Source organism: Chenopodium quinoa, unplaced genomic scaffold, assembly GCF_001683475.1.
Source record: "Chenopodium quinoa cultivar QQ74 unplaced genomic scaffold, ASM168347v1, whole genome shotgun sequence".
NCBI classification, from domain to species: Eukaryota; Viridiplantae; Streptophyta; class Magnoliopsida; order Caryophyllales; family Amaranthaceae; genus Chenopodium; species Chenopodium quinoa.
This window is the reverse complement of record NW_018743828.1, coordinates 262-72,350: the sequence shown is the minus strand read 5'-3', so window position 1 is coordinate 72,350 and position 72,089 is coordinate 262. Positions and strand designations below refer to the sequence as shown.

Here is a 72,089-nt window from a genome sequence, read left to right as displayed (position 1 = left end):
TCTTCCCTTATCCTGCGATTTACCCTGCACAGAAACATTAGTAGAGTTAGTATCAATTTGTAGCCCTGTAGGGCTAGCAGGATTAGCGTTTGGTATAGAGGAATCTAGATTAGGAACTGGTCTATCTTCCTTTGGCATAGGAGGTCCATCATAATGTGAACCACTCCTTAGAGTGATTGTATAGGCATGATCTGTAGAATGGATAGGTTGTGATGGTAGAGCTCCCTGTTGACGGGATTGTACGGTAGATGAAAGTTGTGCAATTTGATTGTCCATGATTTTATTATGGGCTAGGATAGAATCAATTTGCGCACCCCTACTCTCCATATGCTTTTGCATATTGGCAAGTATTGCTCTAATTTCTGTCATGGCAGGGTCGGAAGCTGATGAGGGTGATGCTTGGCTTTTCTGGCCGGAATTAGGATGATAATATTTTTGCTGTGGTGGGGTTTTCTATTGTGGTTGTTGTGGGGGTGGAGGATTTTGAACATTGGTGCTCCGGTACGAAAGATAAGGATGATTTTTATAACCGGCATTGTAGGAATTGGAATAGGGGTTATTCTGCCTATAGGTTTGAAAGGCATTAACTTGTTCCATAGAGCTCCTACAATATTGCTCCCAATGACCTACAATTCCACAATTTTCACAAAAAGCTTCATTGTTAGCAACAGCAGAAACATTAGCTACAAAGTTAGGGGCAGCAGTAAGATTATCTAATTTTTGACAAATAGAAGTTAATTGAGCTTGCAAAAAGGATACGGAATCGACATTATGTTTTCCTTTATTTGCAAACCCTCTCGGATTCCCATATTGGGAATTGTGTATTGCCATGTGTTCGATAACCTGTCCTGCATCATCCACATTTAAATTCATGAATCTCCCACTAGCTGCTGAATCTAGCACTGATCAAGAAGAATTTCCAAGTCCATTATAGAATGCTTGGATCAATTTCCATTGTGCTAGATTGTGGTGGGGGCACTCTCTCTGTAGATCCTTGAACCTTTCCCAAGCCTCATATAACGTTTCGTCGGCCTCTTGAGCGAAGTTCTGAATAGAACTCCTTAGCACCGCTGTTCTCTCTGCAGGATAGTATTTATTATAGAAATTCAAAGCAAGAGTTTCCCAGTCAATAATACCAAGTGCAGTTCTATTCAAACCATTAAACCATAATTTTGCTTTGCCACATAATGAAAAAGGAAAAAGAATCTCCCTGATTTGGTCTTGCGTGACCCCGACTTGTCTAATGGTGTTACAATATTGGCAGAAATCTGCGATGTGAAGATTAGGATCTTCACCCTTAGCTCCACTGAATTGCTTCCTCTCTATCATAGTGATAAATTGGGGCTTGATCTCAAATTGAACTCCATATAGAGCCGGAGTGGGAGTAAGGTGTGGGAAATCTGTGAGCTTCGGTTGCGAGTAGTCACTGAGTTTCTTCTGGGCCGTCATCTCTTATTCTGAATCTGAAGGAATATTTGGGAAACAAATCTTTTTAATCTTAATTAATTATTATAGTCTAAATTATCTAAGTAACCAATATTTTTGGGAATAAATTCTATACTACGAAGAATAAGTTTAGGGAGAAAAGAAACAATAATAATAACTTTGATTGGGCTTGATTTCTCGGCCCAATCCGGATTTCCTCTTCGGGTCTTGAACACTTGGTTCGAATACCTCGGGATCCCAATTACCGAGCCCTTAATCACCGGCTCTCACCGATCCTGGGCTCCAAAAGTGGTCGTGTCCTTCTAGCTTCCGTAGTTGATCCATAAAGCCCGGGAAAATGCTCTAAGAGCGCAATTTCCTGTAAAATACAACTAAAACTACGAAAACACTAGAAAACACAAATTAGTAATAAAAGTGGCCCAAAAGAGCCAAAAACACTACTAATAACGACCAAGGGACGGGGGTAAAACACTATATAAAATGGACATATCAAACTCCCCCAAGCCAAACCTTTGCTTGTCCCTAAGCAAAGAGCTCATCAATGAACATATAAAACATACTTCACCCCAATAATCAAATCAAACACCAACGATTCAAGGCAAATCTAATGAACATGCTTTTTACATCAATTAATCTTATTCATCTAATCACCCTTCCTCCCCAACAATTGTCAAGTAGAGAAAACCACAAGAGCATATAGAATTCAAGACTAGTGCTCACACACTCAACTCTCATTTTATGTGGTGAGTAAAAGATGCACTCGATCGCTCTCCAACCAACCCTTTTAATGTGAACAATGCCCTCCCAACTCACACTCTCGTGTGTATAAAAACAATGAACGCTCATCCTACTAGTCGACTCGAAATATGCCAAGTCATAACTTGCATTGATAAACAACACTTTCACATTTACATAACTTCTATGCACAAGGTCGGAAGGTCTTTAAAGCTTGTAATGTAAGGCTAGGGTAAAGGTAGGATAAATTTGGGATTATGTGAGAGAAAAACTATGCATTAAGGGAGCCAAATCCTAATAAACCCATGATCAAAATAAATGATGATCATACATCTCCATCAACATAACTAACTCCAACAAAAACCACCAAATACAACTTTAATCATCATAAACAATCCCAACACTTACAATAATCACTCATAAAAATATGATAATGTAGAACTTTGAGTGAAAAACAAACTTTGAACTCATTCTTTTTTTTTTCTACTTGAATTTTTTCCTCTTTTTTTTTTTTTTCTTTTGAACAACCTTCAAATAGAACACTTGTGCATTAATTTTTTCTTTTGCTCTTTTTTTTTCTTTTTAACTGATATTGGAAAATTCAACTTTGAAACACAATATCAATATTTTCCAATCAAAAATCAAAGAACAATAACTCTTCTTTTATTCCCACATTGTGCCAATAATATACACACCACAACTCCCTCACTTCACCAACTAATAGCTCCCCCAAGCCAAGCTTGGGACTAGTAACCAATGGGGCTCATATAGACTTGTAATGTGGCTAAATAAACAATAAAAGGGCACAAGCAACAACATGGGTAACAAGAAGGGGACAAATGTATCTAATATTCTGAAGGCTACCTAAAAGAATGAACGCCTTCGTCCTCCTCATGTGCATAATAATAAGTCATGAAACACTACTCATAGTTGCAAATCAATACTCAAATTCATTGACATACCAGGAATTATGGAACTATCACACATTTCCTAACCAAATCAACTAGTCAAGCACTATATTCACAAATAGTTGGAAAAATTGACTCATGTTTAGGAATCCAAGCAATCAAACTTCAAATCATGACCAACAAATCCACAATGCTCATTATCAATAACCAAGAATCAAAACAAATTTTCTCAAGTATGGGGCACAGAGAAGCATGATTTACAATTCATTGGAACATATTTTTGAATTTTTTTTTATTTTTTCAATTTTTTTGTATTTTTCATATATAAGAAAGCAATAAAAACTACACTAGGAAAGCAATAAAAACTAAACTAGAAAGCAAATAAAAAGAGAAAAGGAAGAGAATTACCAAGTGAAAGAACACCCCCCCAAGCCAAATCAAGCAATGCCCTCATTGACTTGGGAGTGTAGCCTACTCCTCATCCTCATCCATCCTCGAATATCCCCCTCCGTGGCTAGAACCGGCTCCTCCATGGCTAGAGCCACCACCTCCATAACCCAAACCACCTGCAAAGTAGTTAGGGTCCACATTCCCCCAAGCCCACCAAAAGGTACATCGGTCCCATAACCATGGACCGATGAGTAGTTGACGTAGGTACCAAAGGCACTTGGGTTCGTATATCCACCTTGCGGATATTGGAACCAATCGGGGACAAGTGAATCGGGGGGAATAGCCCCCCGACGGGCGTAGTCATCATACATGGGGTATAAACCCCTCCCTAGGTTCCTCTCCACATACCCTACCCTTCTATATAGAGACCCTAATCTAGTTTCCAAATCCCTAACCAAGCCCTCAACTCTCCCTTTCCCCATCTCAATCCTATCTAATTGGCGCCTAAAAGCCGAGAAGTCATAAGGGGCGTTGGGGTCTATGTTGTAGTTGGTAGAGGAAGTGGGAATATCGTATGTAAAGGGTGGAGGTGGTGGATAATGTGGTGAATGGTGATGAGGTGGGTGGTCTATGGGAGATTGGTGGGGTTGAGGTGAAGGGTGAGGTGGTTTCACCTCACCTTGACCGTTAAGCTCAAAAGTGTAAGAAGGCTTCCCCTTCTCAAATTTGGTCAAGGTGGGGTTGGGTAAAGTGAAAGCATTATCCCTCCTACCCGATTCCTGTTGAATCACCCACCAAGTCTCCCCTCCCATGACATTAATCCAATTAAGGCCACCTAAATAGGGTAGGTCCATAATAGTTGGGCCGGCTACCTTACCGTCATCATTAGGGACAAAGCTAAGGTGTTTGACCGCTATGTGTGTAACTAGGCCACCAAAGTAAATGGGTACCCTAGACCTACCCGCCTCGGCCGCATTGGCCACCCGTTGGAAGTGGGTGGCCATTTTGTGGACTATATTGAGCTTTTCACTCCTAGGGATCATGTATGACCCTAGCAATTCAAGCTCATCCCGCCTAACATTGGCGGGTTCATGCCTTCCAAAAATGATAAGGCCAACAAACGGTTGCCAAATCTTTGGCACGGGATGTTGTATACAAGTGCCCTTAGCATGTTGAAGGTTCAAATTAGGATCCCCCATAAGGGATTGATAGACAACGACAATGTTGTCTTGGGGCGGTTCAAGGGGCCTATCCGATTTCAACTCAAAAAGTTTACCAAATTCTTTCAATGTCAATCTAACATCATTATTGAATAATCGAAATTGAACATGAGAAATTAAAGCATTTGATTTTATGACATTAAAACTAGAAACGAATTCTAAGGTTAAATAATCTTAAATATCGTAATGCATGTTAAAGAAACCACTCATGCCAACTCTCTTGAACAATTTTTCTACATGCTTATCAATTCCTAATCTAATAAGGGTGGGGTGATGAATAAAACGAGTGGGAATTACCTGCCTCGTAATGAGGTTGAGCATCCTTTGTTTTTGCTCTTGGGTGGTGATGACCACCTTCTCCCATCCCGGAACTTGCAAATCCGAGTCAATTTTGGCCTCTTGTTGCCTTGAGCTTTCCCCCCTTACCGTTCTTGATCTCTTGAGAGCCATTGAGATTAGAAAATATAGGAATTGAATAGTTTATCTCTCTTAGGGTTTAGAGAAAATTGAGAGAAAATGGTAGAAATTGGGTGTAGATTGTAGAGAAAGATGAAAGGATTAAAAATATGCAAAAATTTTTGAGTTTTGATGGAAGGATTGGAGAAGATCTTTGAATATAAGTGAGTTTGAAGGTGTAAAAATGGAGGTTTTAGAGAGAGAAAGTAATGGAGAAAAAGATGAAATAAGAAGAAAGTGAGGAAAGAAAGAAGAGGAAAAGTATAAAGGGGACGGCCAAATAGGAGCGCCCGATCGGGCGAGCCTCACCCGATCGGGCGGATAATCTTGATTTCCAGAACCATAGTTGCACGCCCGATCGGGCGAGCTCCGCTCGATCGGGCGCGAACACGAACGAAAATTTCGCGTTCTTGCTCGCCCGACATATCTTTTCCTTCACTCGATTTGCGCCCGATCAGGCGAAATTTGCTCGAGTTTCTGACTGCACTTGCGCGCCCGATCGGGCAACCTTGCCCGATCAGGCAAAATATGCTCCGATTTCCAACTCTCGTTGCGCGCCCGATCGGGCAGCCACGCCTGATCAGGCGAATTTATGGCTGGAATTTTGCCTTGCTTGCACGCCCGATCGGGCGAGCTCCGCCCGATCGGGCCCGTGCCCAGTCAGATTTCCTTAGCTTTTTCTTCGTCTTCAAATTTTTCTAAGTCTTTTGGCCTCTTAAACCTATACCTGTACAAAAAACACATATAAACGGTAAAATTTTACTCTCCTCGCCTCTCTAAAATAAAAATAATAAATAAATAAATAAATAAAAGGAAAACTAGTCTAGAAAGCAAGAAATACGGGTTGCCTCCCACAAAGAGCTGGTTTATCTAGGTCCCGCACGACCCTCTTACCACCTTGATGCTCAGGTTGGAAGTGGAGTTAGGAAGGTTTCCTCCACATCTCTACTAGTAGCGCCCTCATGATACACCTTCAGTCGTTGGCCATTTACCTTAAACTCTTCACCCTTGTCATTGACCAACTCTACCGAGCTAAATTTGTTCACCCTTGTGACAGTGAAGGGACCGGACCACCTAGACTTCAACTTTCCTGGGAAAATCTTTAATCTAGAATTGAAGAGAAGAACCTTATCACCTGGTGCAAACTCTCTTGGTAAGATCCTCTTGTCATGCCACTTCTTGGTCTTCTCCTTGTAGATTCGCGCACTATCATATGCTGAGAATCTAAACTCATCTAACTCATTGAGTTGGAGGAGTCTTCTCTTACCCACGACCTTAGAGTCCATGTTAAGCTCCTTGATCGCCCAAAAAGCTTTGTACTTCAATTCCACGGGAAGATGACATGCCTTACCATAGACTAATCTATAAGGAGAAGTACCAATTGATGTCTTGAATGCTGTTCGGTATGCCCAAAGTGTGTCATCGAGCTTCATACTCCAATCTTTCCTTGACTTGGCTACTACCTTTTCTAGGATCGCCTTTATTTCCCTATTAGAGACCTCAACTTGACCACTAGTTTGAGGGTGGTAACTAAGCCCGGTTATGTGATATACGCCTGTAGACACCCATTTGTGTCTCCCCAAAACCAAACCCGGTGATGAGTACCTTTCGCGTTGAATCGTAATCGAATGAAGTGAAAGTGTGGAAAGTTTAGTGTTGCGGACAATTTTAATTTCTTTTATCTTCTCTCTGTTTTTGAAAACTTATTTTAAGAAAACAGACAACCCAGTTTGGTTGGTCCATGATATGGGTCCAATAGTAGTGTAGTTGGATGGGGCTTGACAAGAGCTTTCCAACGATATATTATAAGCTCAATTCCGATGAATATTGAGGATGATATGGCCAATTTCCTAAACTGGGCCCGATTTGAGCTTTATATGCGGCCCAATGATCTAGAGGAGGGCCTAATATGATTTATCATTCCTAATGCAATTAGGAATGGTTTTAGTCTTCTAGATTCTTCTAGAAGGTTCTTTTCATTCCTAATTCAATTAGCATTGATAAATTGACTTTTGTTGACTTTTCAGAGTTTTAATCAAAATCAAATAGCATTTTCGAGGAAATTATATGTTTTTATCCTCCAGTACGACAAACTTATTTGATTTTAGAAAATGCGTTAAAACCAGGCTTGGCGCCTGACCCCAAGCTTTGGCGCCTGGAACCAGGCCTGGCGCCTAGCGCTAGCCATTGGCACCTGGCGCCAGTGTTGGTGCCTAGCGCCAGTTAGCCAGGGTTTGCGCCAACTCTGATTTTTTTTTGTGCGTCAGACTCTGTTTTGTTAATTTTCTCTTTTTAGGCTGATTTCTCTATAAATAACGTATTAAAAACTCCGTTTTCATTCACCTACAATAAGTTTTCATTCGCAATCATTAATTCTCCAATTCTCATCAACAATCAGTTTTCATTCACCAATTCTCATCTACAATCAGTTTTCAACTCTCATTCTCTTCTAATTCATTCATTCATCTCTCTCTTTCTCTCTTTTCTAAACTTGTCTTTTACATACAAAATTCCGCATTCGCAAGATCTAGAAACACCTAGCCATATTCGAAGTTGCCTTCGCCCTAAACGTGAAAGGTTTTATTTCTGAGGGTTTGGTCCCAAATCTCTATTTCAATTATTTAATTTAATTGTTTTGATTATTATTTTCCTTGAAGTTACTAACGTGTGTATTTTGTTATTAGATAGAGATACGAGGCATCAAAGTAAGTACTTTAATGGTTTTAATTGATGTTATGATGTAGAAATCATGTTTAGATTGTTATTATGATATTCCTAGTATCATGTCTAGGGTAATTTTAATATTAAATATGATTGTTACGATGCTTCCTATGTTCTTCCTAATACTTATGATTGTTAATATCATGTTAGGGTTAAATATTTGATTTTTGTTGTTTAGTGACATGCTAGGATTTGTTATTAATCTTGTTAGTATCATGCCTAGGATCTTACTATTTTTTTATTATGCTTTAACATGATTTATGATTATTTTTATAATTATTTTGATTATGATTATAATTTTATTATTTCTATAATGATTATTATTATGATTAACATGATTATGATTAATATGATTAGTATTATGATGATTATTGTTTTGCTGATTATAATTATTATTCATGATATTGATTATTTATTATGTTGCTTGATATTATATATCGTTTATTGCTTGATCACACCTTTTTATGCATGTTTAAAAGGAATTTGGTACTTGTAATCACGCTTAATAAGATAATTAATAATCTTGTTAGGGTTAATGTGATTATAATTCAAGTGATCTCCAATAATAGATTTATTTGTGCATTAATATTAAACCAACATAGATTAAACAAGTTTAGGGTTAATCCTATTGATTGCATGTTAATTGAAAAGCGCACATGAATACGATCAGAATAAAGTAGAGGCCTATTATTAGGGCAGTTTCAATCACTTTTAGGTTGGATTTGTACCTTCATCCCCGAACCCTTATTTGGTTCTAGACCTTATGGAGTTGACGATCTCTTGGATCGTTAAGGGGTGTAACCAACTAGTTACCGTGACTGAAACAATGAAGTTACTCACACTCAAGATCAATGATCCCGTGAAGCAACAATAGATGGACTTCATGCAAGAGAGTCTAATCAAGCTATCTAGTGACTATAAATATCAGGGCATGAGTTCACAAGGGGTCTCGCTGGACAAGGAACTTCTTCCACATAAGTTCAACGCTACTGACATCCCTAAATTCAAGGCAACAGATAACCCTTACTTTCATCTAAGAGCTTTCGAAACTATAATGAACATTAAGGGTATCGATAAGAAGGTTTTCCCCTCTCTGTTCCCACTATCTCTTGAAACCGTTTGCCAAAAATGGTACTTCTCCCTTGACAAGGAGAAAACCTCTACCTGGGAATCGATAGTAAATGCTTTCGTTGATAGGTGTAGACACCCATTTGTGTCTCCCCAAAACCAAACCCAGTGATAAGTACCTTTCACGTTGAATCATAATCGAATGAAACGAAAGTGTGGAAAGGCCTACTGTTGCGGAAAGTTTTATTTCTTTTCTCTTCTCCCTGTTTTGGAAAACTTTATTTTAAGAAAACAGCCAATCCAGTTTGGTTGGTCCATGATATGGGTCCAATAGTGGTGTAGTTGGATGGGGCTTGAAAAGACCTTTCCAATGATATATTATAAGCCCAATTCCGATGAATATTGAGGAAGTTATGGCCAATTTACTAAACTGGGCCCGGTTTGAGCTTTATGTACGGCCCAATGATCTAAGGGAGGGCCTAATATGATTTATCATTCCTAATGCAATTAGGAATGGTTTTAGTCTACTAGAATCTTCTAGAAGGTTCTTTTCATTCCTAATTCAATTAGCATTGATAAGTTGACTTTGTTGACTTTTCAGAGTTTTAATCAATATAAAATAGCATTTTTTGAAGAAATTATATTATTTTATCTTCCAGTACGGTAAATTTATCAGATTTTCGAAAACGCGTTGAAATCCAAACTGACGTCCAACCCCAGGCCTTGGCGCCTAGAACCAGGCTTGGCACCAGGCGCTAGCCACTGGTGCCTGGCGCCAGCTAGCCAGGGTTGGCGCCAATCCTGTTTTGCGATCTTCAGACTCTGTTTTGTTAAATTATCTTTTTTAGCTGATTTTCTCTATAAATATCGTATCAAAAACTCCGTTTTCATCATCAGCATCTACATTCACCAATTCACCAATTCTCTCATTCTCAAGTATTCTTTAGCATTCAATTCTTTCTTGTTTTTCATACAAAATTCCGCATTCATAAGATCTAGAAACACCTAGCCATATTCGAAGTTTCCTTCGCCCTAGACGTGAAAGGCTTTAATTTATGAGGGTTTGGTCCCAAATCTCTCTTTCAATTATTTAATTTAATTGTTTGTTTATTATTTTCCTTGAAGTTACTAACGTGTGTATTTTGTTATTAGAAAGAGGTACGAAGCATCAAAGTAAGTACTTTAATTGATTAATTGATATTATGATGTAGACATCATGTTTATATTGTTATTATGATATTCCTAGTATCATGTTTAGGGAAAAGGTTATAATAATAAATATATTAAATATGATTGTTACGATGCTTCCTATGTTCTTCCTAATATTAATTCATGTTAGTATCATGTTAGGGCTAAAGATTTGATTTTTATTGCTTAGTGACATGCTAGGGTTTGTTATTAATCTTGTTAGTATCATGCCTAGGATCTTGCTATTATTATTATGCTTTAATATTAACATGAATATGATTATGATTATAATTGTTATAATTTATGATGATTATGAATATTATTATTATTATTTTGATAATGATTATTTTATTTATGATTATTATTGTTTTGATTTTATCTATGATGATTATTATTCATGATTTTATTTATTATGTTGTTTGATGATTATTATTTATTGCTTGATCACACCTTTTACGCATGCCTAGGAGTGTAAACTCTTTTGCTCTATCTTCTTCCCTTTTGGACGCCACCGTACTTTAGTGTATGATCACAGTGGGGTTCGAGCTAGTGGGGTTTTAAGGCTTGAAATTATTCCTTACAGTTTTTGGCGACTCCGCTGGGGAGGATTTCTATTTTAATTCCTGAATTTTTTTCGGCAATGATTTAGAATGAGTGGATGAGACTCCAAAAGTTCTAAGTATTTCATGTGCGTAATTTTTGTTAACATTATTGTCATATGCATAAAAAGGTTCTCATTGGAAAGACCATCCGTAATGAGTCAAAAATATAGGATTTTACACGTAGGAAATTTGAGAAATGTCTTTCACAACTAGGACTGAAATAACACCGCGCGAAACTGGAAGATTTTATTGAGCACAGAAAGCTGCTGAGGCATGTGGGAAGTAGCGTCAGGAGCCAGAGCTTGGCGCCACACTCTTAGCCGTAGCGTCAGACGCCAGTATTGGGGCCAGGCGCTACAGTTAAAAGTTGGCGCCAGTCTCTGTTTGCTGGCGCCAATTTCCCCCAATACCGAGCCAGAAATATGCGTTCTAATTTTGACCGGTTTTTCGTATTGTTTGCTCGATCCTACTTTCTGATTGAATTTTTTCTCACTTTTCTGAAACCCATATGTGTTCTACATATGGACATAACCCTCTGGGAATTCATGCTCCATCTACCCGATTGAACGCTCCTGGCAACAAAGGGTACATCCGAGATGTTGAATTCACCAAACCATGGAAGTGAGTTTTTTTCTAAAACTCGCGGTGTCCCATCCACTCGCGCCAACCCTTCACGGTTAGGCTTCCGCGCGGTGCATCCGGACAATTAACTATGGACCCTCTATTGACTAAACCATATCCCGAACTTTAGAGAACTAGAGCCATGGTTAGGTTGCGAACTCATTGCATCATATTGTGCCTACTTGACTAATTGTGCATATATATTCTATGTTTCTCTTAACCGTTTGTTGATTTGTGTTGAGACTAAAATTAATGACTTAAAGAACTTTGCCTATTTAATTAATTAATTAATTAATTTGAGTCAATAAAGTTTTTTTTTTTCGTAATTGACCTAGTACGACTTTAGGCATACCCCAGTTGACTAATAATACCGAAAACAGTCCCAGACTGAAGCTCCAATATTGGCGCCAAAGTCTGAGCTGTAGCGCCACATTATAGTGTGTAGCGCCAGACATTTACTAAATTGTCTGGCGCCAATCACTATAGTGCGACGCCAGTCCTGTCGCTTGGCCGACAGTTCGGATTATTTGTCGAGTCATCACCTAATGTCTAATTAATCAGTTTTCTGTTTAATTCGGTTTATTTTGCTGACAAGAATGGCTTAATTGAATTAATGTTCGAGTTTAGACACTAAGTCCCATGGTCTTACACAAGAGTCCAAGCATGTCACCACACTCAATGCACACACCAATACACATGTTTTGACCATGATTAAGAGAGTCTTGTGTGCGCGCTTTTTTCGTCATTTTTTTAAAGGGGGTAAGTCGGATATTAATCCTCCAATAAATAATAATACTTAGTTCCCTAAAGATATGTACATTTAAAAAAAAAAAAAACCATAAAGTCAAGTTGATTCGAGTCAAGTAATTAAAACGCAAATTGGCTTAATTTACAGCGCCTGGTCAAGAAAGGAAGGACGATTAATCAAAGATAACCTCTTCGTTCAAGTCCAAATTTTCGACAAACCTATAGCCCGCAAGAGAAAAGCAAGAGTTATAATGGCAACTCAAGAAGAAGTCAATGATCTCAAGAACCAACTGGCTACTGTAACTGAGACACTGAAGCTTCTCGCACTTAAGATCGATGATCCCGTGAAACAACAACAAATGGATCTCATGCAAGAGAGCCTGAGCAAGTTGTCCAGCGACTACAAGTTTCAAGAACTCACATCCCAAGGGGTCTCGGTGGATAAAGATCTTCTTCCGCAGAAGTTCAGCGCCAACGACATCTCAAAATTTAGGGCAATTGACAACCCTTACTTTCATTTAAGAGCATTTGAAACAATAATGAGTATCAAGGGTATCGATAAGAAGGTCTTCCCTTCTCTGTTCTCACTATCTCTCGAGACCGTTTGCCAACAATGGTTCTTTTCTCCCGAAAAAGAAAAGACCTTTACCTGGGAATCCATAGCAAACGCTTTCGTTGATAGGTACAAATGCATCATTCAAGTCGAAACTGACCATAGAGAACTTGAAATCCTCAAACAGAAAGAGAATGAAGGCTTCACTGCTTTCTTTAATAAGTGGAGAGAAACCTCAGCTAAAATGATCGAGGTACCAAGTGAAAAAGAGTCCGTGAGACTATTCATTAAAAATCTTCAAGAAAAATATTCCAAACATCTTAAATATCAGAATAACCTTCATACCTTTAAGGCTGTTTATGATATTGGGATCAATATTGAAGATGACTTAGTTAAATCTAAAGCTGCCAACAATAGCTTCAACAGTGGCTGGAAAGGAAGGAAGAACGAAAATCCTTCTTCTTCCAAAACTGCCCACTCAAATAATGTTAGCACCTTTAATCTAGGAGAAATCCTCGCCATGAACAACCAAGGACAAAAGAAACCATTTAGGAGGAACTTCACTCTTATTGGCATGAGTTATGACACCGCATTTGATCGATTAAATGCAAAAGGTCTTATAACTCCCATTGGACCATTCGGGGATCCACCAGTTAATAAGAGGTCGCCTAACTGGAATCCCAACGGACATTGCAAATATCACCAAGGTAGGGGCCATTCTACTGAAAGCTGTTGGAAGCTTAAGGAAGCTATCCAAGACCTAATTGACAATAACAAACTGCCGTTGCCCCCTGCCAGTAAGAAGCCAAGTATTGACAATGCACCTCTAGCTCATACTTTGGCTATCTCCGATGAAGAAAGCGAAGTTGACCCCTCATCTCTCATTAAGCCTGTCAAAGCAACCAATGTCGAAGAAGGAGAAGAAGAGATCTTTTTCGATGTCAGGGATAACCTTCCAGAACCAGCAAACAAGGAAGACATACAATTGCTCACACTGTTTATGAGGGAGACATCGCAGCTATTACGTGAAACTCTAAAAGTTGTGAACGAACTTCACAAGAAATATGATGAACTTCCATGTCAAAAGGAAGAACCTAAAAGAGAATTCACACCAGTGAAAACGACTTATGAGGCAAAGTATTTTCCCTTACAAGTTACCGAAAAACCTAAGAAGAGCAATAGAGTTTACACTCCAATTGGGATCCCATATGCACAAATGTTCGAAATGCTCTCCGAGAGTGGCAAGGTCAAACCTCTCGAACCGAGACCATTTGAATCATTAAAAAGGACAGATAGATATTACTGTCAGTACCATCAGTCAGGGGGGCACACCATAGAAAACTGCTTCAAATTCAAGGATTTGGTGCAGAAAATGATTGATGAAAATGAGTTAATCCAAGTTCAACGAGAAGAGGACATAACTGTTAATGGAGTATGGGACAGTGATGAAGAAGATGTCTACCTAAAGGACATAGTAGGGCCTTCACCTTCTGTATCATACACCACAGACGACATTTGGGCTGAAGAAGATTCATCAATAGACGTCCTCACAAGATCCGGGAGAATGCAACCTCCCGTTTCAACACAACCTATGCCCACTGTACAACAAGTTCCCATACCTATCATCAAAGACAACAACATCGTTAAACAGTTTAAGAAGATAAAAGTTGAGATGAATGTATGGAAGCTCCTGGCAACATCTTGAGAACATAGGTTGGCTGTAATGAATGCCTTGGATAAAATCGGGATAGATTCTGACACCACTCCTGAGTGACTAGCTAACTTCCTCACAAGTGACCTCCCTAGTCCGATTAATCTAATCACCTTCTCTGATAAAGATTTACCCCCAGAAGGTGACAAACACTACAAGGCGTTAAATCTCACGGTAGTCTGCAAAAGGATGAACGTTCCCATGACTCTTGTAGACAATGGATCAGCCATCAATGTCTGTCCACTTAGGACTGCGAGGATGCTCGGCATAAGGGATGAGGATTTAACTCCATCAACACAAGGAATAAGAGCTTACGATAATACTCGCCGTCAAGCTCTTGGCAAAATAACCCTAAATGTGACGGCAGGAGCAATAGAACATGCTACTACTTTTCAAGTGGTAGAAATCAAAGCCTCATTCAATCTGTTGTTAAGACGCCCTTGGCTCCATGATCTAAAGGTCGTCCCTTCATCTCTCCACCAACAAGTGAAAGCCATAGTTGGAGGAATTCCAATCACTATTGATGCTTCGCCAATGAGAATCAAATCAATAGAAAATCCAATTATCAATGTGGAGCACGACGAAGATGACGAAGACCTATGGGGCTTTAACGAAGAAGTCTCCTTAATCCAAGAGGATGAAAGGACATCTCTTTGCCACGACCCCCATTCCAACATGATTATCAACACCATGCTGAAGAAACAAGGACACGTCCCTGGGATGACCTTAGGAAAGAAGAAGGAGATAGCAAAATCGATAGAGTCACCTGGCCTCCCTAAACTAGATACTTTCGGACTTGGTTTCGAACCGACTCGGAAAGATCTCAAGCGAGCCCAGGACAAGTTGAAAGCACGTAGGGACGCTCGCATTCAAAAGAAAGCAATTCCAATGGATCAATACCCTCTTACACTCAATGGTCAGTTTATAAAAGAAGGAGAGGACTATCCATGCTATGAATTTCCCGAGCCATTTGTTGTAAATGGCATACGACAACCAGGATTCGAGATTTTCTTGGATTGCTACTTCACTGACGAAATCCCAACTCCCGTCCGTAAGGAGAAAGCACCCCCATGCTTTGACTTTAACGTCATGGGATTACAGTTTGGACGAGAAAAGAATGAGTCAGCTTATGAGGAAGATAACTCCTCATTCATTCAAACGGTCCTACAAAGCGAAAACTTCGACCCCTCGAAGCTAATTACTCCAGCCGAAGGATCATTGCAAGGGTGGCGCAAGACTATCAAGGTGACTACTCCGAGTGGAAGGAAGATATCAATCACGACAGGGCAAGGGCCGATGTTCGAAGAGTCGTCGGAGTCAGAGTCCGAGTCAGAGTCTTTCCCTTTAGAATCTTCTAAGTCTTTAGCAATAATGCCTCCCCTTTCTATTTCTTCTCCTAGGATAGTTAGTGATCCAGTCCCTGAGGACATATCACTCTTTGATGTAATGATCTCAGAGTATAATAATACTTCTCGTTCTCCTTACTTCTCGTGTTCTTCCCTAACCCAAGATGACGAACATTGCTTAGCTAACGATGAAAAAGATAAAGAAATCATTAAAGCAATGGAAACACTTGAAAAGAAAACACTAGTAATTGAAGAGACTGAAACAGTCGATATCTCAAATGACTCAACTCATAAAAGAGAAGTTAAAATCGGACTAACGTTGAATAAACAAGAAAGAACCGATTTAATTAACCTACTTAAAGAATTTATCGATGTATTTTCTTGGTCATATGAAGATATGCCGGACATTAACAGAGAAATATCTCAACACACTATACCATTAATCCCAGGAATGAAACCTATAAAACAAAGGTTGCGTCGAATGAAACCCGACGTAGCACTTAAAATAAAAGAAGAAGTTCAAAAACAAATAACTGCAGGTTTCATCAAGGTATCCAAATACCCCGAATGGGTCGCCAACGTCGTCCTAGTTCCAAAGAAAGACGGAAGGGTAAGAATGTGTGTTGACTATCGAGATCTAAATAAGGCAAGTCCAAAGGACGACTTCCCTTTGCCACACATCGATATTCTGGTAGACAACACCGCAAATCACGCGCTTCTCTCATTCATGGACGGATATGCAGGGTACAATCAGATTCTCATGGCAGAAGAAGACATGGAGAAAACAACCTTCATCACACCGTGGGGCACTTACTGTTACACGGTAATGCCATTTGGGTTAAAAAACGCAGGTGCTACTTACCAACGTGCAGCAACTGCCTTACTCCACGACATGATGCACAAAGAAGTCGAAGTATATGTCGACGACATGATTGTGAAATCAAAGGACCGTCCAGGCCATCAAGTAGCCTTAAGGAAATTTTTCGAAAGGCTAAGAAGATATAATATGAGGTTGGATCCATCAAAATGTGCTTTTGGAGTCACCTCGGGCAAGCTCTTGGGATACGTCATAAGCTCTAGAGGAATAGAGGTAGATCCAACCAAGATTAAAGCAATCATGTCGATGCCACCGCCCAAGACCGAGAAACAGATTCGAGGATTTATTGGCCGGTTGCAATACATAAGTAGGTTCATATCAAAACTGACAACGATATGTGAACCAATCTTCAAAAAGCTCAAAAAGAATGTACCAGTAATATGGGATGATGAGTTTCAAAAAGCCTTTGACAGGATCAAAGCCTATCTCGCAAATCCTCCCGTATTAGCACCAGCACTTCCCGGAATACCTCTTAGGTTATACTTGACGGTTACCAAAGAGACAATGGGAGCCATGCTAGCACAAGAGGTAAAAAGCAAAGAGAATTCAATCTATTACCTAAGTAAGAAGATGCTCGAATACGAAACACGCTATACACCGCTCGAGAAATTGTGCCTCGCTTTGGTGTGGGCCACAACTAAGTTGAGACATTACATGTTGGTACATACCGTTTTCGTAGTATCCCGATTGGATCCACTCAAATATTTGTTCAAGAAATCAACACTCAATGGACGTATTTCAAGATGGATAGTCAACTTAGCCCAGTTTGATGTGCGGTTTATGCCACAAAAAGCTATTAAAGGATCTGTGGTGTCAGACTTTCTGGCAGACTTTCCAATAGAAGACTCGACACCAATACAGGACAATGAATTTCCATATGAAGACTTGATGGTCACCGAAGATGATACTTGGACCTTGTATTTCGACGGAGCCTCAAACCAAAAGGGATGTGGCGTCGGAGTGCTACTAGTATCACCTAAAGAAGAACACGTCCCAATCTCAATAAAGCTTGATTTTGACGTTACCAACAACGCTGCTGAATATGAAGCATGCGTGGTAGGCCTTGAAACAGCCCTGGCATTGAGAGTAAAGAAGTTAAGGATATTCGGAGATTCTTCTTTAATTATCAATCAGATATCTAAAAGGTGGAAAGTAAGGAGCAAAAGCCTAGCCCCTTACCAAACTTATCTGAAAACTCTTACCGATCAGTTAAAGAAGGTAGAATACACATATCTAACTAGAGAAGAAAACCAATTTGCTGATGCCTTGGCAAGATTAGCCTCAATGGTTAGGATTCCCACGGAAATCGAGCAAATACCTCTAACTATCGAAAAAAGGCATAAACCAGCATATATACAGGCTATCGAAGATGACGACTCGGTCCAAGACGAAGAAGAAGAACAAGAAGAAGAACCATGGTACACAGACATACTCAACTATGTCACCAATGGAGAATACCCTCCTCATGCTGACAAAAGATCAAAGCAAGCATTGAGACTTTTGGCTTCTCAATATGTACTCATAGACAACGAGCTACATAAAAGGGTACCTAAAGGTCGAGCTCTCCTATGCGTAAGAAAGGTGAATTCACAAAGAATAATGAGAATAGTTCACGAAGGAATCTGTGGAACTCATGTAAATGGAAAAATGTTAGTCCAGAAAATAATGCGACAAGGGTATTATTGGACTACAATGAATAGGGACTGCCATCAATACGTGAAAAGATGCCCTAAGTGTCAAATTTATGCCAATTTACAACATGTTCCTCCATCTTTGCTCTACACCTACACATCACCATGGCCATTCTCTACATGGGGAATTGACATAATTGGTAAAATTACTCCCCCAGGGACAGGAGGCCACAAATTTATTCTAGTAGCAATTGATTATTTTACAAAGTGGGTCGAAGCGCAATCATACGCTAAACTCACTGCAAAACATGTAGCACTCTTTATCGAGAGAAATATCATTTGTCGATATGGAGTCCCACATGAAATGATAAGTGACAATGGAACTCACTTTCAAGCCGAATGTGAAGAATTGCTACATAAATATGGTATCCAACATCATCATTCGTCCCCTTATAGACCTCAAGCAAACGGAGCAGTTGAGGCAGCTAATAAGAATATAAAGACTATCATCGAGAAAATGACAGAAAATTATAAGGATTGGCCTGACAAGCTCCACTTCGCACTGTGGGGTTATCGCACGTCAATCCGTACATCAACGGGAAATACACCATTTTCTTTGGTATACGGAATGGATGCCGTACAACCTGTCGAACTAGAAATACCATCTCTACGCGTTGCACTAGAGAGTAAACTTGATGAAGTTGAATGGACTAGGGCACGATATGAAGAATTGATCCTACTCGACGAAAAACGACTAGAAGCTCTACATCACACTCAGTGTTATCAAAGTCGTATGGCTAGACATTTTAATAAGAAGGTCAAGACAAGAAATATCAAAGTAGGAGATTTGGTATTAAAAGCACTAAGGAAAAATGTTTTAGATCCAAGGGGAAAGTTTAGACCTAATTGGTCTGGCCCCTACATTGTCAAAGCAATCCTGTTAGGTGGTGCAGCAAAACTAACCGATATGGATGGCAATGAATTCTCAAACATGACCAATCTTGACCAACTTAAAAAATACTACCCATAATTACTTGAGTAGGATACTCAAGAGAGCTACGTTCGGCCTGATTCCTTAAGAAAGGATACATAGGCAACCCTTTACGGGTGCGACCACTTTATTTTTTGACATCTCCGCGTTCCAGAATCAACTATAAGGCAACAAAAAGTCGGCAAATTATCGGCGTCGCAGAATAGAGTCTGGCGCCAGCCATAAGCCATTAGCGCCAGCCGATGGTATTGGCGCCTGGCGCCAGACCTCAATAGCTGGCGCCAAACTAAAATTACTGGCGCCAATTCAGCAATAAATTCAAGGCGAATTTCGGTGTTTTTCGGAAAATTTCCGACTTCCGTACTCGAAGAATTTCTGGAAAATTAATTTTTTCGATTTTCATTGCTTTAATAAAATAAATTTAAAGTAACAATTTAATTGAAAGCTGAAATTTCATTAATAAAATAAAATTACATTGTTAATGGAATTTAAATAAGGCTGAAATAAATTAACTTTAAATAAAAATTAACAATCAAATAAATCTAAAGCTAAGCAATGCTTTAATTTTTCTTCTCCTTTTTATCTCTTTTCCAATTCTTTTCTATTTCCTCCTCTTCATCCATTACTTTAGCTAGTAGGCATCCTCTAGAGGACCGACATTCAATTTTAGAATAGATTGTCTCCCCTTCAGCTAGCACCCCATGCTTCTTTTCCACCCAAGCCTTTTTGTCCGTGGTGTTAGCTTTCCTTTTCCCTTTGTCTTTAGTAGTATTCTTCTTCCTAGGCATTGTAGGTGTTTTGAATTCAATTCTTGCACCTAAGCGTTCTTTGGCCGGTGTCACCCTGTCACCTAGACGATTCTTCACGTCGGTTCTACCCTGATCAATTGAAGATTTCTTCAGCAACCACTTCTTTACATCATTAGGTAAAGAAGGGGGAACCATTTGGGTAATCACTTCCCATAAAGGTCTAGCGCTCCAGTAAGTGTCGAATCTATCTACTTCTTGAGATACGGGGTACTCATAGGGAGGACGAAGATCCCCGGAAGGAATATTTTGAAATAAGCTGTATTGTCTCTTTACCCTGCAAGGATAATAATATGTTACGCGAGACAAGCTTGGAAGACGGCAGAAAGGTTGCTTGTTAACACCAACCATCCTTTCTATTTTCCACCATGGGATTACCCACTTGATAGCAAAATCACGTGATTCAAAGACTTTTCTCCACCCATGGCGCCCAATTTTGGGGATGCGCTTCTTCCTTCTCACAAAGCAACTGGGAGTATATTTTTCAATGTCGTCCGGAGGGCTAATTAATCCTAGCCTCTCCATTAGCCACATCTGTAAAAAAAATTGCAATGCAAATAAATTATTATTACAATACAAAAATATGTTTTTTGATTTCTGCAATTAAAAATATTATTTTTCTACCTGTAATAAAATTGGAGAGCCGCAAAGAGGCGCTTTTGGGTCCCTTTTCAATTCATCTAGACTAATCATAGTCTCTCCAACTATCAATGGCATTGGATTTCTCCCTGATTCAATTTGTTCTAGTACAGTGGCGATAATTGATTGACCCTGGTTATTTTTACCACTACTAAGAAAAAATTAAGCATGCAAAATAAGAACGCCCTTCTTCTATATATATAATAGTATAGAACGCCCTTCCTTCAAATTAAAGAAGCGCTCAAAATCCTTATAATAGTATGCATCTACTCTAGGGATTACTACGAGGTCTATTGCAGGGAAGCCTAAAATAGCACCAAATTCCTCTGGCAAAGGGCTAATTTCATCATACCCTATTCTAAAACAATGTGTATCGATATTCCAAAATTCTAAAGCGGTATGTATGAAGTCTATGTCTAAATCTACCCCTTTGATGCCATAAATTCCCCCCAAGTGAAATAAATCTAATTCTTTTCTTTCTCTAACATTAAGAGATCGACACCATTTATTAGTGTATTGGGTGAAGGTTTTAGTGGCTAAAGACATGATTATTATTTTTTCTAATGAGGAGAATAATTTTTTCACTGGAATTATGAGAAGAATCGGCTGAGCAGGGGGCTATTTATGTACAAATTGCGAAGAATTTTAATCTGAATGAAATACGGAGTCAGCGTCAATTGGCGTCAAAACCCCGACATTGGCGCCACTCTCCAGAGCCTGGCGCCACACGCTATGTGTAGCGCTTGGCGCCACGCGCCATAGTGTGGCACCAGCTGGCGCCAAGTCATCAGGGAAGTCGCGCGTGCTCAATTTGCGTTTTTGATATTAAACTTGAGTCGGTTAATGAGTTTATGGCCCCGTTTGATTTTTTCTAAATATCCTTTCTATCTTTTTTCTTAATTAATTAAATATAGCAATTATTTTTAATTAATTTTATTTCTTTTTTGGATTTTATATTAATTTTCAAAAAACCAGCATTTTTCCGTTTTCTTTGCCTTTTCATTTTTTCTTTTTGGGGGAGAGAGTCGGATAATATCCTCCATCAATAATAAAAATGACGGAATTTTTGCGCAAAATTGGTATCACACTTCCCTTGCACGCACTAACATACACTAACATAATAATAAACAATCAAATGAATTTACGATAACATAAAAATACAAATGTGTCTAAATAATGAGTTAAAGGCAAAATTTCTATAAAAAAGTCAAAATAAAATACATATACAGAAACAGAATACGGCGCCAGAGGACGTGTAAAACTGTGCCGTACGAGGAGTCACCTCTCCATCAGCTCCAGCCTCAGCACCAGCTCTAGTCTCCGTAGGAGGAGGAAGACTCAAGACAGGACCACTCCAGCCAAGATCAACCTGAGGCTGAGACCGCGGAGGCTGCTGCGATGACGAGCCAACCTCGTACATCCCACCACCTCTGAAATCCGAGGTAGCCTCTCCTACCGGTGCAGCAGGAGCACCCTCAGAAGAAGATCCTGAGCCCTCAACAACGTCGGCTCGAGCAACCTCGGAACGACCACCTCTACCTCTTGACGAAGTACGACGACGTCTCGAGCTAGACCTCGCCAGATCTCTCCGCCCCTTACGTCTCGTACGGGTGTGAGAAGCGATGGGATGACCCTGCAAAAAGAATTAAATCAGAAACAAGGTAAAACTGAAGTCATAATGCAGAAACAATAAGTGAAGAAAGGTTACCTCTCGGACAACGTCGTCCCGACGACAGGTAGCCGTGTTCCTCATCCGGACGAGCTGGCTCCGGAAGGCATCTATGCATAGTGCCATAGCCGAAACCACCTCGCGTGAGAACTGTCAGAAAAATAAGTCAGTGAAAATACATGATAAATGAATACAAAATTCTGAATTAAAACTAGGCTTACACTAGTCTGGTGGCGAGGAATCGACCGCTCCACAAAGCGCTCGCCCTCGGGAGCCGGAGAAATCATCTCCTCGATCGACACGTATACCCCCTGGTAGTGAATGGACATACGGGGCGGCATAAACTCAGTGGGACCATCCTGATAAAACGGAAAGAAATCAGTAAGGTATTACTTGGGGGCTACTTAGCGAAAAATAAAAAGCTAAGACTCTTACCCTTACATCCTCAGTCGGTACAGGGGCTGGAGCTAATAAAGGTAGTAGCTCCTCAGTGTAGCACCGCCCAAGGATCACATGGGACCGCCAGAGGGAATCAGATCCCTCGGCCATGCTCGACAACTGTCCCTCGTCGAACATATGACGTGGCGGAGGAGCAGGAACGACGAAAACATTAGAAGAGTGCTGTCTAGCAACTCTCTCTCCTAAATACACAACCGCTCCGTAGGTCCCCAGAAAATAGCGACGCTCAGTAGAGTACTGTGCGGCTAATCCAGGGACTGTCCAATCACCCCACGGTCGGTATACTACCTCAGGTCCCTATAAAAAGCACCAATCAGGCAAGAACATGTCTAAAACACCACAGAAGAGCAAGATAAACGCTAAGAGTCGTACCGAGATGATCCGGCTCCGGACGCGTGCAGTAGACATGTCCACATGGTTGCCGCCCCAAGAGGCACTCACTGGATATCCCCTCGGCGATGGTCTCGTCGGCGCAACGGAAGGGAAGTACTCGTAGAACCAGATCTACAAAAAGTTAAAAGCGTGAGTAAAGGCTAACTAATATGTAGGGCTAAACTTTATGGGGAATAATGCTTACCTCTACGACCTTCCAGAAAGCAGACAAAGCGACATTCGTCCTAAAGGACCGGTGACGACACGAGTCCCTCAGCGCACGAACAAAATCAGCATAGGCCAAGCAGGCCCAGTCATAAGTCCCGATCCGCTGGAGATCACGGACAGCAGGGAGGTAGTAAAGCAATGCCCTACTACCCTTGTCAGGGGAGAATGTCCCTGACAATAACATCAGCACAAAGATGCGCACCCGCTGCTCTCGGGTTGTCGCATCATCATCAAGAGTCGCTGCCAGTGTCGAGCGGCGAATCCCTCTAGCACTGAACTGAGTCGTCCCGATCTCAGTTCGGGCCCGAATAGCAATCGGCCCCAACAACTCCTCGGCCTCTGAAGAAAAGACGTCGATCCCACCGTCGAACGGCAACGGCACAGAAGTGAACTCCAGTCCTGTGATGAGACTGAAGTCTGTAGGGGTGACCATCATCTCGCCCCAGGGAAAATGGAAAGTGTTGGTGGTGTCCCAGAAGAACTCCACCAAAGCGCGTACTACGTGGTGACCCCCGCTGGAGGCGACCATAGCCTCGGAGGTCTCGAACAGAGTAACTAGCCCGCAGGACTCCCATAGGAGTCTCGTCTCACGATCTCTGGCGATGTGCATCTTGTACAAATCGCCTAGACCATCACAGCCAGAGCCGTGATGCCGGGTCCTCCCAGGCTCGGTTCCCCGTCTCACCCTCTCAGAAACGTGGTGGACAGGAGCAAAGAACAAAGTCTGCTCATCCCACTCCGGGAGCCGACCAAGCGAAGTGGACGACGTGGTGTCGTCCTCCACGGGCTCATGCTTCCGTCTAGTGTTTCAAGACCGTGAACCCGAGCCTCGTTGTCTAGCCATGCTACATTGTGCAGAATCATCATAAATTAAGGTTCTATAGTATCTAAGGTTCTCCTAGCCGCATAATACTATGTTCGCAAATACAGAGTACGTAGTACTAAAACAGAGCACGTAGTACTAAAACAGAGCACAAATTCAAATTGAGCATGACAGTATTTTTTCAAGCAATCAAACAATTTCTTGCAACACTATAGTGATTATTGTGACAAATTGAACAAGAATTGCTAGCAAAAACGTCAAGAACAAACCACATTGTTCTTCTCGACCTTAAGAGGTCCAACAATGGCAGATTGCTCATTTCTTCACCAAATTGAGTCAAACAAGTCTCAAATTACTCCCAAGGCAATATATAAACATAAACAAGCAATTTCATGGCATGAAACTTGATAAACAAAGAAAATTGAGCATCATAGAATTCGAATTTTCATAAAATTTGTGAATAAACATGCCAAGAATTCATCAAAACTGGTGTGAGTTTGAGGAAAACTTACATAGATCGGGAAAATAGATGAAAATAGCTTTGATTTGCAACAAATTTGAGCGAATTTGGTTGAGAAACGAGTGACCAATGAGCAATTGAAGCTTTCATTTTCTTCGAGCAGCTTTCGCGACGAACAGAGCCAAGAAATGAACCGAAAAAGGGAATTTAAAGAGAATCCCGTGTTGGCGCCAGTCCCTAGGCATTGGCGTCACCATCTGGGCTTGGCGCCTGGCGCCAACATTAGCGCCTGGCGCTAATGCTATTAAGCTGGCGCTGATGGATTTTCAGCGACGCCAAAGCAGCCAGCCACTTGTTGGGGTTGCGATGACCTTCTGCAATTTATTTTTGGGTTCCTTGGTACGCCAGTTAGCCCTCTAAGTAATTTGACATGATTAAGTAATCGGCTTGATTACGTGAAGTGATCGACCTGATAAAAGATCGTCTCACTTAGCATAAAGCGATTAAGCATTGGCTCATTAGCAAAGAGCACCGACATATAGGTTCAAGAGCAAAGGGCACCGACATATAGGTTCAAGAGCAAAAAGGCACCGACATACAGGTTCAAAGAAAAAGAACGCCGACGTACAGGCATAGCGGAGGCAAAGTTCAGGCGAACTTTTAAAGATCGACAGGCGTGGATCTTCGGTAATTTCCTTTGGAAAATTATCGTATCAATGCAACTAAGAATTATTTCAAGAGAAATAATTTTCGATAGTATTCCCTTGGACGTGGGATATTATCAATGCGGATGAGAATTATTTCAAGAGAAATAATTTTCGATAGTGTTCCCTTGGACGTTGAATATTATCAATGCGGATGGAGATTGTTTCGAGAAAAATAATCTTCGATGATGTTCCCTTGGACGTGGAATGTTATCATAACGGGGAGGATAGTTTCAGGTGAAGCGATCTTCTAAATAATTTAGAAGCGGTTACGGGCGTAGCAGTTTTCAAGCGGGATGACATTCTCTAGCTTGCAGAAGGTCATCAAAACAACAGTGAAGCAGCAACAATCAGTTACTTTCAGAGACGTGTGCTCGACGGTGCAAGGTACGCGTTTCTTAACTCTTCTATCTGTTTAACTAATGCTAGTTTTGTAGGTATCGGCGTTACAAGATAGATTTAGGATCGCAGAACGTTCTAAATCATTCTCCGTCCCTATCGTTACTTTGACTTTCGTTTTCGAAACTCGCGTTTCTCCAAACTCAGTCAAAGTGGGGGCTTCTGTAGAAACCCATTTGTGTCTCCCCAAAACCAAACCCAATGATGAGTACTTTTCACGTCGAATCATAATCGAATGAAATGATAGTGTGGAAAGGTCTAATGTTGCGGAAAGTTTTATTTCTTTTATCTTCTCCCTGTTTTGGAAAACTTTATTTTAAGAAAACAGCCAATCCATTTTAGTTGGTCCATGATATGGGTCCAATAGTGGTGTAGTTGGATGGGGCTTGAAAAGACCTTTCCAACGATATATTATAAGCCCAATTCCGATGAATATTGAGGAAGTTATGGCCAATTTACTAAACTGGGCCCGGTTTGAGCTTTATGTACGGCCCAATGATCTAAGGGAGGGCCTAATATGATTTATCATTCCTAATGAAATTAGGAATGGTTTTAGTCTTCTAGAATCTTCTAGAAGGTTCTTTTCATTCCTAATTCAATTAGCATTGATAAGTTGACTTTGTTGACTTTTCAGAGTTTTAATCAATATAAAATAGCATTTTTCGAAGAAATTATATTATTTTATCCTCCAGTACGGTAAATTTATCAGATTTTCGAAAACGCAATGAAATCCAAACTGGCGTCCAACCCCAGGCCTTGGCTCCTGGAACCAGGCTTGGCGCCAGGCGGTAGCCATTGGCGCCTGACGCTAGCCACTGGTGCCTGGCGCCAGCTAGCCAGGGTTGGCGCCAATCCTGTTTTGCGATCTTCAGACTCTGTTTTGTTAAATTATCTTTTTTGGCTGATTTTCTCTATAAATATCGTATCAAAAACTCCGTTTTCATCATCATCATCTACATTCACCAATTCTCTCATTCTCAAGTATTCTTTAGCATTCAATTCTTTCTTGTTTTTCATACAAAATTCCGCATTCACAAGATCTAGAAACATCTAGCCATATTCGAAGTTGCATTCGCCCTAGACGTGCAAGGCTTTAATTTATGAGGGTTTGGTCCCAAATCTCTCTTTCAATTATTTAATTTAATTGTTTGTTTATTATTTTCCTTGAAGTTACTAACGTGTGTATTTTGTTATTAGAAAGAGGTACGAAGCATCAAAGTAAGTACTTTAATTGATTATTTGATATTATGATGTAGACATCATGTTTATATTGTTATTATGATATTCCTAGTATCATGTTTAGGGAAAAGGTTATAATATCAAATATATTAAATATGATTGTTACGATGCTTCCTATGTTCTTCCTAATATTAATTCATGTTAGTATCATGTTAGGGCTAAAGATTTGATTTTTATTGCTTAGTGACATGCTTGGGTTTGTTATTAATCTTGTTAGTATCATGCCTAGGATCTTGCTATTATTATTATGCTTTAATATTAACATGAATATGATTATGATTATAATTGTTATAATTTATGATGATTATGAATATTATTATTATTATTTTGATAATGATTATTTTATTTATGATTATTATTGTTTTGATTTTATCTATGATGATTATTATTCATGATTTTATTTATTATGTTGTTTGATGATTATTATTTATTGCTTGATCACACCTTTTACGCATGTTTAAAGGGAATTTGGTACTTGTAATCACGCTTAATAAGATAATTAATAATCTTGTTAGGGTTAATGTGATTATAATTCAAGTGATCCCCAATAATAGATTTGTTTGTGCATTACATTCATCCAACATAGATTAAACAGGTTTAGGGTTAATCCTATTGATTGCATGTTAGTCAGAAAGCGCACATGAATACGAGCAGAATAAAGTAGAGGCCTATTATTAGGGCAGATTCAATCTCTTTTAGGTTGGATTTATACCATCATCCCCGAACCCTTATTTAGTTCATGACCTTATGGAGTTGACGATCTCTTGGATCGTTAAGGGGTGTAACCTTCACCTCGTAAACGGTTTACAAGTTCCTTAAAAAACTTGTTGGCGACTCTTTTGCTCAATCTTCATCTCTTTTGGACGCCACCGTACATTAGTGTATGATCACAGTGGGGTTCAAGCTAGTGGAATTTTAAGGCTTGAAATTATTCCCTACAATAGGTACAAGTGCAATATTCAAGTTGAAACCGATCATAGACAACTTGAGATGCTAAGATAAAAAGAGAATTAAGGTTTTACTTCTTTCTTTAATAAGTGGAGAGAAACTTCCGCTAAGATGATTGAGGTCCCCACCGAAAAGGAGTCTGTGAGGATGTTTATCAAGAATCTTCAAGAGAAGTATTCGAAGCATTTAAAATATCAATACAATCTGGATACTTTCAAGGCCGTTTATGACATTGGAATCAAAATTGAAGATGACCTCGCAAAGCAAAAAGCTACTAACAATAGTAACCACGGTGGCTGGAAAGGAAAGAAGAACGACAATCCTTCTTCTTCCGAAAACGCTCACTCTAGTAACAATGTTAGTACCTTTGATCTCAGTGAAGTTTTAGCCATGGATAATCAAGGATCTAAGAAGCAACTAAGGAAATACTTCACCCCCATTGAGATGAGCTACGATACTGCCTTCGATCGACTCCATGCCAAAAGAATCATAATCGAATGAAGTGAAAGTGTGGAAAGTTTAGTGTTGCGGACAGTTTTAATTTCTTTTCTCTTCTCTCTGTTTTTGAAAACTTATTATAAGAAAACAGCCAATCCAGTTTGGTTAGTCCATGATATTGGTCCAATAGTAGTGTAGTTGGATGGGGCTTGACAAGAGCTTTCCAACGATATATTATAAGCCCAATTCCGATGAATATTGAGGATGTTATGGCCAATTTCCTAAACTGGGCCTGGTTTGAGCTTTATATGCGGCCCAAAGATCTAGAGGAGGGCCTAATATGATTTATCATTCCTAATGCAATTAGGAATGGTTTTAGTCTTCTAGATTCTTCTATAAGGTTCTTTTCATTCCTAATTCAATTAGCATTGATAAATTGACTTTTGTTGACTTTTCAGAGTTTTAATCAAAATCAAATAGCATTTTCGAGGAAATTATATGTTTTTATCCTCCAGTACGGAAAACTTATCTGATTTTCGAATTTTTTACTTTTAGAATCCCGGTTTGGAGCATCTCATGCCTCCGCGAAATGTTGCCAGTCCTCTGGCAAGAGTCACAAGCCTGCACAAAAGTGTTAGCATCCTTGAACATAGTAGGCCAATAGAATCCTGACTCACTAATCTTAGCCACCGTTTTAGTGGGGTCGTGATGTCCTCCATAAGGTGAGGTATGACAGGCGGTAAGAACGCCATGAGCATCACATTCGGGAACATGCCTGCAAAATAATCCATCTGCACACTCACGAAACAAAAAAGGATCATCCCAAAATTATTGTTTAACATCAGAAAGGAATTTCTTTTTCTGTTGGTAGGACAAGTCAGGAGGTAGAGTACCACCCACTAAATAATTAGCAAAATCCGCATACCAGGGGTGCTGCTCTACAACTGCATATAGGCTGTCATCAGGGAAAGAATCATCTATAGGTAAAGAATCCTTACCCTCATCATACCTGATACGTGACAAGTGGTCTGCCACTATGTTCTCTGCTCCCTTTTTATCTTTTATTTCTATGTTGAAATCTTGGAGCAAGAGAACCCACCGGAGTAGCCTTGGCTTTGATTCCGCCCTAGCTATCAAATATTTCAATGCTTCATGGTCAGTAAAAACAATAACTTTAGAACCAACAAGATATGATCTAAATTTTTCTAAAGCATAAATAACAGCAAGAAACTCCTTTTTCTAAAGCATCCTTGAGAAAAAGTTGTGTCAGTGGTTTAGCAATTTTAGAAAAATCTTTGATAAAACGGCGATAAAACCCCGCATGACCCAAGAAACTTCTAACTCCCTTAACATTAACTGGGGGAAGTAATTGCTTAATCATTGATATTTTAGCTTTGTCTACTTGTATGCCCTTATCAGATACAATATGACCTAGGACTACTCCCTCTGTCACCATAAAGTGACATTTTTCCCAATTAAGAACTAAGTTTCACTCTTCACATCTTTTCAAAATTTTAGCGAGATTAATTAAACATGAATCAAATGAAGAACCATATACGCTAAAATCATCCATAAATACCTCCATAATAGACTCTATGAAATCAGAAAAAATGCTCATCATACAACGTTGAAAGGTAGCGGGTGCATTACATAAACCAAACGGCATTCTACGATATGCAAAAGTGCCATAAGGGCATGTAAAAGTAGTCTTTTCCTGATCTTCAGGGTGAATCGGAATTTGAAAAAATCCTGAATACCCATCCAAATAGCAAAAGAATTTATGATTGGCTAACCTCTCAAGCATTTGATCTATAAAGGGGATAGGGAAGTGGTCCTTTTTTGTGGCGATATTTAATCTACGATAATCGATGCACATACGCCACCCTGTTACAGTTCTAGTGGGAATTAATTCATTTTTTTCATTGGTTATCACAGTCATCCCACCTTTCTTTGGCACTACCTGTACAAGACTTACCCATTTGGAGTCAAAAATAGGATAGATAATACATGCATCAAGTAATTTCATAACCTCCTTCTTGACTACTTCCTGGATGTTAGGATTTAATCTTCATTGGGGTTGAATGCAGGGCTTGTGATTATCCTCTAGATGTATCCTGTGCATACAAAAGTCAGGGCTAATACCCTTGAGATCATCAATAGTGTACCCAATAGCTTTCTTATGGGTTTTGAGAACCCCTAGAAGTTGGGAAGTTTGTAGGTCAGTAAGTGCAGTACTGATGATCACGGGGTGTAGTTCCTGTTCATCAAGAAAAATATATTTTAAATGAGAAGGGAGAGTGTAGGGAATAATTTCAAGCCTTTAAAATCTTACTAGCTTGAACCCCACTGTGATCATACACTAAAGGGTGGCGTCCAAAACGGAAGAAGATAGAGCAAAAGAGTCGCCAACAAGTTTTTAAGGAACTTGTAAACCGTTCACGAGGTGAAGGTTACACCCCTTAACGATCCAAGAGATCGTCAACTTCATAAGGTCATGAACCAAATAAGGGTTCGAGGATGATGGTACAAATCCAACCTAAAAGAGATTGAACCTGCCCTAATAATAGGCCTCTACTTTATTCTGCTCGTATTCATGTGCGCTTTCTGATTAACATACAATCAATAGGATTAACCCTAAACCTGTTTAATCTATGTTGGTTGAATTTAATGCACAAACAAATCTATTATTGGCGATCACTTGAATTATAATCACATTAACCTAAAAAGATTATTAATTATCTTATTAAGCGTGATTACAAGTACAAATTCCCTTTAAACATGCATAAAGGCGTGATCAAGCAATAAAGAATAAATAATGTATCAAGCAACATAATCAATAATAATCATGAAGAAAAATAATAATCATAAAAATAATAATCATAATCACAATAATCATGACAATCATAAATCATAATTAAAATAATAATCATCATAATAACAATAATAATATTCATAATCATGTTAAAGCATAATAAAAATAGCAAGATCCTAGGCATGGTACTAACAAGATTAATAACAAATTGTAGCATGTCACTAAACAATAAAAATCAAAGCTTTAACCCTAACATGATACTAGCATGAATAAATATTAGGAAGAGAATAGAAGGCATCATAGCAATCATATTTAATATCAAAAATACCCTATACATGATACTAGGAATATCATAATAACAATATAAACATGATTATAAATCAATTAAACCATTAAAGAACTTACTTGGATGCCTCGTACCTCTTTCTAATTACAAAATACACATGTTAGTAACTTCAAGGAAAATAATAAAAGCAATTAAATAATTGAAATAGAGATTTGGGACCAAACCCTCAGAAATTAAACCTTTCACGTTTAAGGCGAAGGCAACTTCGAATATGGCTAGGTGTTTCTAGATCTTGTGAATCCGGAATTTTGTATGAAAAAGCAAGAAAGAATTGAATGCTAAAGAATTAATGTTTATTGAGAATTGATGAATGAAAGATGTAGAGGATGAATGAATTGTAGGTGAATACTTAAGAATGAGGAGAAATTCGTGAATGAAAACGGAGTTTTTGATACGATATTTATAGAGAAAATCAGCAAAAAAAGATAATTTAACAAAACAGAGTCTGACGATCGCAAAACGGGATTGGCGCCAACCCTAGCTAGCTGGCGCCAGGCACCAGTGGCTAGCGCCAGGCGCCAATGGCTAGCGCCTGGCGCCAAGCCTGGTTCTAGGCGCCAAGGCCTGGGGTTGGACGCCAGTCTTGATTCTAATGCGTTTTCGAAAATCCGATAAGTTTACCGTACTGGAAGATAAAATAATATAATTCCTTCGAAAATGCTATTTGATCTTGATTAAAACTCTGAAAAGTCGACTTATCAATGCTAATTGAATTAGGAATGAAAAGAACCTTCTAGAAGATTCTAGAAGACTAAAACCTTTCCTAATTGCATTAGGAATGATAAATCATATTAGGCCCTCCCCTAGATCATTGGGCCGTACATAAAGCTTAAACCGGGCCCAGTTTAGTAAATTGGCCATAACTTCCTCAATATTCATCGGAATTGGGCTTATAATATATCGTTGGAAAGGTCTTTGCAAGCCCCATCCAACTACACCACTATTGGACCCATATCATGGAACAACCAAACTAGATTGGCTATTTTCTTAAAATAATGTTTTCAAAATCAGGGAGAAGAGAAAAGAAATAAAACTTTCCGCAACACTAGACCTTTCCACACTTTCGTTTCATTCGATTATGATTCGACGTGAAAGGTACTCATCACCGGGTTTGGTTTTGGGGAGACACAAATGGGTGTCTACAGAGAGGTTTTAGCTCGGGTTTCTTGACCTCTACAAGTTTTGATTCCTGAACTAAATTTACTACCTTCAATGTTTCCTCGGGGCTTAACTCTTCTAAGGAAATAGCCTTTTCAATATCTTGTACCTCATTACCCCAAACGCTTGCATTGTCTATAGATAAATTCCCGCAGAGAACATCCTCTAGGGGATCCTTCGCAAGAACCTGTGGCAAGCTATCATCACAAATATCATCCATTATATCAATTATATCAATATAACAACAATTTTCCTCTAGCATAGGCCCTTTCAAAACCTTCCCTAAATTGAAAGTAACATTATCGTCACCTACAGAAAGGGTTAGTTTACCATTTTTAACATCAATAATCGCTCCTGCAGTATGGAGGAAAGGCCTACCTAATATAATGGGTATTTGTGTGTCCTCTGCCATGTCTAAAAAAACAAAATCAACAGGTATAAAAAATTTACCAACTCTGACAGGTACGTCCTCTAAAATACCTAAGGGGTATTTTACCAAACGATCTACCATTTGCAAAGTTATATTAGTAACTTTTAATTCTCTTATATTAAGTTTAGCGCATACAGACGATGGCATGACACTGACACTAGCGCCCAAATCACACAAAGCTTTATCAATAAAAACATTCCCAATATGATAAGGGATAGAAAAACTATCGGGGTCCTTTAATTTAGGAGGGGATTTGTTTTGCAATAAAGCGCTACACTCCTCTGTGAAAGCTACAATTTCTACTTCATTAAAGGCCCTTTTCTTAGTCAGAATGTCTTTCATAAATTTAGCATAAGCAGGAACTTGAGTGATTAAGTCAGTAAAAGGAACTGTTACCTACAGGTTTTTCACAACCTCTAAAAACTTACCGAATTGTTTATCAAGCTTACTCTTTAGATGCCTATTAAAGAATGGAAGCTTGATAACTGGGCTCTGCACATCTCCTCCCTTATCCTGCGATTTACCCTGCACAGAAACATTAGTAGAGTTAGTATCTATTTGTAGCCCTGCAGGGCTAGCAGGATTAGCGTTTGGTATAGAGGAATCTAGATTAGGAACTGGTCTATCTTCCTTTGGCATAGGAGGTCCATCATAATGTGAACCACTCCTTAGAGTGATTGTATAGGCATGATCTGTAGAATGGATAGGTTGTGATGGTAGAGCTCCCTGCTGACGGGATTGTACGGTAGATGAAAGTTGTGCAATTTGATTGTCCATGATTTTATTATGGGCTAGGATAGAATCAATTTGCGCACCCCTACTCTCCATATGCTTTTGCATATTGGCAAGTATTGCTCTAATTTCTGTCATGGCAGGGTCGGAAGCTGATGAGGGTGATGCTTGGCTTTTCTGGCCGGAATTAGGATGATAATATTTTTGCTGTGGTGGGGTTTTCTATTGTGGTTGTTGTGGGGGTGGAGGATTTTGAACATTGGTGCTCCGGTACAAAAGATAAGGATGATTTTTATAACCGGCATTGTAGGAATTGGAATAGGGGTTATTCTGCCTATAGGTTTGAAAGGCATTAACTTGTTCCATAGAGCTCCTACAATATTGCTCCCAATGACCTACAATTCCACAATTTTCACAAAAAGCTTCATTGTTAGCAACAGCAGAAACATTAGCTACAAAGTTAAGGGCAGCAGTAAGATTATCTAATTTTTGACAAATAGAAGTTAATTGAGCTTGCAAAAAGGATACGGAATCGACATTATGTTTTCCTTTATTTGCAAACCCTCTCGGATTCCCATATTGGGAATTGTGTATTGCCATGTGTTCGATAACCTGTCCTGCATCATCCACATTTAAATTCATGAATCTCCCACTAGCTGCTGAATCTAGCACTGATCAAGAAGAATTTCCAAGTCCATTATAGAATGCTTAGATCAATTGCCATTGTGCTAGATTGTGGTGGGGGCACTCTCTCTGTAGATCCTTGAACCTTTCCCAAGCCTCATATAACGTTTCGTCGGCCTCTTGAGCGAAGTTCTGAATAGAACTCCTTAGCACCGCTGTTCTCTCTGCAGGATAGTATTTATTATAGAAATTCAAAGCAAGAGTTTCCCAGTCAATAATACCAAGTGCAGTTCTATTCAAACCATTAAACCATAATTTTGCTTTGCCACATAATGAAAAAGGAAAAAGAATCTCCCTGATTTGGTCTTGCGTGACCCCGGCTTGTCTAATGGTGTTACAATATTGGCAGAAACCTGCGATGTGAAGATTAGGATCTTTACCCTTAGCTCCACTGAATTGCTTCCTCTCTATCATAGTGATAAATTGGGGCTTGATCTCAAATTGAACTCCATATAGAGCTGGAGTGGGAGTAAGGTGCGGGAAATCTGTGAGCTTCGGTTGCGAGTAGTCACTGAATTTCTTCTAGGTCGTCATCTCTTATTCTGAATCTGAAGGAATATCTGTGTCACTAGAATCAGAGGGAGGATCTCTTCGACTGTTGTCCTCCTCAGAACCCGCAGAATTTGTCTATAGAGTTTCCTTTGCCTATGAAAAGAACGCTTGATCTCAGGGTCGAAAGGGATGTAACCTGATCTGGAACACCTGAGCATATACAAAGAATTAAAGACAAATATGAGAATTGCCTCAAAGAATTGACGTTCTCTGAGGAAAAAAAAGGATAATCTAGACTACAAAAATATAATCAGAAAACAAAAATAAAACCGTTTCCCCGACAACGGCGCCAAATTTTGACAGGGTAAAGTCGTATCCCCTAATCAAAAAAATAATTACCTAAGTCCTCTAACTAAAGTAGATAGGGAAGTAGGGTCGAACTCCACAGGGAAACAAATCTTTTTACTCCTAATTAATTATTATAGTCTAAATTATCTAAGTAACCAATATTTTTGGGAATAAATTCTATACTACGAAGAATAAGTTTAGGGAGAAAAGAAACAATAATAAGGAAGCCTAGGGTCACAGGTTTACCAACAATTAATATTCCAGGATAGAACGAAGTAATTAATAATTAAAAATGCACAAATAACATGATTAACAGGCTCTCGCAATTTATTAATCAACATAGATCTAACAGGCTCTCGCAATTTACTAAATCTAAGTTCCTATTGAAAATAGCCTTTAATATTAAATTAACATCTGCTCGATTCATCAACTCAATATTGCTAAAAATTCACAATCAAATTACATCTGCTTGATTCATAATCTAATTGCAAAGAATTAAAACAATTCAATAAGAAATTAACATGCAATATCAATAATCAATAATAACATACTATCCCTTCATATTAATTATAGATCCCCATAAACCCTAGAATGAAATTACTCACACATCATCATAACTAAACTAATAAAATAATTAAATAAAAGCATAATCAAAGAAACAAGTAAAATAGCTGTAGACACCTAAAAATGTCTCCCCAAAACCAAACCCGATGATGAACAACCTTTCACCGCCACTATTGGTCGGGTTTAGTATTTAATCCCGAGAGTGCTTAAAAATCGTATTTTATTAAATTCATACTTTTGAACGGTCCATGGATTAGTCTTGATGTTTGGTTAAAGCATAGTTTTAATTTCAGCCCAACTTATTTTAAGTCCAAACCTTTTTTATTTTATTGTTTTATTACTTATTTCTGGCCCAAACTCTTTATTTATTTTTATTTAATTATTTTCTTAGTTTAGCCCGAATAATAAAAGCCAGAAAAAGCCCGAAATTATCAATCGGCACTTAAAAAGCTGAAAGAAGTTAGGGTTAAAAATGAATTTAGACGGAAAATGGACTGGAAATTCCCGCGCCACGGCAGACTGCCACCGTGTCACGGGAATCCTTCCCGTCTGACGGTGGGACTTCCCATGACACGGGAGGTCTACCGTGACACAGGACGTTCCGTGTCCTTTCCACGTAAACCCTTAACGCGTTTTTCATCCCCTTTTCAGGAAATTTCCCGCGTCACTCCAAAACTGTACCGTGTCACGGGAAAGTGTACCGTCTGACGGTGGGGCTTCCCGTGTCACGGTACAGTCTGACCGTGTCACGGGATACTTTTTTAGGGTTTTTATCATTTTAGGGTTCCGTGTGCTCCCTCAGCACATTTTCCCTATAAATACCCCCTCATTTCTAATGTACGGGGCACCGAGAATTTTATTATTTTTATTTTCTCTCTTCTATGCTATTAGCCTAAACACTAGCCTACCCTTTTCACTTCAAAATTCCTTCTTCAAGCACTCAAAGGAGTCCATATTTTACTCGAGGTTCTGTCCTTAAGCCAAGGCGTGAAAGGTAGAACTGTTTGAGGGTTTGGCCCCAAAATCAACATTATTTCATTTAATCTAATTTAGTTATTGTTTTATTATTTCCTTGAAGTTACTAACTCGTTTATTATTTTGTAGTTGCAAACAAACAGAATCAAAGTAAGGATCGTGTTCCTTTTATTATTATTATTTTTCTAACGATTTTATGTTGTTGGAATTGTGATTAAATTGGTTTTAATATTAATGTTTGTTCTATTATATTTATTTTGATCACCATATTGCATGTTTAAAGGGAATATGTAATTGAAAATCATGCCTAATCAGATAATTTGGACAACCGGTTTAGGTTCCTTTTTAATCTTGTTATTAATTCAAGTGATCACAATATTTTAGAATTATGTGTTGCATTAATATTCAACCAATTTAGCTTAATAATATTTTGGAGCAAATTGAATATTTTGTTTGTATGCCTTTGAGATCGCAGGAATCATTTTTCACTATAAGAATCGAGTAGAGGCCAATACGGGCGAATGTGACTCCATGACTCACTTCGTACCATCATCCCCGATCCTCCTTTCGTGGTTCCGAACCATATGGAGTTAGTAATCTCATGGATTATGAATGGGGTGTAACCTTCACGAGTCAATCGTTGTTGCCTATCGTTGTCCCTTATCGTGGTTGCCTTTGATGATCCGTGAACGGTTTACAAGTTCCTTATTAACTTGTTGGAGGCTCCCTACTTTCCTTGTCCCTAATCGTACTATGTCAATTCCTACTTCCTATGAGTGTCAAGCATATTCACCACATGCTTTTAACGTAGGCGCACTTCAAACGACGCCTACAATAGCTAAAATTAAAAGGGAAGAAATTGTTACCAAAAAGAAATCTGGAATTAATGGAAACAATTAAGAATAAAAGTTGAGAGAAGAATTAAGAGAGAGAAAAATTCTAAGTAGAGAGAGAAAGTCTAAGAAAGAAGGTAATCTAAAAATCCGTACAAAAATTGTACTTAAACGTTTCCTAAAACAAAAATTAAAACTAAACTAATCGGGCTACATAAAAACACGCGCCCGATCGGGCGAAGGGCCGCCCGATTGGGCCCGCCTTTTTCTTCGCGTTCCTTCCCAGCAGCATCGCCAGATCGTGCTAGATGCTCGCACGATCGGGCGCGCTTATAGCCACACACAGCACCAGCAGCGCCGCGCCGGATCGTGCTAGAGGTTACCCGATCAGGCCCTTGCTCCATTTTGAGGCTCGGACTTTGATTGGGCTTGATTTCTCGGCCCAATCCGAATTTCCTCTTCGGGTCTTGAACACTCGGTCCGAATACTTCGGGATCCCAATTACCGAGCCCTTAATCACCGGCTCTCACCGATCCTGGGCTCCAAAAGTGGTCGTGTCCTTCTAGCTTCCGTAGTTGATCCATAAAGCCCGGGAAAATGCTCCAAGAGTGCAATTTCCTGTAAAATACAACTAAAACTACGAAAACACTAGAAAACACAAATTAGTAATAAAAGTGGCCCAAAAGAGCCAAAAACACTACTAATAACGACCAAGGGACGGGGGTTAAACACTATATAAAATGGACATATCAAACTCCCCCAAGCCAAACCTTTGCTTGTCCCTAAGCAAAGAGCTCATCAATGAACATATAAAACATACTTCACCCCAATAATCAAATCAAACACCAACGATTCAAGGCAAATCTAATGAACATGCTTCAACATCAATCAATCTTATTCATCTAATCACCCTTCCTCCCCAACAATTGTCAAGTAGAGCAAACCACAAGAGTATATAGAATTCAAGACTAGTGCTCACACACTCAACTCTCATTTTATGTGGCGAGTAAAAGATGTACTCGATCGCTCTCCAACCAACCCTTTTAATGTGAACAATGCCCTCCCAACTCACACTCTCGTGTGTATAAAAACAACGAACGCTCATCCTACTAGTCGACTCGAAATATGCCAAGTCATAACTTGCATTGATAAACAACACTTTCACATTTACATAACTTCTATGCACAAGGTCGGAAGGTCTTTAAATCTTGTAATGTAAGGCTAGGGTAAAGGTAGGATAAATTTGGGATTATGTGAGAGAAAAGCTATGCATTAAGGGAGCCAAATCCTAATAAACCCATGATCAAAATAAATGATGATCATACATCTCCATCAACATAACTAACTCCAACAAAAACCACCAAATACAACTTTAATCATCATAAACAATCCCAACACTTACAATAATCACTCATAAAAATATGATAATGTAGAACTTTGAGTGAAAAACAAACTTTGAACTCATTCTTTTTTTTTTCTACTTGAATTTTTTTCTCTTTTTTTTTTCTTTTGAACAACCTTCAAATAGAACACTTGAGCATTAATTTTTTCTTTTGCTCTTCTTTTTTTTTTTCTTTTTTACTCATATTGGAAAATTCAACTTTGAAACACAATATCAATATTTTCCAATCAAAAATCAAAGAACAATAACTCTTCTTTTATTCCCACATTGTGCCAATAATATGCACACCACAACTCCCTCACTTCACCAACTAATAGCTCCCCCAAGCCAAGCTTGGGACTAGTAACCAATGGGGCTCATATAGGCTTGTAACGTGGCTAAATAAACAATAAAAGGGCACAAGCAACAACATGGGTAACAAGAAGGGAACAAATGTATCTAATATTCTGAAGGCTACCTAAAAGAATGAACGCCTTCGTCCTCCTCATGTGCATAATAATAAGTCATGAAACACTACTCATAGTTGCAAATCAATACTCAAATTCATTGACATACCAGGAATTATGGAACTATCACGTAAACTGGCCTCGGGGGTTGTGCCGAGGAAGGCCCCTCCGATGCCGAAGTCAAAAAGTGCTTAGAGAGAGAAAGCTATGCAAGAGAATTTAATGCTTGAGGCTATTAGTGAATGAATGATAAGTGGTGCAATTGAAGGCTTTTATAATTTAGCATAATGAGGAGAAATGGGTTTGGAGTTAAATGGGCCGACCACGTTGACTGGGTTGTTGACTTGACTTTGACTTGGCATGATTGGAGACTGGACCTTGACCTTGGGCAATGATTGAATCATTTATGGACCAGACTCAATTAGGCTTAATTGGACCCAAACATTTACCAAAAAGTTTAACTAGCTGCTTCGAATAATGGTCAAACTACAAATTTACTTGGTCTACCTTCTTATTTTGTATTGAGTGTTAATAAGGTATATATACAACCTAAGCCAAGGGCCTAAACTTAGCCCGTTAACCATCTAACTACAACACAATATATACCGGCTTAACAAAGGCCAAACCGCTCACTAAAGGGAACCGCTATTTATTTACCAAAAAGTTTGACTAGCTGCTTCGAATAATGGTCAAACTACTAATTTACTTGGTCTACCTTCTAGTTTAGCAAATTCCTTTTACGAAGTGCCTAACACGGCTTAAGTTCATCCTTATTACGGAGTCTAGTTAATAAATGAACAAGATGATGAATGGTACCGAGTATAATAAAAACAAGTCCACACATTATACAGTAATATTTACGAAATATTAAAATATGGTGCCAACAATTGAAACAGGCTAAGCTTATTTTATTGTCATGCTAACCAAATTCGTTGACTTAGTAATAATTGTTCTTCTCCAACAACACTTAAACTGTTTATATTCCACGTCTTCTCCTTAATTTTTTTCAAGTCCCCAATATTTTCTTTCTCCCTTTATAATCTAAACTCAAAACAAGTCCATATATTAAATAAAGCTTGTTCTTGTTTTATTTGTAAATTAAAGAAAATTATAAAGAAGACTTTATCAATATTAGGAAAGAACCTCGAATATTCAAAACGTAAAGTTTTCTCATTTTTGCTGCTTCTTTTCTGCTTCCTTTTTTTTTTTTTTTTTTTTTTTGTTTGTTTAAGTATTAGTATCAGATTTTGGGGGAGCATTACTCTTGTATTATTATAGGAAAATAATTACAAGAAGTCGATATTTTGGTTAATTTAAGTTGCTATTTTCGCCGTATCTTTGAAGAAACAAAGATGGGGAATTGCTTATGGGGATCTAAAGAAGAAGTTAGCAATCCCATTATTAATAATCCTCGAGGTTAGTATATACATTAATTAATACATGTATTACTCTAAATATCTTTTTCTTTAATTTGGTTATTTGTATTCTTGTTTTTCTCTGGTTTCAATTGGTACATTTTTTTTTTTAAGATCATCAATTACATGATATGAGATTTTAGTGTAGTTGACCCCCCCAAAAAAAAAAGAAAAAAAAAAAAAGATGATTTATATATGAACATGTTGATAAAATGACATAAGTGGTAGTTTAATCCTTAGTTTCTAAACCATTAAAAGGAATTAAAACAAATTTATCAATAATTTATGTAACTTTTGAGCTTTGATTATGTAAATATATGAATATTAAAATGTTGTGCATATGTTCATAAAATCATAAAGTATGGGCTTTGTCAAAAATGGTGGCTTACCTATTTCCAATGATTGGAAATCACTATTTTTCTTTTTTATTTTTATGATTGATTGGTTTGCCTTGAAGTTTTTGTGGACGTTGGTATTTTGAAATAAGATATTTTGTAGGTGGAAGCATTAATGTTTTTCCTGTGCTCATACATGTTAAGTTTTTATAATTTTCTTAAACTTGGTGATTATTGTTATGAATTTTAATTTGTTTCACAAGACAATTTTTCATAATAATCATAGTGAATCTTTTGGTGAAAAAAAAAAAAAAAAAGCTTGAATGACCTTTTTTATTTGAAACATTTTACACGAAATATCCCTGTAATATTTATATGATAAAATACTCACATATATAGTTTAACCGTATCTAAAACTTACATGAACTTTACTTTGTATATGTGATCATGTAGAGTTCAACAACTTTAACCATCCAGGTATGATGCGTAACAACGTTAATGGTGTTGGAGGTGGAGCAAGAGTACATGGACCGGTGGTAGGACGAATTATAAAACCAAACTTGAAAATATACACATTTACAGAATTAAAAAGCGCAACAAGGAACTTTAGACCGGATTCCATGTTAGGTGAAGGAGGGTTTGGGAGGGTGTACAAAGGATGGATTGATAAAACAACATTGGCACCTTCTAAAGTTGGTGTTGGTATTCCTGTTGCAGTCAAGAAATGCAATGCTGATAGTGCACAAGGTCTAAAAGAATGGAAGGTAAGTTTTCCTTTCTTCTTTTTGTCCCTTTTTTTTTAAAGTGTGGAAATTTTGAATCAAAATGGAAAAAAACACTCTTCTACAACTATAGTCTATAGAAAGTACTAAATCTACTTCTCATTTGTTTGAATTTTAACATTATTCAAATACCTTTATCAATTTTGACCATCTTTTCTTATTTACAAGTAACATCAAATGTTGTACTATTGTACTATAAGCATTAGTTCTATATACCTATTTAACTTATTTAATTTGCACTTATCTTACCTTGTTTTTAACTTCAAAATATATATATTACACCTTATTATTAGAAATTGTTTTAGTTGTAAATTGAACTTGAATAACCCTACGTAAATCTTACCTTCTTTTTAACTTCACATAAGTGGAAACAAGATGAACTAAAAAGTGTCTTAGTGAAATACTTATTGGATTATTCTCAACTTGTATATTTTACAATAAATACTATTCCTCTAATCAACTTTCCTATAATCATCGCTAATACATAATTACATGGAATTTCTTCAGTTATAAAACACTAAACATACCACTTTTCTGTAATTAGTACTCCCTCCGTCCCTTAATACAATGTCTCTTTTGAGCATTTATTCCTCACATAATAAAGAAAAAGAGACATTGTATTAAGGGGCAGAGAAAGTAGTTTATTACTCCACATGTAAAATATTTCACACATTTTCGTAAAATGAACACTGGACAGTAAAATTCAAATACATTATATGAACTCAAAAAAAAATAGTTAATTATATGAAATAATTATTTAGAAAGTATGTCATTTCTCATCGGTTCTCATTATGTAGCTTGAAATCAACTGTTCAAGATTTCCTCAAAATCTTTCAACATAAAAAACGTGCAAATCGTTAAACTGAGTTCACAAAATGACAAAACAATCACCCTGCCAACCTAAAAACGAAGTAGCCAGTTGCACTACAGTGTGAAACTAATGAATTTGTCAATTTGAAGTTGTCAACAATACTTTCATGTGTTGAATAGTTCAATAATATTTGCTTCTCTTACCAGCAACACAAGGTTCTTTAGTTGCCAAGAAAATAATAGGAGGATTAGACAAATGATATAGTATGTTCTACTCTAATTTCATTGGTTTGCTTTAGTCCAAATGTTCTAAAGTAACACTTATTTGCTTAATAAGTAAGGCAAATCAAATGTAGCCTTAGGGTTTGTTCCAATTTAATGAATACAACTAAATTGAACTGAACTGAATTGAATTGATTAGGGCTGAACTAAACTAAACTGAACTGAAATGAATTGTTTATGAGAAAAGGATATTGAGAACTGAACTGATAGGAGCTAAACTGAACTAAACTGAAATGAATTGAAATTAAGCTGAACACACCCTTAGACTGATCAATTTTATTTTATTTTTGTAAAAATTTAGTTGATTAAAATTGATTTCTTATTAAGTTCAAGCAAGCATCAATGTCTAATGTAATCCTTTTACTATATGTCAATAATTTTGATTAGTCAACCATGACAATTTTTCATATATAGAGAGTACATTAAAAAACAAAAGAACTAAAGGGTGAACAACAATAAACATTAATATTACCTCAATTACAAATTAATACTACCTCCGTTATAAGTTATGTGCAACGATTTGACATAAAGCAAAGAGGAAAAACGTCTAATCATTGCATATAACCTGTAACGGAGGTAGTACATATTACGAAATATTTTTTTTAAAAAAAAAAATCTCTGTCATACTGGCAATTGTTAGCCTTATTAGTTACTTGTATTAGATCAGGCTGAGCAAAATTATCCGAAAACCCGAATCGTAATCGAGCCGAAAATTAGAGTATCCGTTCCGATAACCATAACGGTTTGGGTAACCGATCCGATAATTTGTTATTGAGTACGATTATTGGGTATCATTCTAAAATTAATGGTTACCCGATTCGATAAGCAATTTTTTTTTTTCTACTATTCTATTTATCCAAAATCTAAATTCTTACTTTACTTCATAATCATTTCATAATTTAAATGATTAGTAATTATTAGTAATCTGGTCATGGTCATGTCGTATTATTGTTGATTAGTGTTGAATGATGATATCATAATAACTATATTATAAAGTCTAAATTTTCATTATTGGATATCATATTGGATACCCGATAACCGATCCTAAAAAACTTATTGATTCGGGTAATGGATATCATTTTTAGTATTATTGGTTATCGAGTACCCGAATCGATAGTTTTAACGGTACGGATACCCGACCCATGCTCATTCTACTATTAGTTATCACCAATCTAGATTTAACATTTAATTGTATTCCACTATTCCATACTAAGAGTGGAAAGGATTCCAAACGAATGAAGTTAGTTTGAAATTTCAGCAAAAATTAAAGCATTTAGTCACATATATATGCTTGAAAATGTAGCTAAGTGGACTGACTTTCCTCTCATACTAGTCAAAATGTCGTTCTCTACGGTGCTAGTGGACGTGGTACACTCTTGTATTAGTGGACTTACAATTATCATTTCATTTTTTGAATGAGAAAGTCAAAGGGCCAACTAATAATACGAAGTAGTAGTGTTTCATACATATTAGTGTAACACTAGTTAGTTTATAATATACACTGCACATTTCTAGCATTGCTTTCGGGACAAGTTGTCCAACATTATTCAAGGTGAATAATTGTATATGGTGGATATCAAATACTAATATAGAAGGCAGAGATTGGAGATTTGGAGCAATGACTACATTGGCCCATTCTACTTCTAGGCTAGAGACCTCGGGTCGAAACTTATACTAGTATAATACTTTTGTATCGGACTAGATCTTTATGTACTTGTATTTCATAGAGATTTAATATAGGGGTGATTCTAATATGGTGTCTTCATTCACCAAACATAGATGAGCTAAGTCACAATTGTATATGTATCAGATTTGATTAAAAATAAGGTTAACTAAACATGGCCTAAACATTTTTTATTTATATCGCTCTCAAAGTAGTTAGCCTGTTAATCTGAATTATGTTTACTAATACGGGATTTGGCCAGCTAGATAGTCGATCTTTTTGTGGGTGCATGGTGGTTGGGGTCTTGAAGAGGAGTCGTGGACAAACTAGGACAAGAAACCCAAAACCAAGCAACTAAATAAACACGTTCGTAACGTAGTTATAGATCAACCAGACATTATAAATATACGAATATTACTCGTACGTTGGCTACTTACTCTGCCTCCTCTAATAAAGAATTATGCATGCTAAATAACATGCTGACATTATAAATATATAAATATAGATTAAACTATGTAATAGGAGCATTATATATATTAATTAGTGCTCTCCACTACTTAATATATTTGGTACGCCAGGCCAGTCTACCATACATATTCTCGCCTGCTCTTATAATTTCATTTCCAACTGCAATATATTAAGGCACGACGTTACAATTTTGTCGAATAGGAAAAATAAGATTTAAGTTTATTTATTTATTTTTGACGGAAAAAAAAAGCGTTATCTAAATATTATTATATCATTAATTTATGTATTAAGTTATTTATTTATTTTTTCCTCAAAAAAACAGTTATTTATTTTTTTTTATGGAAAAAAATAACCATTAACTAAATATTAATAGATTAGTAACATCTTAAATTAATAAAATGACATACAAAGTATGGCCATGTTTGATAATTGGCTTTTTAATGGCTTTTTGGTTAGCTTTTGGCTTTTTTAGGTGGTCAAACAGCCAAAAAATGTGTTTGGTAATTGGCTTTTTAGTCCGCGAAAAAACTAGTTTTTAAGCCAAAATGAAAAAGCTGCTTTGAGTAGCTTTTTTGTTGGTTTTTGGCCCACAAATTATCTAATAAACAGTCAACAACAAACAATTAATTTACCAAACACTTTTATAAACAGTCAATTTCAAAAGCCATTAATAAACAACCAAACATTTCAGAACAAGCCAGGTGAACTAGCCAACAGTCAACCGCTAACAGCCATTTGCCAAACAAGACCTATATATATATATATATATATATATATATATATATATATATATATATATATATATATATATATATATATATATATATATATATATATATATATATATATTGAATTTGTAAATTATAGACCTTCAAATATGAGTAGATTTTTTTTTTTTTTTTTTTTTGGTATATATTAATCCGTAGTTGATAATGTTTCGTTCTTCTACATTATATATAAGTATATAAAATTCAGTTTGTATAACATCTAATTCATGAACATTGTTTATTCATTGGTGATGCAGACAGAGGTCAATTTCTTGGGGAAGTTTTCACACCCAAACCTTGTGAAATTAATTGGTTATTGCTGGGAAGATAAGGAGCTTCTTCTTGTATATGAGCACTTAAATAAAGGAAGTCTTGAAAACCATCTTTTTCAAAGTAAGCATTCACTTCTTCTTCTTCTTTTTTTCCCATATGTACGGCTATTCTTTAAGTTTCTAGAAATTAGTTAAACCCAATTATTATAAACTTAGCTCATTTTTCATTGAAAATGTTTTATGTCATATCAATTAGAGCCTTAAGATATAAAACAATTCAAAATGTAAATTGGATGGATTATAAACTGTCGACAAATTTGGCCTACTAAACAAAAAAAATCTTATATAGAGTTATTTATACTGTACAGACAAAGTAGAGCCTCCATCATGGACAACAAGAATAAACATAGCATTGGACGCAGCTCGAGGCCTTGATTTCTTGCATACATCAGAGAATACTGTTATTTATCGAGATTTCAAAGCTGCTAACATTTTGTTAGATGAGGTATGTACTAATTTACCTTTTTTATAGGCCAGTTTTTAGAGCTCGTTTACTAACTTCTACTCCGTAACTTTTAAGCGTGAAATTAAGAGGGGTTGGAGGGCCGAACCTTATCAAACACATTCTAAGTGCCCCTAAGATGGACCTTCTCCTTACCATTTACCAATAATTTTTAAAAAAACACTTAACCTCTACTGCTATAATGTTATTTTAAGGTATATATAAAAGTGAAAGAAATTAGATTCGTGATCTTGATCTTAATAATTATAAAATGTACTAAATCAAATAATAATAATATGGTTTGAATGTTCCGTGTATTTGACTCAGAATTTTGGAGCGAAGCTTTCAGACTTTGGTCTTGCAAGAATAGGCCCACCGGTTGATAAATCTCATGTCACCACCCAAGCTGTGGGCACGTTTGGTTATGCTGCTCCAGAATATATTAATACTGGTAATTAACCAAATATCCTTCTTTCTTTACTAAATAAAGTTTATAATATTATTATCATAATTAACCAATACTGGTCATTACTCATTAACCAATATCCTTGTTTTTTTTTTTCTTTCTTTACTAGTGAAAAAGTTTATACTATTATCATAATGTTTCTACTTCTTAATTCTATAATTGTTGTACAATCCTCCCTTTGTACGAGAGAGGTGATATTTTCTATCGGATCAAAACCTCTCATAGGTCCTTTCAATTCAGGTTATCGAGTAAGACATTTTGGAAGTAGGGGGAAGGGTAAGGGAATCTCCATCCCAAAGTGTCTCTAGTGGAATTTGATTCCACAAACTCATGATTGTAAGATACAAACTTTACCATTAGAGAAAAAATTTCAGAATTTTAGGGTTTAGAGTATAGACGCTCTAATACCATGCACAAGTATATATACAACCTAAAGATATACAGGCTCATAACTACGGCCAATGAGCTATACACGAAATATGCTTAACACAATATGATGTTAGTTTATCATAACTCATAACAAAATGTCAACAAGTTTGAATATAGTAAGACAGACGAAATATTAGTTTTTTGGAAAGAAACAACACAATTATTGTTTCTCAAGAAATAGTATAGCCTCAATATTGTTTGTCTTTTTATACCATGGACCAACATAATCAACTTAAACATGTTAATTTTCTTGAAAAAACATAATTGATGTTTAATGTTGAATTACGTTGTGTAGGTCACTTATACGTAAGGAGTGACGTGTACGGCTTTGGAGTTGTATTATTGGAGATATTAACGGGCTTTAGAGCCTACGACTTAAACAGGCCCACTGGACAGACAAGCTTAGTGGACTGGTACAAGCCCATGCTAAGTGAAAAGTCCAAAGTGAAGAAGATAATTGACCCAAGAATGGACGATTACCCACCCGAAGGTGCAAACAAGTTGGCCCAACTCATATTAAGATGTCTTCAAAACGATCCAAAAAACAGGCCACCGATGTCCGAGGTCGTTATAATATTAGAAAGGATAAGTACCATTAGGATGAACCCAAAAGGCTCCAAGCCCGGTTCTTCTAAGACCAAAAGGCCCCATAGTTATCACCCTTCTCCGGCCCAACGTCAAAATGGTTTAGGTGGAGGCTCCAGCCCAAGACCCAGACCCGTTACCAAGTAGCTTGTCTTTGGCGAATCGCGACACTTGTAGGAATTAGGTTTGTAAAACATGTATGGTTGTGTGATGGAAATTTTTTTGAGAACGATTTCCATAAATGAAATTAAGAGTTTTACTCAAGTAGAATTGAAATGGGAATACATTTTATTTTTCTAGATGGTAAAACTCCATAATGTATCGGCAGTTTTCTCAGTAAAGCCATTAATAACAATTTTAGTCATGTTACCTTGAAAAAAGAGAAAAATGTTTCAACCTGACATGGATAATATTATATGTTACTTAGACACTATTATATATGAATGAAGAATTTGAGTATGTATTCAAGTATAATTTGGGTGTGCATATTACAAAGAGTATAAATATTCTACTCTTCTTTCCTTATGTTTTTCAACTACAAGCTTAAAATTTTAGTTGAGTTGGTCTTTTAACAAAGGCCACCAATATGACCAAGGTAATGGGCCAAATCAGTGACTAAGGGCTTTATTTCACTATTGGCCTTTATCCTTACCAGCCTATATCCATCATCTACGTGGACTGTTACCTTTGGCCACATGGACAAGGGGGGTTGCCACTTGACAAGTCTCCATGTGGACATGTGGTATCGGATGATTCATTTGTTATGGGTATTTGATAAATAATCCCCATCATCTCACATTTTCAAGTTACGACTTTATCTATTTTCAAGTACTCAAATTATCTTTGATACTAATATCTCGTTTTCAATAACTTTATCATCAGGGTGATTATCCTTGGATGAACCTCAAAAAATAGTTAAATTGTGTAACTTGTGCATGTATTAGACTAGATCATATACCATTACACTATCAAAATTAAATACAACTTCCAAAACCAATGCATAATAAAAATTTAGAGACACTATGTTATCTTGGAAGTCACTATTTAAAATTTAATAGATAGGCTTAGACTTTGCATATCGAATATCGATGTTGATCAAACAAATAACCCAAAGGAGTAAAGATTTAATCAATAAGCATGTAATTTGTCGTTCAATCCATGCTTACACGTGAAAACAAACCACATAATTACTTTATTAGTGCGACAAAGACAGCCTAACTACAACATTTATACCTTCAACCATAATTACTATTTACACAATTAAGCCTGCTCCTTAATTAGCCTTTTATTTAGGCCTACATACATTTTTATTATTTAATCATCTCTCACACACACAATATACTAAGGCATGCTGATATTGGCTAGCTGTTATGGCTCTTCCTCTTATGCTAATCCTATGCTCTTTGCTTTCTTTGCATGAGATAAATTACGTTGACTATATTATATAATTCTAATTTGTGCTACGGTTAAAAAAATTATAACATGAGATGAGATTTACTAATAACTTGATATAACAATGCAAGTTTAACTCTCATTAAAGGCCAAGGAAGGATGTAAAGGAATGAAGTTTAATCATAAGCCCTATGCTAAGCTATTTAATAAGCTAGTTAGCGACCTCCGGTCAACAATAATGTTTGACTCACTTTGCTATTTGTGTCTAAATGAAAATAATTTGAGCATATATATATATATATATATATATATATATATATATATATATATATATATATATATATTGAAAACTAGTGATACTCATTAACATCCCTACTCGCGAGTCATGATCTACATGACCATATTATAGTCTAGCTAGGCTCTGCCGAGTATACTCACGAGTCATGATCTATATATATATATATATATATATATATATATATATATATATATATATATATATATATATATATATACTGCTCGCAAGTCATGATCTACATGACCGTATTATAGTCTAGCTAGGCTCTGCCGAGTATAGAGTGGCTTAGCTTAGGGTGGTAAATACTAAATACATGGTACTCCACATATATTATTCCTAAGTTTGCAGGTGTGACACTGTGGTATGATAGCCGTGAGGTTGCTCGCTCCTCGTGAAATGAAAGCATGAATTTTTAAGGCATGCCACTCATCATTTTATTATCATTATAATCATATATCATTCTTGCATATATAAAGTATTCTTTTTTTGATCTTGGATGATCCGTTGTGATTCTTTAACTCAATAAATTATTAAAAATGTAGATAATATTAAGTGGAATAGTCAAATTAAATTCAAATATTTATACACTCAACTTTAATACAAGTATGTTAGTTTACAAGTCATTATTTTTACTTGTTATGTACATTAGCCTGCTTTAGTGGAGAAGAATGGAAGAGAATTCCTTGACTCACATTAATGTCTACTCCGCATTTGATTGTTTGGAATTTAGGCTTCTTCCAACTTTTTGGTCAAATGTTATTCCATAGTTCGTCCTAAATATATTCACTAATTATGGTATATTCTCTTACGTTAAAATTCAGTTCAGCTCATTTCAGTTCAGTTCAGTTTAGCTCAGCTCCTAATTTCCTTCTCCTGTAAAATATTCAGTTCAGTTCAGATCAGTTCAGCTCAGCTCAGTTCAATTTAGTTCAGTTCAGCTCAATTCAGTTCAGTTCAGTTCTGTCAATGAGAATAGGCCCTTAATATGATTAAAGCCGTTATTTTATTTATTTATTTATTTAATTATTATTTTTTTTGGACGAGGATTAAAGTCATTATATTCTCACAATTATTTCTCACTACAACACTATATAATGGTTTTCACATTGCATGTATCCAAAAGTTTCCCAATATTGAGTAAAATGTTTATGTCACTCTAACTTTCCAGGATTTCCAAATTTTCTTACGTTGTAGAGGGGTACCCCATTCGTCCATTTATAATATTTGGTGTTTATGTTCTTCACCAAACTTACTGAATTGCGTATTTTCTTCGATTTGTTTGATAACAGCATGAATTAGTTAGTATATTTTCTGAATTTATTATATTGATTTGTTACAAATAATTCAGTACAGGACTACCTTATAGAATTTGGTACACCATTAATGAATAATTAGTACTCCTTATTAATAGTTTATAGGAAGGAGACTTCTAAAATATTTGAAAGGGCATCACAAATTAATATTCTACAATCGATCATCTCAACGCACTTGTAAGATAATATGTTAAATCATTAAAGTTTATCGTATTGGTTAGTCTCACTTTTATACAACTAAGTTACTTAATTAGTAATATAGGGGTTAACTCTATTAGCATAATATATATATATATATATAATTTTTTTTATGCTAATGAGGATTACACCAAACTCTATTAGCATAATATAAGTTACTTTGTCAGTTTTATATGGGTTACTTCATTTTTTTTACAAGCGGATACACGATGTGACGGTGTGACTAGCCGCACAAAATAAATCGTGCACTTGATTAACTTAATGGATATTCCATCGGTTTCTAGCCAAGTATATTGATAGATATAATACGAGGTATATAGTATAAAAATCAATCATGAACTTCAACTACCAACTCAAATAATTATTTTCCTATCAAAGTAGTATATCGATTAAAGGCTGTGGGGTGACCCATATAATTACATCCATATTTTAATTCGTAAGATTTAATTTGAGAGGACGTGATAACATATAAATAAACAAATCTTATGCTTTAACCATCTGTTTAAATTTAGATTGTGTTGGTCCTTTGACATTTATAGGTTTTTTTTTTTTTAATTAATAGGGAAACATACTGTAGTCTCCATACATGTAAAGTCTAACTTAAGTTATTTATGCATGTTTAGCCGGCCTTCTAGATTTTTCGGAAAAGGAATTAGCACTTGTCTTCCCAACGACCCTAACTAGTCAGAAGCTAGCTAATAAGCAACACCATATGATAAAGTATGAAACATAATCTTTGATCTCAATCATCGACTTAACTTTTTAGTCAAATTTGTTCTTTAACATGACATACGAATAATCGATCAAATAACGTGACACAAATATCATAAGTAGGTTCAAATCTCACCAACCCCTCATTTAGTCAATTTAAAGTGAAAATTATTTTACATTGGGTATGAGGAGGTCCAAGTTGCATCTATACTGTAGCATCACGCTAAGCATTTTACTTTGATAAGTTTTGCACAAATAACATTTTTCCAAATTTAGAGCACCAAACTCCCAGCAACTCTTATTATTGAACTGTCTCCTTCATACTTCATATTACTGTGGTGCATAATGTGTATTCCCTACATCAAATTTTGAGTAACTCATTTGTTAGGTAACTCATTTATTTATTTTATAAAGGTAAAAAAATTAAGTCATTCATGATATGTGAATAGTGCAAAAATCAAAGTGGTGTATTTAAAAAAAAAGGGAGGGAGTACTTGTTTATATATATACACTGATACACAAACTATTGCGTCAGGACTGACGAAATGCGGATTTTAATTAGTTGGATCATATTCTCTATTTGTTGGATGATACTCTCTATTGGCTGGATGATATCCTCTACTAGCTAGATAATATCCTTTACTGGATGAATGATATCCTCTATTATACATGAAACGAGTAACCTCTTTAATTCTTTATACAACTATACTAGTAGGAAATTAGGAATATATGTTCTACAATTACTACATATATAGTACATACATACGAGGTACGGAGTGTGAATTTTAATTTGAAAGCAACTAAGCTCCAATTAATTTAATTTGAAAGCAACTAATATCCAATTAATTTACTCCATTAGTCCATATATAGACCATAGTATTAGTATTAAACTAAAAAAAAGGTGGAAAATAGTACGGATAATGTTAGAGGTATGATACTAATAACATGCACATTTTTTTTGTTTGTTTTGAAACACTAATAATAACATGAACAGAACTTGAATAGCAAGAGCATAAAAAATCTAAGTAGAGCACTCCTTGTTATTTTAGCTTTTACGTTATAAAAAAATAATAATAATAATTATAAAATAAAAAAAAAAAAGGAAAAAACAAAAAGAAAGGTGAGATTTGTAAGTGATCACTTCCTTTCTCTCACTTTTGACTTAGCTAGCTGGGACTATAGTATGTTACTGTCTAGCCTCTTCTTTTCTGTTAGTTTGATCATCACTCCTTTTTGCACTTTATTCTTTCTGTTCCTTTTTTTTTTTTTTTTTTTTTATTAAATCTAAACTTTCATTCTAATCATTTTTTTTCTTTTTTGCCAATTATGTTTTAAAATATAAAAGGTCGGCTCTTTTTATTAATCTTCATAAATAAACATGTATGAAGTATAAGTTGTAATTTAATATGTATGTTCATAGATTAGCTAGATATTGTGCTATGAGCCTTTATATGATTGCTACCTAGGTTATTCTATTTAAGGAAGTTGAAAGGATGGATAAGTTGATTTATTAGTAGGTGAAAAATGTGTAAGATTTCCGAAGAATGGATCTATTAATTTTTGCTACATTGTTGTCTTTTAATTTGATGGTCAAATACTAGGCCATATTCTTTTGGACTTAATTTTTTTTTTATTGATCAATATAGCACAGTTTAATTGAATTACATTTAGTTTCCCTTAGTTTTGTTTAGTTTAACTCAAATTGATGGATTAGTTTTTATGACTTCATTCAAGTTGATTAGATGGAGATTGTGTAAGATTTCAAAAGAATGGAAGCATGGAATATTTAAATTTAATTTTCTAAGACTTAGTTTTTCAAGTTAGTTCACTATAGTTTAATCTCATTTAGTTCTTCTTAGTTTATTTTAGTTTCAATTCAATTAGTTTTTTTTTTTCTCGATATATAATTTTATTCAATAATTCAATTTTTAACTAATTCTTTCTCAATATATAATTTCATTTCTTTTTAGTTCTATTTATCCCAATCCAAATTCATTCAGTGTGGCAGCATTAATTAAGTTCAAATTCATTCAATTTAAAAGAACAAGGTCTAAGATTATTAGAGATATATGGAGTAATATATAGTATTATATACTTTGTACATATTAAGTATCTGTTATAGCACTTGTAAAATCATTGAGGTTGCATAAAAAGTAACACTGTAATTTAATTACCAATTGATTGTTGGTGTAGTGGTGATTAGATTAGGGCTAAACTTAATAGGAAGGACCGTGTGTTCGATGTTTCAAGCGACTGGAACCAAACTGCCCAGAAACAATCCTCAAATTCAGATTATCCCAAAGGGTGAATCGAGGGGAACACCAAAAAAAAATCATTGTAAATTAGTTGTGATTTCAACTTGGGTGATCAATTATCTACTTGCTAAGTTGCTAACCGTTTTCGGTTAGAAGTCCAATAAATACCAAAATAGATGAATTAATTTTTGTAGGCCCAAATGCAATTGCAATAGTTGAAGCCTTGAAGGTACATGGTACACAGTAAGTCAGTAACACGTGGTTAGGATAGACGAGGTTATTCTAGTATTTCATGATGTGAAAGATAATCAATAAGAACTTTGATTGATGATGCTAGATAAAACTTGATCAACAAGATGCTCTCACTCGTGGATTTGATGATAATTGCTGTGAAAATCATATATTGAGTAATTTTCTCAAATAATATAATCATTTTCTTCTCAATATATGTTGAGTAATATAATGCCAGTTTATAATTGTTTGTTAGAAATATATTCTTTTCATAATTTTTTTTTACTATATACTTAATTACTTATTACTTGAGCTAAGAGTGACTAATATTGATATGGCTAACGTAAATTCTCTGTGTTGGTGGATGAATTCAACTTAATTAAGGTTGTTTTGTTTAAATTATTTGACTTTTAAAATAATATAAGTAAACAATTTAAGTCAAGCTATAAAGTTCCAATGAGTTTTGATAAATTTTAATAAATTCAGTTCACAACTACAATTTATAAATTTAATAAGTTCCAATAGGCTAAGACATGTTTTATTGGCAACATATTCACGTACATTTTATTAACTGGCTCTTCAAGTTATTCTCTGTAAAATTAACATACAAGAATATCTATTAAATTGTGACTTGAAATCTAGGTTACTTTGAATGCAAATACTTCTCAAAGTACAAGTGTTTTTATTGATCTGAGGCGATTTAAGTAGGAGGTGATAGCTTGGTTCAATAGCTTTCCAACAATAGGTTATATGCCCAATTCTAATAAGAAACGAGAAAATTATGGTCGTTTTACGAAGAACTAACGATGTTGGATATTTGCTGACGAGGTATTTAATGAAGCAATGCCCGTGCCTAGTCAAAAATTCAGCTTTTTGGTCTGGTTTAAGCTTAATGGTTTTAGGGATAATTTCCTACAAGTATATCTTTTCTATGACGGCTATTTGAGTATAATTGGGGAACAATTTAGGGATTTTTGTTAGGGTTTCCTTGTGTTATAAAAGGACCATTTAGGCCCCGTTCACTTAACCTTATTTTTGCTGAACTGAAATTTTTTTGACCGGACTGAAATTATTTTTGTTAAACTTAAATTATTTTTCCTAAACTGAAATTATTTTTGCTAGCTGAATATAAATGATTTTTAGTGATTTTCTATTATATTTCTTTTTTAAGTTTATTGATTTTTATTGCATTGAAATTAGTTTGTACTAAACTGAACTTATTTTTTCCAAACTGAACTTATTTTTACTGAAATCAAGTGAACAGGGCCTTAGTTGATCAACCTTTTGAGCCATTAGATTTAGAACTCCTTATATTGTTCTCTCGTTCTTTCTCCATTATAGTGAAGAAGCTCTTGAATTCCCCACCCGTGGATGTAAGTCTAATTTGACCGAAGCACGTAAATCCTTGTATTCTTTGTTTATGTTCTTTATTGCTTTTCTCGTTCTTATTTTTCATTGACTTGTTTCGCCGCATAACCAAATTCAATTACACCCGTATTTCCTAATATCCCTTATTTGGTGTGAGCTGGTGGCCATGGCTGACACTGTAATTGCAATTTGAGTTGTTTTATTTCTATTTATTTTGCAGCTTTAGATATTTCAATCTTTCACTTAATTAATGATACTAAAAGGTTTGAGTCTAACCTGGATAAACAAATAGTGTATGTAAAAGTAAAACGGTAAAAAAAAAAAAAAAAAAAAATTATAACTCAAATGTTGAAGAAAAATGAGACAATTTTAGGGCCTATTCTCTTCAGATTATTTTCAGTTCAGTTCAGTTTTTAATTTCCTTCTCTCATAAAACATTCAGTTTAATTCAGTTCAGTTCAGCTCCAATAAATTCAGTTCAGTCCAGTTTAGTTCAGTCAATCAGAACAAGCCCTAATAGTCGAGGGGCCGAGGAAATTTATGTATGTTGGGAAGGAATGATAATAATGCAAAGTGCAAGTACTAACCCATCTGGGAATCAAATGGGTAGGGTAAACAAATACTAATATACTACAGTATAAGGTTGGGTCTTATAAAAAAAACTGGTCGAGTAGTTAGTCTAAAACAATAGTACATATTAGGCTCATCCTAATTGATGATGTTTGTACAATTTACACAAAAAGGAGGCCTAAAACGGTGGAATTATTTCTTTTTATTTTTCTGCATGATCGAGGCATGGGCAGCCACAATGATCACAACGTCAATCAATATTAATCATCATGGCTTATGCTCCATTCTAATCTAATCAAAAAGTTAACTTTGGCTACCCTAGCTATTATCTAATCATCTTAGCTTAGATTTTATACTATAAGGATACATACTCTCTATTCTATCTACCAAAACAATTACTCCTATATATATACATATTATGGGTGGTTATCGAGCGAGTAGATAATGAGATGAGGAGTGCTTGACTCGACTCAAAAATTTTATATATATGCTTAACTCGTGCTTGTTAAACTTTCGAGCAAATAAAATTTGCTCGACTCGTGCTCGTTAAAGTTTCAAATCGAGTCGAGTAGCTTACGATTTGCTCGTTAAAGTTTTAACCATTCTATAATTATTTGCCTTTATTATTTTTGTTTACTTTATATATTTTTTTTTTATATATTCTTTTGATAATATAAACTAAGGGTCTGTTCTCTTACGTTGAAATTCAGTTCAGTACAGTTCAGTTCAGCTCAGCTCCTAATTTCCTTCTCTTATAAAATATTCATTTCATTTCAGTTCAGTTCGGTTCAGCTCAATTCAGTTCAGTTCAGTTCAGTTCAATTCAGCCGAGTTCAGTCAATGAGAACAGACCCTAACACTAATTAAGTGTCAAACTTCTTTAAACATTGTAACTTTGTTTGTAAATTCTATATTAATAAAATATATTATCGAGTTACTCACGAGCTTGTCGAGTCGAGTTAGAGAGATCACTCGTGCTCGTGAACATCTCGAGTCGAGTTTTGACCGAGTGTTGAAAGAGTTGAGTTCGAGTTGCTCGCGAGCTGCTTAACTCAATTATTCGCATCCCTACCTATTTACTCCATCATTTATTTTATCCCTTTGAAAATTGTCTAAGTAAGCTAGTAACTTTATAACTTATACCTCTAGAAGATAATTAAATACTAATTAATTGATTTAATTACTTAAGTTAATAAAAAGTGGAGGGGGAGTTAGCATGAAGAGATAAATAAGGCGACTACTAAGATATAAAGTTGTTAGTTGTTTAACCTAATTCGATATTTTGTTCAAAACAAACTTGTGTGCTCCGGGAAAACTATCAAGAAAGCTAAGGTTTGTTAGTTTGGTACTCCGTAATTGGGTTGTTTTTCATTAAGGATTGTTCGATCTAATACAAAGTATATACGGAATATTTGTATCACTTTCACCTAATTTATTAGTTAAATATTAGTGTCCATATATAAATACCAATTGACTGTTGGTGTAGTGCTGATTGGGACTACACTTGGTAGGGAGATCCCTCACATTAACAATTGGGATGAGACTGAAATCTAACCACCCATAATTGATCCCCGAATTCGGATTAGCCCAAAAGGTGAATCGGGTGGAACACCTAAAAAAATTATTGATATCCATAAATAAAAATCAGTTAAATATTAATCAAATTCGCATTTCAAAATTTTTCAATATGGAAACTATTTTTTTTTTTTTTTTTACGGGAACTATTGTTCTATTTAGATGACAAGTACATGCCCATTTATCTTGAGTTTGTATTGCAATATTTTTAATGTGTCATTTTTAAAATTAACATTATTGCACATAATTAACTTAACATGAAAGAGTACTCTTTAAATTAAACTTACCCTTTCTTCTACCTTCGATTTTGTGCAACCTATATGACTAACATCAAACTTATTAAAACTTGGAATTCAAATTAATCTTTACCAAAAAATCAAATTTAAAGTAGAAATGGATTTGTCAATGAATTAATAATTCCTAGATTGATGAGTTAGGATCCAATAACTCATCTAAAAGATGGTCCACTTCATCTAGAAATCCTTGTAAGATGAATGTCCCACCACCCATAACCAACATCATTAATCCCACATTCTTCCTTTCATATTCATTTTTTAATTTTCTTACCAATCACCTGTCTATGTCTTTTAGCATCTTAAGCCTAAACACTTTCCCACTTTTTTTTTTTGTTTTATTTTATCTCATACAAAACTTTTCCCTTTTCATGTAGTATGTATCTTTAAATTTACAATTTTACCCTTGTCCTATTTTTTGGTATTCTATATCCCACACCACGTGATGTGCATGTGTGCTATCAATTTCTAAAACATGCAAGAGGTAAAGGTATTTTCCTTATATGTTTTGTTATTTTATTCTTTAAGTCATGTAATTGTAAAGATTGTTTTATTTTGTTGCCTATAAACGAGGGTTTACCTAAGTTAGGGGATTCTCTAGATCCATAGTATTATAGTGACATTTTCTGTGGTCATTTTCATACACAAAACCTATCAAACTAACAAAGTGATGAGTGTCACTATGTTGGAAGTGTGTTTCGTTTGGTACTTTCTTTGTCCCATAATACATGACACAGTGAAACATTACACACATATTGATGCACTAGTTTGACTTTATTTTTATATAATTAAATATTAATGAAAATTATTTTTAAAATTATATTTATGAATCTTTATATATATTAAAACATATTAAACATCATATTTTGTAATGAAATATATTTTTATAATGTTAGTTAAAAAATTATAGTCAAACTTAATGCATGAATTGTGAAATAAAATCTAACGTCTCATGTATTGTGAGACGGAGGGAATATTTGAAGTATTATTCTTCCCTACAACGACAAATAACTTAACAAATGGGTGGATATCATAAAGTTTTAGTGATCTGTAATTTTGTGAACTACTTGTATTAGACTATTATTTAGTACTCCCTCATTTTTTAAATATTTGCTCCACTTATCATTTTTGGCCGTTTTTAAATACTTGTTTCATTTCCTTATTTGAAAAGCTTTTACAATATTTTAATTAATTTCTCTCACCTAGTGGATCCAACATAAATCATATTTTATTAATTTCATATTCTCTCTCCTTCAATTCTCTCTATCAATGTTCCTTTTTACATTTTTTTTCATTTTCCCACCTACCCCACTACCTCCATATTTTATTGTTTTCTCAAATTTTTCCTAAAACTCCGCGTATAGAGAAATCGAACAAGTATTTAAAAATAGAGGGATTACAAATTTAATAGAAGTGTATGTACGATAATGATATCTTGTTAATTTAAATATCACATGCCATTCAGTAATCACTAATCTAGATATCTAACGAGCAAGCTAGTTCGAGCATTTAATAGATGAATCCAACTCATGAAAAGTGCACTTTTCACGGGATATAAGGAAAAAAATTACAGTCATTTAAAAATCGTATTTTACAAATTGTAGCCATTTTAAAAAAAATTGCAAATTGCAGCCCAAAAGTTCATATAAATTGTAAATTGCAGCCCGATTCAACTATTTTATTGATTTACAAGTCGGAAATTTTTTGATCACGGATTTAGGGCTCATTTTAGTCTTTAGAGATCCGAATTGAGCTCGAAATTAGCAAAAAATTAACGCAAGTGCCTCGTTTTGCGTAACAAAAATGTATCGATTTGTGGTAAACTGTAAAAATGAGACACTTACATTATTTTTTTGTTAATTCCGAGCTCAATTCGGGTCCTTAAGTTATTAAATGAACTCTAAAACCTTAACCGACGATTTTTTGACATGTGAACCGATGAAAAAGTTAAATCGGACTGTAATTTACAATTTATACGAACTTTTGGGCTGCAATTTACAATTTTTTTTAAATGACTGCAATTTGCAAAATACAAACTTTAAATTGCTGCAATTTGCAAATTTTTCGGGATATAATTTGCCAAATATAAGTATATAAGCAGCAAAATACTTACTCGTATTGCGAGTTACAATCTATTAAGTCTATTTTTGCAAAATACAATTTTTTTTTGAAAAAAATCAATTCATTAATAAAAATCCATCCGACATCTACAAATAAAATCTAAATTAACAAATACATAAAATTGAATCAAATTAATTAGGTTTCCTTCATCAGAGCTACGATCGTTGAAAAGATCTTGCACTGTGGTACATCTCTCGCACACATCGCTGTTATACACAACCTTTTTAAAGAGACGGTCTAACGATTTGTTGTAGCCGCAAGGATGATTCTCATCTGATTCGCCTGAACGCATTTGAAAATTTGACAACTGTTGCGATCCCGAACAAATCTTTACCAAAGAACTGACAGTAGGGAAAAAGATGATTACTTTTTTTATGAACCCTAACACACAAACAAACCCTAAACAAAAACAAACAATTAAGGGCTTGTTTGGCATCATTTTTGGTTTTCAGTTTTCCGTTTTTTTGAAAACCAGAAACCAAAAACAGGAAACAAGAAAAAGGTGTTTTCACTTTTCTGTTGTCAGTTTTCAAAATTATTATAATTTTAATATGTTTAAATAATTTTTGATTCATTATGAGACATATATCATATACTTTTAAAAACCAAAAAACAGAAAACCACAACAATGCCAAACGAACCCTAAACTAACGAAAACTAACGACTCCACCATAGGGAGACACTCCACTATAGGGAGACGGACGAATATTTACACTACTTGTGTAGATTTATTGAAATTCAAATTGCAAAACTAAATAAAATTAAAGGAAAAGGGTCAGAAATAGTCTAATTTCCGAAGAAATTAGACTATTTCCGGCCTAAACGACCAAAATTTTGGAGAAACCCTAGAACAGAGGAGGAGATGAGAGATTATTATTCTAATTTAAAACTCCTTTTTTTTCCTTACTCCTTGCAAAATACAACTTAAAGCTACACTAAAAATTTAAAGTTACAAACAAGAATCGGACTCCTAATGTGAGTGTGATGTCATTTATAGGCAAGTTAGTGAAAACTCGAGTCATTATGGGGAAAATTGCTAACACGAGTCATTTTTGGGCCAGTTTATTATTCTTAATACATCATTATAGTGTCTATTTTAAGGAGAAGATTTGAGATGGTAATCAAAGGATCAACTATTATGCCTAATGTATCCCTAAATCCCCTTCTTAAAACATCGTGTGTCAAAGAGACATGTTGTGATAATAAAACGGATGGATTATAGTGTACAAATAATACTTCCTCCGTTTTTATTTAGTTGACATCATTTGACTTTTAGACTATTCACACATTACATTTTAACTCGCTTTTGTGATTTATAAATACAATAAAATATAGTCATATGAGATCTTGTTTATGTCGTCTCGATATGTATTTTATTAATATCCACTTTTTATAATTTTATGATAATCAAAGATATTAACCATTAAAAACATGGATTGACAAGCGTGATAATAGAAATGTGTCAACTAATTAAAAATAGAGGAAGTATGATGTTATGATTGTGAGTGTTCCAGAATAAGAAAAATTAGCACTTGACGCAAATCAGATATGGGAGTACTAATAATACACATGGATTACGGAGATAAATCACCAACAACTTCATCTCATCTTCAAGAATGAGCTAGTGATTGTTTGTTGACGTTGGTGTGACTTACATAGTTACATGCGTGCACTTTTTTGTTGCCATATATAGTGAGTTGGGTTGTTGTTGTGCCAAGGTGGGTTGGTAAATTGGTTTTTCTAATGTTTTCTTATCACTACATTCTATTAGTGCTTCCAAAATCACGGCTATATCTTTTTATTTTTTTCCCCTTAAATATTTGAGATAAGTTATATTATAATGCCTATTATAATCCTTTCAAGTATTTCCTCAAAATAAAAATTTTAAAAAAATAAAAATAAACGCATATTTGTATATTGGTACCAAGCCTTATATAAATGTGTTGCATCTTGCATGTATTAATTTCGAAAATGAGAATCAATGATTTGAGCAAAACCCTATGCCCGTGATAGACTCGCTCGATTAGCATCCCTAAATGCAATACTCTAAATAGTAGCTAGCTAGATAGTGTGTGTGATGTAGAGCGAGCTTAAGTACAATAAGCAACATTGTGTAAAAATGGATATACACACCTAAATAGAATGTTGTAGAAATGCATTATGATATGTAGCAAAGATAGGGTAAAATACATTGATGATACAATAAATAATGTTGGTAAGATCCTCATACTATAAGGCATAACGACCAAGATGGACATGAGTATTAGACAGAATCAATGTTGAATATTGAATAATGTAGTATACTTCATAAATGTTGTTGATGAACATATTAAATTATAATTACAATTACAGTTACAATTGAAATTGAATACAAAGTATGTCCGACGCACAGTGATTGTGAGTGTGAGTGGGGCTATGATTATATAACATTAATATGGTGGTTGGGGCGATAAAATACAGCACCACATACAAACTTGCTATTCGTGTTTATTACTTCGTATATTTTTATACTTCATTTGACATTTGTTCAACCTCTAACCATTACTGTAGTATGTTATTATTAAGTTAAATATACTCTTTGTACTTTAGTTTCCATTTTCCAATATGAATATTTGTAAGAGTATTTCTCCCACCAAGCTAAGCATGAAAGATTGCACTTCAAATGTTGACGTTAATGTTGGGGGTTTAATCTTTATCGGAGACATTTTGAGGATAAGGATTCCTTATTCTTTCATAGTTTCACTCTTTCGCTCACTTTCAAAGTGTTTGGCTAGCAAATACTGAATCAAAATAAAATATATAAAAAAAAAAGTGATATGCTAAAGGGGAGTTTGGCGAATGAGATTTTAAAGTTTAAATAAATTAAATATAAACTATTATGACTTTTATCTAAACATATAATGAATAAGAGGAAATTCTCAATTTATTTAAAATAAAAATATTAAATGATATACTACAAATTAAAAATGAATAAAATAACAAAATTTATCACATAAATACAAAAAAAAAAATTATTTTAGAAAATACAATCAGGGAGTTTTTTCTCGAGTTTTTAGAAATTCAAGTAGGATTAAATTTTCTTAAAGTGTCATGTAGGATTATAAATTTTAGTTATATCCAATTAAATAGAGTTAAGCACAAATTCAGGTACTTAATTTTTTTTACTTTGCTCTTGGATACTGAGTTAAGAATTCCGGCTAAAAAAAATAAATCAGCCTAAGAATTCAGTACCTTGGTTAAGAGAAAGTGGGCCCCACCCGATTAAAAAAATTTGTGGGTCACCCTTAATTTTTTTCCCTTTCTTATTCTTTATTACCCCTTTTTGCTCCCTTTATTCTTTCCTTTTCTGAAAATTCTGTTGCGTCATTGTCGAAGAGCACTAGCAAGCTTGGGCTCGATTCTGGGGAAAACGACACCAAAAGCCGCCATTTTTTTGAGCTAAGCACAATTACTCATGGATTATGTTGATATTTTGATATAAATTTTGAATTTTTTGCCCATTTCTTGATGTTATTTGCGATCTAAGGTTTTCGATTTTTTTGGGGTTTTTTTGGAACAAATTGATGATGTCGATTTCTTGTGTTTTTTTTGTTAAATTTGTTTCTTTGTTGTTGTTTGTTGTTGGATTAAGCTAGCAGCAGCAGGGGAAGAACCTAGCAGCAGCTTCTGTTTCTGTTTTTTTTTATTATTTTTTTATTTCTAAAAAATCTGGGAAAACCTTGTTGAAGAATTTGTGCCTAAATAGACATGGTGAATGAATCTGTTTTGATGATATTTGTTGCTGGTGTACTACTACAGCTTCTGCGTTGCTGTTTTTGTTTTTATTGAAATTGAATTAGGGAAAATTGTTTGGATGAATTTTGTTAAGAAAACATGGTGTGCTGCTAGTGTTTTGCAGGTGTTTTCATGGCATTTTTTGGCCAAGTTCATGCCCCTTTAAATAGAATAATAATGGCTAATTTATGAGTCAAAGTTAAGAATTTTTTTAAAAAAAAATATTAATTTTTTAATTAGGTATGGTTAGTGATGAGTTAGTGGTGAGTTAGTTCACCTGAAAATCACTTTGAGTACCTAAAAGCAAAGCAAAAAAAAATTGAGTACCTAAAAGGTGAAAAAAGGAAGAATTGAGTACTTAATTGTACTCTTAACTCAATTAAATAAGAAATTTGTCATTTTTTTTAGAATTAAGTAATTCGATCTAATGCCATGTAAATGAAATTGGTGAATGAGATTTTAAAGTTTAAATTAATTAAATATAAAATATTATCTTTTGAGATTATGACTTATTTTAAAATAAAAATATCAAATGATACATTACGAAATGAATAAAATACCAAATTTTATCATATTAATACAAAACAAAATATTTATTTTAGAAAATACAAACAACCCATGCATCGCACGAGCTTTATCTAGTTAAAATATAGTTGTGGAGGTATTTGTATTTGTAGTGGTTGTTGTTAGATGTGAAGATAAATAATTAGAGCATGAGTTTTCGATAAAGTAGCTATTGTCTAAGCTACCTATTAAATTTAAAAATAAAAAAAATAAATAAAAAATTTATAAGGTACAGAAAACAAATTTTAAAAGCTTCCTCTACTACTAAAAGATACCCCATGACACTATATTGTTAAACATTAATTTTTGTAAAATTAAAGTATATGTAGTTAACTTAAACAAATTATTAAAATCTACTCAAAAGCAAAAGCTAAATACATACACCTATAAAACTAATAAATGTGAGGTCTTTAATAGACTCATCAAATAGTTCCAGCAAAAAAGGGTAAGTTTAGCAAATATAAGATGAGGTGAACAAGACTTGGGCTATGTGCAATTCACATAATCTAATTTGCTCTTTTTTTTTTTTCTCAATTAATCATATTTTGGCCTTATTTCTTATTAAATCGTGAGATAAAAAATTGTCAAATAAAATGAAATTATATTCATATTAATATGCATGCACGTTACAATTAGTATTAATTAAAACTTAGGATAAATGTTACAAAAGTTAAAAATTGAGATACTCTATCACTAAGATGAAGAACAATTGATCACATAAAAAGTGTGATGCATCAACAATCTCTGTAAATTTCTTATTATAATTGATACTCCCACGATTTTTTTTTTCTTTTTAAACTTATAAGCACACTTTTGACCGAGAAGATACAATAAGAAATGAGTAAATATGTTACGATTAAAAAAAAGAAAAATACACTTTTATAATCTCAATTATTGGCGATTTACTTTTACTAATCCTAACTATTTAAGGTTTATTATCTAATAATCCCAACTATGGGGTTAGTTTGCCTTCCGTGATCCCAACTTGTTGTAGCAGGTAACCAATCCACGTGTCAGCATGTCTGCACGTGATTGGTCTAAACTTTTAAAAAATAAAAAATAAAAAAGGAAAAAAAAAAAACAAAAATCCTCACAGCCACGTACCACCCCTCCCGCCACCGCAAAGCCCAGACCCAGCCTCCAGCCTGCCGAACGTCTCCCGTGACCCTCGAAAACATCTGGTGCCCTGACCCCCCTTCCCGGCCTATATTCCTCTCGCCTCTTCTATTAGTTGACGCGCCGACAAACCACCTTGAAACCCCAGCCTCAACCCCGAAAAATCCTACCTACTCCGGAAAACCACCTAACTACCCTAAAAACCCCATAGTTGGGATTATTTGAAAATTCCACTATACACCCAATGTACCATGAGCATGGTACACCCGGTCATAATACTAAGGTTATTTTAAAAAAATAGGCGAAATGAACATGCATACACATTAAAGTACATGAAAAAAGAAATGATATCCTCCTTGATATAAGGGATTGATTTGTTATTTATATTCTCTAATTCATGAAATTGATTTATTATTTACATTTTATACATCAATAGAATACTTTTGGTGATCGAATAGAATTTCATTTTTTAAGAGAGAGAAATCGAATTTATATAGAGACCATAGTAAATTTTGAATTTCAAAGTGATTCAGTGTTATAATAGAGTTGCTTTTATCGTTCCAAAATAATCTCTTAATGATGTAATTGATTAATTCGTTGTTGAGGGAAAAGGTATTTTTAAAATATTTTTTCCTGTTTTCGTGTTATTTTCTGAGGTTGAAGATGATGTTCTTCATATAATGCTACAAGTTCTTTTATCATTTCTTGGATACATATATTTTTTTTTTTATTGGAATGGAATATGTTCTTTAAATCTGATTAATATGTTCTTTGTATATGAACTATATGTTCCTTACATTATAAACAATGTACATTAATATATGTAGATTAAAAATGTTCTTTGCTGGGTTTCAATTATACAAATCATGTTCTATTAACTTAGATAATATGGTTTTCTATATTAATATGCTTTGCTTTATACCCTATATTATTTTGGGTATCATTTTTTATTTTTTTTTTTAATCATTGTGCTTCTCTTGTTTTATCCCATGTTTTTTTTTTGTAACAATGAAAAAATATGATTAATTTTTGTACATATTTTTTTAAAAAAATTGAAATAAAGTATATTGAAAATAAAATTTTTGAATTTTGAATTTTGAAATCTAAGAATAAAATTTTGAATTACATTTGGTATAAAATATTCTTAGATAGAGAAATTCTTGAGAACTTAATATTTTGAAATGATTTGACATTAAATACGTGGTAAAAATCAATTAGTGACTATCGATTTATTTATTTTTAAAATTAGTTTTGATTAGGGGATTTTTATCCACCAAGCGCCGTTTGACAAGTGGACCAACCAGGTTCCGCCACGCGTCCTCCACGGACCACTTAAGACACGCCACGTGTCCACCCATGCAAATGGGACAACCGGCCATCAAGGCCCATTTCAGTCTAGAAGCCCGTTCGGCCCTAGGTTTACCTTAAACCTAGAGAGTTGCACGCTTCCCAAGGCTATAAATACTCGATTAATCCTCATTAATCAAGGGACCGAATACATTACGGAACACACTAATAACCGGCTGATCTCGCTAGCAAAGCAGATTACCTACATTAAATACTCTCAACCTAGAGAGACCTTATTACTTTAATTTCTGTATTAATTACTCCTTAATCAGGTACTAACTTGACCGTTGGAGGCGGAGCTCTCAGGAGTCTCCGTTATTTTGCAGGTACAGGCGTCCGGTTCCAGTCTCGGAATTGTAACTCTCCCGCAGGACATCAGAAAACCCCGAAACATTTGGCGCCGTCTGTGGGGAGAGTACTTCAGAGATGGGCATCCAAGTCTGTACCGACCCCAGAAGAGAGGCGTCCCCTAGACGACCCTCAAGTTCAGTCGGACCATGATACCGAAAGTGAATTTGAAGTTGAAACTCATACAGCTCCAGACGGGACCCTAAGGGCCCGCCGTACCCGTCATACTGAAATAAGGGAACGGGAGTATCTTCAAACAGGAAGCGAGCCAGCAGGCGCACCGCTTGCTCGGCAACAGCCGACTGATGGGTCTGCTCCCATCACAAGGAACGAACTCATGACCTTCATGAGGGGATTCAAGGGAGAGATCCAAGAGTTGATCCACAAAAAACCGCCTGCTTCAGTCAAAGAGCAGGCGGCCAAAAAACCTTCCACTTCACTGAAGAGGAAGCCAGTTCAAGGGCGAGAGGCGACTCCCCATCCTAAATCTAAGAAGCGGGAGCCGTCTGCTCTTGATTTCACAAAACTCCGTTATCCTACGGGAAATAGGAAACCGGTTCGTCATATTCAGGCGGATGGGTCAAAGCAAACGTTCACAGATGCTCGGCACCTGCTAGAGCAGAAGAAGAGTGACCGATTATCAGAGTCGGCTTCTACTTCAAATTTTCAGGACAGTTTGCGAAATGCCTCGATGAGGCCAACTCAGTCGTACCATGAGAGTCAGTCAGGCGGCACCTCCCGACAGTCTGGCTTTCATAGTGCGCAGGCGGTACCAAATTTGCCATTTGTGCCGCAACAACAATATTTTATGCAGCCACCTCCATTTGGTGGACCTGCAGCAAAAAACGTCCAACCTATGGACTGGCAGCTACGGCTGCTTAGACTTGGTGAACAGCCGTCGGCCTTCTCCAAGGAAATTACTGAAGCCCCGCTCAGCCGGCCAAAGTAAAAAAATGTTTTAGTGGGCGCCTATGATGGCACTACTAACCCGGAAGACCATCTGATGGCATTCACCAACCTGATGTACCTTCAAGGGTTGGATGATCCCACTTGGTGCAAAGTGTTTCCCAGCAACTCTCAAGGGAATTGCACAGCAATGGTTCGGCAACCTGCCGACTGGTTGTGTAAACAGTTTCAGGACGCTTGCTTACTTATTTGCCTCCAACTTTGCAATGAACATCCCTGCGAAGAAAACGACCCTTGATTTGGGAACAATTCAGCAGGGTGAAAAGGAGGGGCTTCGTTCCTACATCAGGCGGTTCAACCTGATGAGAATACAGATTCAAGGGTTACCGGATGAGGTAGCTATACTGACTTTTTTAAGAGGTCTCAAAGACGGGTCTACCTTCAAATTTGATTTAGTTCGAAAAAGGGTGGCGACTCTTCAAGAGGCCTTGATTGAAGCAGAAGCCTATATACAGGCGACTGATCTGTGTACAATGAAACAGTCGGACGGGAAGAGGTTCGACAATAGAGAAGGACGACAGAAACAGTCGTCCAACAAAGATGAAAAAAGAAAAGGGGTCTGGGCGGCTGATTCCTCTAAACAGCCGGCCAAGAAGAAAAAGGAATTCAAACCATACTCCCCAAAGTATGTGTTTAACAAGGATAACCAGTTTATCCTAAAAGAAATAAAGGGACGGCTCTCAATTGAGAAACCGCTCCCATGAAGGGTTTCTGCGAGCAACCGGAACCAAGACAAATCTGTGCTTATCATGATGACATTGGTCATCACACCAACGACTGCATTAGTCTCATGCGGTACCTAGACCGCTTGGCTGATCAAGGTGATCTTGACACTTATGTCAAGAAATCTACGGGGAATACTTCCTCAAAAAAGCAGTCGGCCAAAAAGAATCAACAGGCCGACAGTTCCGATACAGATGATGCAGTCGTCTACACCATTGCAGGCGGCTTCTCAGGAGGCGGCCCCACTATTAGGGGCAACAAAGATAATATAAGGCGGTTAGATGTAAATTCCGTTCACCAAGAACGACCGTCCAAATATACATTTCCTGAGATTGTCATCACTGAAGAGGATCTAGGAGGAATAAGGGGCCGCATGACGACCCTCTCGTTATTGAATGTAAAGTGGCCAACCAGAGAGTTGGTCGAATCCTCATAGATACTGGGAGCTCTTCAGATCTCATCAGCAGCAAATGTCTGTCAAAACTGAAATATCAGACGGACTGCATTGATTCACAACTGATAGTGAGTCAGTACAATGGCGAATACGAAGCAACACATCCGGCCATGATCAAATATTTACAGGCGGTCCGACAAGCAGTCGGCTCCCTTGAGGATTTCCATCTGATCCAAGTACCGAGATCAGAAAACAACCAGGCAGATGCACTCTCGAAATTAGCATCATCCGCCTCCTCCGATACTCCTCGAACTGTGTTTTGGGAAGTAATGGAGAAGAGAAGCATCGAGGAAAATCCTATTGGAATTCTAGACAGAAGCTCAACCTGGATGGATTCAATCAGGGCATATCTGACAAACGGTACACTGCCGGATGATCCTCAACAGGCGGCATCACTGAAAAAACGAGCCTCCTGTTTTGAAATGATACAGGGGGAACTGCACAAGAGGGGGCACCTTCAACCCTTCTTAAAGTGTGTTACTCCTGAAAAGGGACGAGAGATACTAGATGATCTTCACTCTGGTTTCTGTGCTTCCCATATAGGTGGTAGGATGCTTGCTCAAAGGGCAAGGCGGCAGGGCTACTTTTGGCCTACTTTGGAAGCAGATGCAATGGAGATGGTGAAAAAATGTGACAAGTGCCAAAGGTTTGGCAAATTAATTCACCGTCCGGCTACTGACCTCACTACCATTCACAGCCCACTACCGTTTGCTAAGTGGGGCATGGACATTCTGGGTCCATATACGCCTGCTACAGGCGGCAGAAGGTATATACTTGTTGCCGTTGACTACTTCACTAAATGGGTAGAGGCGGAGGCTGTAAAGGGAATCAAGACGAAAGATGTAATTTCATTCATTTGGAAAAACGTCATCACTCGGTTCGGGGTTCCCATGTCTATGGTTTTTGATAATGGTCCCCAATTTGAGACGCCTGTTCTCAAAAGCTGGTTGGGAGACCAAGGAATTGGACATTACTTTGCATCTGTCGGCCGTCCACAAGCAAACGGCCAGGTAGAAGCCTTTAATAAAATCATCTCAGACGGTCTCAAGAAAAAAATTGAACGACCAGGCGGCCTATGGGCCGATGAACTACCACATGTTCTTTGGGCCATTAGGACGACTGAAAAAGGGGCGACTGGAGAAACTCCATTCCTCCTAACTTATGGTGCAGAAGCTGTTCTTCCAATAGAACACTACGAGCCGACTCTTCGAGTAATGCTATATGACGAAGAGGCAAACTGGGAAGCTATGCGCCTGGCATTAGACTCACTTCCTGAAAAGAGGGGCAATGCTGTTTTGCGCCATGAAATCTACCGCCTGAGAATGACTAGATCATACAACAAAAAGTGCACAGGCGTCCACTCAAAGTAGGGGACTTTGTACTTAGAAAAATGGAAGCAGTTGGTAGGGCTAACGAGTCTGGCAAGCTAACTCCCAACTGGGAAGGACCCTACCGAATCTATGCGGAAGTCAGGGACGGTACCTACCGTCTGGAAACACCAGACGGACAACCGTTGCCTCGAACTTGGAATGTAGATAACCTTAAGAAATATTTCTTTTGAATGATGTAAAGTAAAGAGCTACTTAATAAAGTTGGCACTTACTATTCAATTTTGTATTACGAGGGGCAACCTTTACAGTCGGCTTCAGAGGGGCATGCCGTACCTTTACAGTCGGCTACTCTCCATTGAGTTTTTTCACTCTATCTTCAGAGGGGCATGCCGTCTGTACCTTTACAGTCGGCTACTCTCCATTGAGTTTTTTCACTCTATCTTCAGAGGGGCATGCCGTCTGTTCCTTTACGGTCGGCTACTCTCCATTGAGTTTTTTCACTCTATCATCAGAGGGGCATGCCGTCTGTACCTTTACAGTCGGCTACTCTCCATTGAGTATTTTACTCACAATACTTAGCTAAAAAGATTAGGGCCTGGCCGACCCTGTGCCTAACAGGCGGCTACCCTTCTTTGACTTAGCACCTACGTTCACCAAGAACTTACCAAGGCCACCGCCGAATGATCAGACCAGGCGCCTAGTCAACTGATCTAACTTTTAAAAACTAATCCGACCTGTCCCAACATTA

At 36.2% G+C, this 72,089-nt stretch overlaps 1 protein-coding gene across 2 annotated transcripts; it reads left to right on the top strand.

Moving 5' to 3' along the window:
- Positions 1-40,410: 40,410 nt before the first annotated feature.
- On the top strand, positions 40,411-48,692 carry LOC110685498 (probable serine/threonine-protein kinase CST). Of its 2 annotated transcripts, none has more exons than XM_021862028.1 (6): positions 40,411-41,033; positions 41,845-42,131; positions 46,397-46,532; positions 46,780-46,916; positions 47,241-47,364; positions 48,104-48,692. In XM_021862028.1, exons 1-6 carry the CDS (start codon positions 40,970-40,972, stop codon positions 48,538-48,540), a joined length of 1,185 nt encoding a protein of 394 aa, XP_021717720.1. In that variant the 5' UTR covers positions 40,411-40,969; the 3' UTR covers positions 48,541-48,692. The 2 variants fall into 2 exon arrangements, with proteins under 2 accessions (XP_021717720.1, XP_021717719.1); XM_021862027.1 differs by having other exon boundaries at positions 40,555-41,033; positions 41,821-42,131.
- Positions 48,693-72,089: the final 23,397 nt, after the last annotated feature.

Coding starts and splice junctions, on each gene's coding strand:
- LOC110685498 (XM_021862027.1), top strand. CDS start 40,970: ATGGGGAATTGCTTATGGGGATCTAAAGAAGAAGTTAGCAATCCCATT. Junction 42,132..46,396: donor AAGGTCTAAAAGAATGGAAG/GTAAGTTTTCCT, acceptor TTGGTGATGCAG/ACAGAGGTCAATTTCTTGGG. Junction 46,533..46,779: donor TGAAAACCATCTTTTTCAAA/GTAAGCATTCAC, acceptor TATACTGTACAG/ACAAAGTAGAGCCTCCATCA.